The sequence below is a fragment of the Drosophila bipectinata genome, chromosome 2L, assembly GCF_030179905.1.
Source record: "Drosophila bipectinata strain 14024-0381.07 chromosome 2L, DbipHiC1v2, whole genome shotgun sequence".
NCBI classification, from domain to species: Eukaryota; Metazoa; Arthropoda; class Insecta; order Diptera; family Drosophilidae; genus Drosophila; species Drosophila bipectinata.
The window spans coordinates 2,568,453-2,622,715 of NC_091736.1; the positions used below are offsets into that span (position 1 = coordinate 2,568,453).

The 54,263-nt window shown below is 41.4% G+C and overlaps 5 protein-coding genes and 1 long non-coding RNA gene across 7 annotated transcripts; 1 reads left to right on the forward strand and 5 right to left on the reverse strand.

Moving 5' to 3' along the window:
• Positions 1 to 1,763: 1,763 nt before the first annotated feature.
• Positions 1,764 to 2,757, forward strand: LOC138925926 (uncharacterized). Its single transcript, XR_011442165.1, has 3 exons — positions 1,764 to 1,921; positions 1,974 to 2,393; positions 2,447 to 2,757. It is a non-coding gene; the product is annotated as an uncharacterized lncRNA (long non-coding RNA).
• Positions 2,758 to 4,087: 1,330 nt separating this feature from the next.
• On the reverse strand, positions 4,088 to 4,700 carry LOC108124368 (uncharacterized). Its single transcript, XM_017239982.3, has one exon. It carries the CDS (start codon positions 4,551 to 4,553, stop codon positions 4,152 to 4,154), a length of 402 nt encoding a protein of 133 aa, XP_017095471.1. The 5' UTR covers positions 4,554 to 4,700; the 3' UTR covers positions 4,088 to 4,151.
• Positions 4,701 to 12,220: 7,520 nt separating this feature from the next.
• Positions 12,221 to 14,006, reverse strand: LOC108124324 (uncharacterized). Its single transcript, XM_017239937.3, has one exon. The coding sequence runs from the start codon at positions 13,719 to 13,721 to the stop codon at positions 12,351 to 12,353; it is 1,371 nt and encodes a 456-aa protein (XP_017095426.2). The 5' UTR covers positions 13,722 to 14,006; the 3' UTR covers positions 12,221 to 12,350.
• A 745-nt stretch (positions 14,007 to 14,751) lies between these two features.
• Eaat1 (Excitatory amino acid transporter 1) lies at positions 14,752 to 22,912 on the reverse strand. 2 transcript variants are annotated; one of them, XM_017240348.3, is made up of 11 exons: positions 22,693 to 22,912; positions 18,559 to 18,881; positions 18,403 to 18,498; positions 18,175 to 18,342; positions 18,071 to 18,113; positions 17,193 to 17,235; positions 16,949 to 17,132; positions 16,760 to 16,890; positions 16,267 to 16,696; positions 16,111 to 16,207; positions 14,752 to 16,040 (listed from the first exon to the last, which is right to left on the reverse strand). In XM_017240348.3, exons 2-11 carry the CDS (start codon positions 18,741 to 18,743, stop codon positions 15,978 to 15,980), a joined length of 1,440 nt encoding a protein of 479 aa, XP_017095837.1. In that variant the 5' UTR covers positions 18,744 to 18,881; positions 22,693 to 22,912; the 3' UTR covers positions 14,752 to 15,977. The 2 variants fall into 2 exon arrangements, with proteins under 2 accessions (XP_017095837.1, XP_070133441.1); XM_070277340.1 differs by having other exon boundaries at positions 14,752 to 16,055.
• A 1,435-nt stretch (positions 22,913 to 24,347) lies between these two features.
• Positions 24,348 to 25,554, reverse strand: Cks30A (Cyclin-dependent kinase subunit 30A). Its single transcript, XM_017239931.3, has 2 exons — positions 25,201 to 25,554; positions 24,348 to 25,111 (listed from the first exon to the last, which is right to left on the reverse strand). Exons 1-2 carry the CDS (start codon positions 25,254 to 25,256, stop codon positions 24,940 to 24,942), a joined length of 228 nt encoding a protein of 75 aa, XP_017095420.2. The 5' UTR covers positions 25,257 to 25,554; the 3' UTR covers positions 24,348 to 24,939.
• An 859-nt stretch (positions 25,555 to 26,413) lies between these two features.
• Positions 26,414 to 28,846, reverse strand: LOC108124320 (uncharacterized). Its single transcript, XM_017239934.3, has 6 exons — positions 28,601 to 28,846; positions 28,206 to 28,547; positions 27,864 to 28,146; positions 27,571 to 27,809; positions 26,781 to 27,518; positions 26,414 to 26,552 (listed from the first exon to the last, which is right to left on the reverse strand). Exons 1-6 carry the CDS (start codon positions 28,750 to 28,752, stop codon positions 26,450 to 26,452), a joined length of 1,857 nt encoding a protein of 618 aa, XP_017095423.2. The 5' UTR covers positions 28,753 to 28,846; the 3' UTR covers positions 26,414 to 26,449.
• Between the last annotated feature and the right edge of the window lie 25,417 nt (positions 28,847 to 54,263).

Sequence of the window (54,263 nt, forward strand, 5' to 3'; positions counted from 1 at the left end):
TGTCAATAGATTTGAACTTGCGGAGGCGTACTCGTATTGTGTGTGCACATCTTTGTTTAGTTAATGAACTGATTGTCCGAGAGTGGAGACTTGCAATTGATAGGGGTCTTCCATGCCACAGGCTTTAATCACAGAAGGTCTGGTCAACAATAAATTAGCAAGAGGTCATGTGATATGCTGCCCCAAAATCATGTGTGTTTACCAGATACAAATTGGATTTTGGAAATTCAAATACCTGAGCTATACCTATTAAATATTTTAATTACTGGCCAACCCTTTAAATACTTACTTACCTAATTATGATTAAAACATTTTATTTTCGTTCCGTTAACCCTTCTTCTAAGAGACCCTTTTCAAGTAATTGTCCAACCATATGTTATGCTATTGATTTCTGTTCGAAATGAATAAATAAATACCTTTGACTTTACCGCTGCCATAAAAGAAGGAAAAAATGCTCACAGCCAACCGTGCGTATACGTAATTCTCTCATAAATGCAATCCTGCTGCTCCCGGTGGGAAATAAACATGGCAAGGCGCTCACGTTTGCAAATCCCTCAAAAAGCCAACTTAAGCTGATACAAACACACTGCCACATGTACGCACACATCGAAGCGAACGAGTGTGTTTGTGTGAGACATACATTAACGTATCAATGGCTTATTGGAAGAGCAGAAAACTCGACTATATCCCCATATAAATAACTCGTACCCACTCCCACGCAGTGTTCTCCTCTGGGTTGGAGTACGTGTTCAAATTGAAATCCAATGCCAGTACATTGGCGGGCCTACGGAGCCCTTGTTTTTTGCCAGAGTCCTGGCAACGAGTCCTGCTCTGATTCAGGCTGAGTGTCAACCTGTATAATTAATGAATAATCATTTCGCACTAAATTGCAAGTGATGACTGGCGGAAATAGCAAGTCGGTATACCAAGTATTATGTATTTAATTGTACCAATTACCATGTTTATAATATTATTATTTAATTTTAATAATATTTTGAGGGAATTAAATATTTTCATTAATGGTCTATCCTACCTAAATTATTTAATCTAAACGTGCCACCTCTAGCCCAGTTTAACCGCATTTAGACCAAAACCCCACTGACCCCAGTGGCCAATGACCAAAATAAAGTCGCTCCTAATGAACAAGGACATTCAAATGGCAAAATATGGCTGGGCTGCCTGTGGCCAGAGAGGCCAGCAAAATGGATTTCGCCGGCATTAAAAATCAGTTTCGCCTACCGAAATGTAAAAGCATAATAGAGAATCAATAAAGCTCCGGCCAAGTGGGGTTTTTGGTTGCTGGCCGGTAAATCGCAGTGTTGACCAGGCCGGACAGCTCGTATGTGGTCGGGGCGAGAGTGTTTGCGGTTAAATGCCTACGGATTTGTCGTTGTAAAATCGTTTTTTCCCATTCCTCTCAATATAAGGGGTGGTGGAGGTCATTGGGTCTGAGATTAAATCCCTATCTAAGCCACTTATTAAGTTCAGAGTATATTTTTTATAGAGTTTTATATAAAACATTAAATCCTTTTTGTGCACTATAACTTTCTTAATATTTGCTTCTATTTCTTGCTTATATTTCACTTTCAGATATATTTAATAGATTTCTTGGTGGCTTACTTTATTAGTCACCCCCGTTTCTAAAAAAAGCCGCAATGTCATGCTAATAAGACAAGGTTCATTAATATAATATTTTTTCTTGATATTCATTTAAAATTCTCATTTTGAATCGCATTTTTTCCACTGGTTAGACTTCAACTGGTTAGAAGAATATTATTTCTCAAAATTGATTGAACAAATATTATTCCGTTCTTATTTTTACACCGGTTAGAAGCTCAAAGCTTTAATATAATGAATAAATACATTTTCTGCACAATTGCTTTCTTAATATTTGCTTCCATTTCTCACGTTCAAGGAAATGGTATTTATTTAAAAAAATATATATTATTATTCTTAACCATAGTAATTTTTAGTAAAATGTATAGCTCCTCCGAGTACGATTGGTCCCTGCAGAGGACAATTCATAAGATTCGTTTACAAGACTCGATGGAACACCTGCGAATATCTCGAGTGGGGGGGGTGTCGCGCCACAGAAAATATTTTTGAAACAAGAAAGCAATGCACAATGACTTGTGTAAGAAAATGGAGATTACTCCAATAGAAATTACTCCATTAGTCACCCCAATTTGTAAAAGACCATCAATGTCATTCGTATTAGAAAAGCTCTAATAATATTATATTATATTATTTCTTGACTTAAGGCTAAAAACTCTCATTCTTTTTCAAATATTTCTAACGGTTAGAAGCTCAAATCTATTTTTAAATGATTAAACACATCTTGTGCACGATAACTATCTTAATAATGGCTTCCATTTGTCATTTTGAAAGGAGTGGTATTTATTTATAATAATACAATAATATTATACTTACCTATAGCATTTTTTAGGGAAATGCTATGCTCCTTCTATTAAGCCAGGTTATTGCATAGGAGGTAAATATACTTACAACTCTCGATGGAACACCTGCGTATATTTTGTGTACGGAGGGTGCCACGCCACGGCCAATATTTTCGAAACAAGAGAGGAATGCAAATGGAATTGTGTAAGGAAACGGAGATTACGCTAATAATCTAAACACCATCAATGCCATTCGCATTAGATAAGCTAGTAATAGACCACTCTCTAAAAAACTGGTGCTGGCTCCTAGAAATCACAGAAGTTGTAGCCAAATAAATCATAAGCTGTTAAAATTTCAAAATGAAGTGTGAGTCCGTTTGCCTTGTGGCTCTATTATTTTTGTGTACGACTTTGATCTGGGCCTACGATAGTAGTAAGACGGGAACAATGCCATTTTTGGCAGAGAAAATCTATCTAAATCAGAACTCTTCCTAGGAAAATGCGATGACTGGCCCAGCCAGACAGGACCTTGCAAGGCATCCTTTCAAATGTGGCGCTTCATCAAGGAACGAATGGTCTGCGAGCCCTTCATTTATGGAGGCTGCCAGGGAACGAAGAATATGTTCGACCAGGAAGCGGATTGCGAAAAAGCGTGCTTGCAGTAAACTTTTAATATAAACAACATTTCTCAACATCGTCTACGTCTTACCGTCTACCCATAATGGAAAGTAAAAGTTCTCACGTCCAAAGTATGATTTGTCTGCAAAGTTTGAATGGATTTTGCAAACAAGTCTCTGGCAACAAACGACTAAACTACTGGGAATAAACCACAGCATAGCTCTGATTTATGCTACTGAAAATTGGGTAAAAAAAAACTATATTTGAATCACTACTGGCCTGCGGTGTGATAATGGGCCTCAAATCTGCCACCCAGCATTTCAGCTTTGTGTATTTTTCACGGGGCCCTCGGTGACAATAACACACGGCGTATACTTAATCAGTTGCACCTCTAATGAGCAGGCCGGATCAACGGGATCTATCACGCCCCCCGTGTTCCGCCCACCCAATTCAATCAGCTACGAGCTGGCCTTACTTAATATGCAGGTCCCAGCACAAATTAAAAGCCGGTAATACAGGGCCACTGCCTCAGTAGCTGCTGCTGCAAACAGTTATTGTGTGTTTGTTCGCTGTCCGTTATTAGATTTCCCGACAACAGACAAAGTTCACTTGTCGCTAACATCAGATGTTAGCAATGCTGCCGCCATGTTTCCTTTTCCCCGTCCTTCGCCCAGCCACTGTTTCCGTTTCCGCTCATCCACGTAGCTGGTGTGTGTGTCTATGCTTCTGTGTTTGTGTGCGTGGGAATTAAATTCATTAGCAATTTGCACGCCAACAAGCGGGTGAAAAGTGCATCCCAACTGATGGCAAACAACAGAGACGGGAAGATACAAACTGACAGATGGACGGACGTGTTGTGGAGCAGAAAAAAAAGCGAGCAACACCAACAGCATTAATTTCTAGATGAGAATTTTTTTCCCAACTTTAGTTTCTTTTTTTTTCACAAGCCAAGGTTAGGTCATTAGTAAATGGCAATTCATGAAAACACCATACAAATTAGAATACACAAGTTTGGTAATACATTAAGTAATTAACTTAAAACCCCCGAAACCCTAGAAATAAAACACCAATTCTTACTTCATTGCATCAAACTCTTTAAAACATAATAACGGCAATCTATTAGATTACTATATCTATCTATCGCTTGAATGACAGATTGGAGTACTTGGAATTGCGACCCTTAATAAAGTCGCAATCCTTACGGCCCAGGGCCATGTCATGAGGATATTCGATAGGAAACACAATAGGTTGGCGATCGACTCGCGATTGAGGTAATTGAAGCATACGTTGCGATTCCGTATCGGCTTTTTCAGTGCACTTGCCGACATAGACTTTGAACCTTGCGGGAATGTGAACTTTGTTATAGGGGTCCTTGGCATAGTCACGATACTCCTGGCAGTCCAGATAGAACATGTCCTGTTCATATATTTCGGCGTAGTCCACCATCGCCAATCCTTTGGGCATGGCTTTGAGGATGACCTGACGTTGTAGGCGACTGGATTTGCTAACATTCCACATGTCCACCTCCGGGATACGCATCTTGAATTGATATTCCTTCAAAACTCTCAATGTATAAAGTCAAAGAGAATTGTAAAAGTGTGGAAATTTTGTATGTATTAATGTATCAGAGCTAACTGAACTTAAAGTGTTGTTCTATGCTCGAGTTTGTGTAAAGGAATGAGATATGGAGAGTTTGATAGAAAACACCTGAAGTTAAAACTTGACGTTTTAATGCAAGGCTTGCTTGAAAAATTTGTAGACCAAGTTTTACTTTAAAAAATTACATAAATTTTACATTATTTCGAAAACAAACTGAAACTAAAAATCAATAGATGCAATGTAGTTTTGCTTTCCAATAAGAGTAATAAGAAATTAAATAAATAAGAATAAATAGAAATCCTGGTGTTTGATAATTTGATAATCAGAATAAACTATATGTACTATAAACTATATATCTCAAACACCGTAGCGGATAGCAACATCAACTTCTTATCGGATTAGTCCAGTTTAATGCCAAACTTTCCCTGGTGTGTTTTGAAATTCGCTGATACATACATCCATTATATTATAAGGATCAGGATAAGAGTCCCTATAGTTCAGGTAAAAGATATCTAAGTCCTAGCATGGCAAAGCCTAGAATCAAATTCCGCTGAGCTGTGGAGCACTTTACCTATTCAAAAAAAATTCGATTAAACCAAAGCCAACTAGACAGCTCTGTACCATGGAGCCACTTTTAAATAGAGAAATTGTTGAGTGATTTAATCAATTTGCCTTCATTTGATTTGCAATATAAGAAACCAATTTGTTTACTGCCAATCCACTTCATTAGGACGAGTGGGGGACCGTCCGAGGAGGTGAGTGTACACGAGCATGTCAGCAAACTAAACAAAAAGCCATTGATCCATTAACTGGAAGCCGCCTTGCCACTGAAACACAAACTCAATCAATCAGAGCTCTGGGCTGCTCAGCTTCTCAGCCTTTGTTTGTTCACATATAAACACAGTGTCCAGGGTGGGCGAGAATAAAAAGAATACTTACCATGGAGAGTTCAATGGGGTCAAAGGAAAATGTCGCCTGGCTTCAATTAACCGGGCTTTGTTCGCACAATTGGCAGCCATAAACTGCAGGCGCCGAGACAGCTTGCCAGAATTAATTAATGCTCTCATTATGAACAATGAACCATGATTTTCTACATCATAAAATGTATATAATAAAATATATTTCAGTCATTAAACAGCTATCATTTATAAGCTTATTGGCTTTTAGTAAAATATTTTAAGACAAGGTCCTAACTATAATCTATTTACAAGCTTTTTGGCACTCGTCTTTCGACCTAAATAGGTTTTTTTTGTCTGGGCATCCAAAATAATCAATATCAATGCATCTTTTCTGCCGTTTCACATAAGTCCACATCGTTGTGGGTGGTTTTCGGCAAGGCCCTCCATTACTCTGAATTGCATCACAGGTGTCTGTTAAGAAAAAAAATATTTACAATTATTCACAAGTGTTTATTTAAAAACCTTTTTCGTAGCCAGCCACGGTTGGAATGTTGGTTTCTGATAAGATGGCAACGAAAAGTAACAAAAATGTGGCATTCATTTGTTTTCTTTCACGTCAAGATTGCTATTCGATGAATTCATATTCGGTATTAAACAAGAATGCATTTTAATTTACTTAACACCGGAAACATTCCATTAGTCATACTATAATCAGCTTAAAAATTCAATTCAAGTTTCTGTTCGCAAGTTTATCCATTTTTCCTTCAACTCCCTTATCATCTTGGTTTGAGTACTAATTTACTTAGTTGAGAAACTTTTGGTCTATTTATTTAGGTAATTATTTGAAATACTGACATTTGATTGATTGGCCACTGGTCGAGCTCAAGGACGATATTAGAATATATACCCATAAGCCATTAAGTCTTTGATTGATTCCGGCCCAGGCTTTGAACTGATTTGCTGGCCAGAGAGCGACGCTTCCTTCCAGGCTTTTCATTCAGGGGATCCTTGGCCCCCAACTGCTCCTCGGGAAACTTTATGTTATGCTCAAACATAAATCATGCATGAATGTGGGAGAAAAGCGATTCAAGTGGATTGGGAAGCAGAGACAGGCTACATAACTTTGAGCCAAACTCCAACGAACAACAGGCGGCAGCAAATTGCCCAACAAATCAATCAAATCCATCTGACAGAGCTGCAGGAAAAGTCGAGGAAAGTTCTGTTTGCTTCACAGGACATGTATGTAAATGAAGGCCGGATGAAATCGAAAGCTCTCTGGGCTGCCATTAAAGCGGTTCGTTGAACAGAACTTGGCAAGACACCCAAGATGGGCCACGATGATGGCCAATGATGTGGCTCGATAATTTAGGCTCAAGTACCAGGCCTGGATCAAACTTTAAAGTTGCGAAGATGACTGAGGGGAAAGTCCCATGAAATATTCATGCCTGGCTCCGTATTCCCTTTGAACCTTAAATATGAACAGGCCACAGGCTGCATAGTTAATCACTTCCTAGGAACAATGCCGTCTTAAGCCTTTTCAAGCTTTTCCGTAATGACTGAAAATTCTCCTCATGAATTATAATAAAATATCAAGAATACGCCATGTGGGCGCTGGCTTCGAGTGTTTATAAAATTCATATTCCTGGCCACTTTCTAGCCTACTTGGTATTCGCCATGGGCAATAAACATAAACATTAAAGCAAATTATTCCCACTCAAGTGAACTCAACTTCCAATCGACTTCATTATGCCACCTGCTCCTCAAAAAAAGGAGCCACCTGCTCATCTGTTTCTGGATCCGCCCCTGCAGTCTCAACTTTAATTGCCAGGACTCTGCTCCTTGAATTTTCTTCGTTGTTTACTTTGCCTTTGCAATTTTCCTTCCCAAATTTTTTTCCCACCGCCCGTAATTCTCAGTCTTTGTTTATTTGTGCCCTGAGACTGCGCATATTTTGCCTTCAAATTAATTGTTGACATTTGCATCAACAAAACAAAAATGTACCGGAAAAATAAATGATAAAAATAAAAAAAACATTTGTTTTTGCGGGTCTGTGAAAGAGTTGGGTTTCTCCCTTCTTCACTTCTCCAGAACTTTTCTTATTAATTAGGTAAACTGTGAGTGAACAATGTTATTTGCTTTCTCCTCATTCCACTTGGTTAAGTGAACGTTTCAGAAAAAACTTTGTTGAGCGGGAAAGGCAGAACTACTAGAACAAATTTGTTATCGGATGGTTACTTAATCGCCTTGAATTTAAACAGCTTCTTCAAGGCCCCAATATGTCCAAATTGTTCATCAATTTTGTGCTGTCAAGAAACAACAAGGTATGCTAAAAGGTAAATTAAAAAATCAGGGGATCCCATCAAGAAAAATTGACAAAAAATCTAAAAAATATTTTGCATCAGGACTTTGATGCAGAATGGTGGAGAATCTACAAATCGATTAAGGTACTCCGCTTGAGAATAGGATCAGGATTGGAGAAGATATACCCATCACTGTGGCCCATATAGGGGAAAACACCATTTTCAAGGGATCCCATCACGAAAAATGGACAAAAAATCTAAAAAATATTTTGTCTCAGGATTTTGATGCAGAATGGTGGAGAATCAATCTACAAATCGATTAAGGTACTCCGCTTGAGAATCGGATCAGGATTGGAGAAGATATAGCCATCACTGTGGCCCATATAGGGGAAAACCCCATTTTTAAGGGATCCCATCACGAAAAATGGACAAAAAATCTAAAAAATATTTTGTCTCAGGGTTTTGATGCAGAATGATGGAGAATCGATCTACAAATCGTTTAAAGTACTCCGCTTGAGAATCGGATGAGAATTGGGGAAGATATAGCCATCACTGTGGCCCATATAGGGGAAAACACCATTTTCATGGGATCCCATAAGGAAAAATGGACAAAAAATCTAAAAAATATTTTGTCTCAGGATTTTGATGCAGAATGATGGAGAATCAATCTACAAATCGTTTAAGGTACTCCGCTTGAGAATCGGATCAGGATCGGGGAAGATATAGCCATCACTGTGGCCCATATAGGGGAAAACCCCATTTTTAAGGGATTCCATCACGAAAAATGGACAAAAAATCTAAAAAATATTTTGTCTCAGGATTTTGATGCAGAATGGTGGAGAATCAATCTACAAATCGATTAAGGTACTCCGCTTGAGAATCGGATCAGGATTGGAGAAGATATAGCCATCACTGTGGCCCATATAGGGGAAAACACCATTTTCAAGGGATCCCATCAGAATTATGTTACTCTCATAAGGATTGGCCAACCATATCCGATGTGTGCAATATGTATCCCGTTTTAACTGCAAGGGTGTATTAACTTCTGCTCCGCCAAAAGTTAGCATTTCTTTCTTGTTTTACATTATTTTTACATATCATTAAAACCCATCCGCCCTTCTTTTGTCCAACTATTTTCCTTTTCTATTTTTGGAGATGCGGCTTAGACCACATAGCTAACCAAATGCATTACACAAATTGTTCGTTTATGGCTGGCAGAAGTAAAAATCGTAGCAAAAACCGCATATAAAAACTATTAGGGCATCGCTCCGGGCTCCTGTAGAATATGACAAACATTTTGGCTCCGCAGCCCGCTTCCTGTCCAAAAGTCCAAAGGTGGAACATCTGTCAGCGGCATTCGGGCGCGTCAGCCAGCTCAGACATGTGGGCGCCACCAGGGCGACATTTTGGCAACATTCAATGGCCCGACTATAAAATGTAACATTTATATAGCGACTAGTTGATACCTGGCTCTAAAATCTGATACCTGGCTCAACTCTTTATACTTTATGGTTTATAGAGATAGTTTCATATATGCTGTTAAACCTAAATCTTGTATTAAACTACTTTTGGGATCAAAATTTGCTTAAAAACTATACATTATCATACACTTTTACTTGGGTATTGTTGAATTTAAAGGGTACAGAAAAAAATTGCATCACAAACTGGCTGACAAACATTTTCCACTCATTCGGAGCGACAGGAAAAGGATCAGAGACACCGACACCGACATGGACATGGACACGAACACGACCCTCTTACTCTCACTGGCACTGGTAAAGGGATTGACATTTCAATCTTTACTGGAATTGGGTTGCATTGGGTGCAAGTTGTGAATATCGCACAAGGACACACTCGTCTACCACCACCCCCACCCCTCTTGAGGACATCGCTTTATCGTCTTATTTCGTGCATATTTCACAAATTGCATCCGTTTGTCGCATTTGGCAGCCATATTGCATAGCTAAACAACTTCCGCACGACTGATTGTGAGTCAATTACAAAATTGCATTTTTCCCCACGGGGTTAGGACAGCTTCTAGGACGCGTTGTATGGGGGCTTTGGTAGTTTGGAGTTTCATTCATTAGGCCAAAAGAAGCAGCCGAAATTGGCTCCGAAAATGGGTAACAACTTGTATTGCTGTGCGAGGAAAAGTTTTATTGCGGAAGTACAAAGCTGCATATGCATGAAAAGAAGTTTGCAATGAATACACAATTTATTTAATTAATTTTTTATAGCCATAGTTTGTCCGAAATCTAAAGTGATTGTGATAAGAAATGTCATAAAATAAATTACTTTAATTTAGAAGAAATAACATTTTATGTTTCATTGTTGCTTTGGAAAAATGTTCTGGGAAAAAACGAATTCCAGCCGTGAGAGGTCAACGTAGACCTCACCTAACGAACCATGAGTTGACCCCCATCTTTCCATAGAAACCATTAGCAACATCAACATGGAATGACCCAAAACTATTCCGTCTCTCTATCCACCAAAGGGACGGAGTTGTTTGACCCTCCGGACTAAGCGAAGATTTGCAGCGGAGTCACGTAGGGGGAATAAATTTTGTATGACATTGCTGGAGCCAGTAACCAGTAACCAGTAGCTAGAAGCCAGGATGCCTGGATCCCGGGACCAGGATTCCAGGAGCCTGCCATCAAAGTAGCGCAAATTTGTAACGGTAATTTAGCTACGGCATCCATCGGATTTCAGCTCTGGGGGATGAGTACTAAGTAGCCTGTTCCATATTTCACGCAACGACTACAAAACAGACATGACCACGCCCCGTTGGTGAAAACCCAGAGTTCTTGGCTCCCTGCCGCCCTTGGGGCACCACCCACTCTGCCCCATTTCCCAACTGCCCCATCCATTAGACGCCAAATTGAATTAAATGTAAAAATCTTTTGCACGCAATTGAGAAATGGAAAAGTGCAAAATAAATTTATAGACATAAATATGAAAAGAGCGAAAGATGCCGGACAAGGGGGAAATACTTTTCAGGACTTTTTTACGACTTCCATAGAAATTAAAATGCCATTTAATGCTGGTGGAATATAAATTAAATGACCGCATTTCGTTGGCGTTTTATGTTTATATCCTACGGTGTCCCTGGCTCTGATTCTGCCAAAGTGAAGCTCTGGAAAAGCCCTGGAAAAGCAGCTAGTCGATTTGCCGGTAAATTGAATTGGCATAAAGGCAAGCCGAAACTGAAAGTTCTGGCCAATCCCCCAATTTGTGCTCCCCAGCCAATCCAATCGACGGTTGTCTGGTTTTATGGCTGAAAATTTATACTCGCATTGTCTGCAACTCGGCCGGAGTCAAAAACCGTGCCGCATTTGTACTGTAGTTCGATTCGGCGGCATGGGTGGATACTCAGTTGGCAATTGTTTATGCCATTTAAATTTGTTATGCCCATTTTATGTCTCTTTGTGGTTTTAATGCCAAACTTTTATTTATGTCTTTCCCTTGCTTGAGTCGTTGGTCACGCCAATTGCATTTGATTAGGTTTTTTTGTTTGCTTAGTTGCCGGCCGTCGATTACTGTCCCGGATAAGCAAAGAAACATGAGTAATTCCACTTGGGCCTGGCAGAAATATTTTTGGCAAATTAATTTCAGAGCGATACGTACTTAGTCGAGAAATAAAAAGTTGGTTTATTGAGTGCAATAAGCTGGAATGACTCAATCATGTCCCTGGACACAAAATTAGATGGAGATGGCCATCCGAATTTACCTGAGTACCTGTGTAAATTACTTATTGCAGTTGGCACTGAGATATGGCCAGGTACAGGAGTAACCGGTTGTGTTGATTTTGCGACATTTAAGAAGATTTATGGCCACACCTCGCCTGCAAATGGCCGCCCAACTCGAGAGTTGGCTTAAACGGGAGTTGCAACGGTTGGCACGGAGGCTGGCATGGGGAGCACGGGGGCAACAAGAAGAAGATTCGAGTTGGGCAAATTGCCGAAAGTCATTAAGTTTGCGCATCGGTGCAACAGCAATGAGATTTCCTCACCTGCAACTGGGTCTTGGGGTCAGGCAACAGCGGAAGGCGGAAGGGCAGAGGCGGGAGCGACTTAAAGGGCTCATTTTTATGCAATCCCCAGTCAAGGACCCAAGGAGCAACCCAACTTCTTGTGCGGCTCTTTCTCTGGCTGAGACTGGGACTGAGAATGGGGCTGCCATAAATATAATTACAGTTTCATTTCCGTTTCAACTCGAAAATGGGAATTTGGCAAGCAGGCGACGACTTGGCTCAGACTCTGGCAACACGTGGCGTATGAGTAATGCATGGCCTTCAACGAGAGGCCATCTGCTCGCAAATTGAACTCCACCACTGCATAGCAGATGTATTAAGAGGGTAACCATTGTACATACATTAACATTAAGATTGCAGATAATCAATACACTAGTCTTGTTTTGTAAAAAATATATTAACATTTGTGTTTGGATGTATGTACAAAATAAGGCATTAGACGCTTTTAAAGAAGTAGTGTGAGCAGTTGAGTGAGTGAGTATCAGTATCAAGTATTATACTTCAAGCTCTATCGAACCAGCCTGAAACCCATGTAGATACAGACGGCCAGGCAGCAGCACAAGAAGCTGCATCGCACTTTTTCCCCATCCAGTGTGCCCCGATGATCGCAGAGCATCAGGTGAATAAGGTGCCGGATGAAACCGATGGGGGAGCGTTGAGTGACCAGAACTTCTTCGCCCTCCAGCCGCTCGTCTTCATCCTCGCTGGCTTCGCGCAGGGGCACCTTGCTCATCAGCTCCACAATTTCATCCCGCACACCCGGCGGCAAACCTTCCTCTAGGTAATTGATGGTGTTTAGCTCCAGCTCGTGCTCCGCCTCTCTCTCGCGGGTCCGCTCCGCCGCCGGGATCGGCTGGAACTGGATACCCTGGCTGGGGCCTGCCACGGTCTGCCACCCCTGCCAACGCCAAAACCAACGGAAGGGTGACGCCCAAGATATCCTTTCGGCGGGTCGTGAAATGGGCTCCATGGGAACCAGAATGGGAAAATCGTGGTAAATGGATGGACTCTCCATGCTCGCGAACTCGACGCGAGGTGGAGCATTCGAATGGGTCGCGGGACGGACAAAGTTCTCCACCGGACGCAGATCCTCTCCAACGGTAGAGTGAAGTTTCTTGTCTAGCCGAAGATTACAGAAGGAGCGCTCTGACAGCGTGTCCCGCTCCGACTCATGGCTGCTTTGGTAGTCCGAGTCCTCCAGAGGATCCCCTATGGAGGCTTCATCTTCAGAGTCTAGGTATCTATTATGATTCTGGTAGGAATCTTGATACATATCTAGCATATTCTGATTATCCTGACTTTGGCTTGTCTCCCCATGAGCAGCCTCATTGGATGTTATTGTATTCTTACCCGAACTAGTGGTTTCTTCACCGCCACCCTGGAACCGCCGCAGTGTCTCGCCAATCTTCACACTGTACTGCCGTGCCGTGTTTAGGGAGAAGGGCATCTGGAAGCCCAGGATGTTGGGACCGCGATCCGAACTATCGCAGGGTCTGTACCGACTGGGATCGATATGCCGGTTAGACCGAGGCGAAGTCCTTTCGTTGAAGGACCCCGGAGTTGGCCAGTACGTCTGCGGCGGAGGCGACTGGACCTCTGGCACACTGAAGTTCGTATAATGTTGCTGGGGCGGCGGCTTAGACCTGGGATTGTCGTAACTCAAACGAATCTGTAGCTCCCTGGCGTACTGCTCCTTAGCCCGAATCTTGGCCCTCTCCCCGATCAGAGCCACGTGCAAGTTCCACTCGGCCAGGCGCCGATTTTGACGAGTGATCGGCCCAATGTCGATGTTGTGGCTCTGGCACATTATGGACAGCTGCGGATCGGATAGCTGCTTAATATCCTCGTATATGGGACGTAAAGAATGTTTGGGTATCATGGTGATGGCGGATAGAGCATAATTTAATTAAAACAAAATAACTGAGAATTTTAAACGGAACTCTTACAAACTTGGCTCTAACAAACTAGTGTTTGCCTAAAAGTATTTCCAGGCATTCTAGCTTGAAAAAGGGTTCTGTCAGTATTCTGAAATCAAAATTCCGTGGCTATTTATATGTGTTTTCTGTTGAGAAGTAGGGAGGCTGTGGCTGTAGGGTTCTCCTAGAGTGTATATAAGAAATATAGAGTTTGTCTTGAGGGTTTTCCCATGACAAACTCTTTATTGGAAAATAAATCACAACTTTCGGTGCTATGGAAACGAACCTGACAAACGAAAAAGTTGAAAAGTCATCGAGATTTTCTGCTACTTTGTTTCTATTTTATTTTATTTTATTTTGTTTTGATGACCTGGCTGCATTTCCCAGCTCAAATGTAAAGTTTTTCTTCCGCCATTCGGTGTCCCCCTTTTGATGGGCCCCCAATTCGATATTTGTGGAGCTTTGTTTTTCGTGATGGCCTTTTGTTTGTTATTTTTTCTGGAAAGAGTCGGTTTATGGATAAGGGTCTGGCATGGGTAGGCGGAAAGTACACACAGATGGGACCCTGGATAGATCAAAGCAATGGTAACTTTGGGGGGTACAAGGGCTCCCCTTTAATAGAGCTACAACTTTAGTGTATTTTTATGACAGGTTGGGAAATTGTTGCAAATAAAATATCTAATTTGCTTAGATTTACCTGCTTTGTTAAAAAATGTGAAGGGGAGTAAATAAATTTACAGAAGTTTTAATTTGAACTTAAACTAAATCTAAAACTTGGTATGAGAAAAAAAGTAAACAATTTTTAAGATATATATTTTTTAAATGCTAAGGTTCTAAGCCAACGCCACCTATCTTAAACCCGACAAAAGCTATAGAAGTTATGGCCGCTTTTGGAAGCTTTTATTTGGTTGTAAACCCTGTAGGCCAGTGGCTCTATAACCTTTGAGGCAGTTACCAAGTCAAAGTAATTGTTTTTCAAAAAACACCAAGAGCTCTTGTAATATTCATAAAGATTTATTAGTAAACATATATTTAGACTACACACAACTACAAACATTTTTAGATGATTCGTAACCTAAACAATTCTTCGGTTCTTATTCGTCAAACTTTATTTTTGCAGAAAGCATGGCAAACATTTTAATAATCTTATGGCTTTTGTATTTAAATATTTTTATGTTTGGCTTTTTCTACCAATATGACCTAATTTAAGTTTTAGTTTTTTTCGTTTTTGTTTTGTTTTGCATAAATGTAATAAATAATGTGTTACGTATATAAATTGAATGGCTGTCTGATTATTGCAGCGCTCTATTATTGTCATTCAAGAATTTGTTTTCCACGCTTTAAATATAAATATTTTGCATAAAGATTTATGTATGTATACTTAAGCTATTAAGTATTTACAAAGCTCAACTATGAACACGAACTTGTAACGGCAATAGAAATTCTGATTCTGATTCGATTTAATTTTCTTTTGGCTTGTATGGCATTAGACATTTATTGGCTATTGCTAGTTTCCTATTCGTCTTTTTGTTTTTGTTTTTCAGATTTGAAATGTTTGGATTCTAGGTCTGAACACTGTATATAGAATAACTTTAAAGAAATACTAGTTACGAATCTCATGGATCTCAACAATTTGCGACCTAAAAAATGCGATTTCTTGGCTTTGCTTGCTTTGACTTAACTTTTGTGTCGTTTCGCTGTTAATACTAATCATATGGGAGAATGTAATGCAAATTTGAACTCAATATAATTTAATTATATTTAAAAATTATTTACACCATGAAAGTATCTCTAATTTAGACGATAAATGTTCTTTTGTTTTCGATCTTAAATCATATGTATATTCTGTGCTTGCTGCTGTCTCGATTTAATTTATTCTTGGGAAAAACAAACTAGTTAACGAATATGTCACTTAAATTCGTTGCTGGCTTAGTACTTGTACTCTGGCAGTCCCCCGGCCCCGTGCCCAAGGGATCTGCTTCAAATTAATCAATCTGGAAATTAGATGCGACTTGGTCACCCATAATTATCCGCAAACAAACGTGATGCATCCACCCCAGCCTGTCACCTCTTCAGCAATGACCCACTTAAAACTCCACATCATCGTCGTCGTAGTCATCGCTGTCGCTGTCGTTGCTGGGGAGGATGTGGAAACATGCCCACAGTCGGGCCATGTCCACTCATCGTTTGCGGTTATAGGCGCCAAGCGAAGACTGCCTTCATTCCTTCATCTCGTGGCCATTGGCCCCCAGCTCGAGGAGCTCATGGGGCTCGGCATTAATCTGTTGGGAGGAGATCTATTGTTGAATTTAAATACAAATATAGCTAAAGGTCCTGAGAACCTGGACTTACCCTGTCCACACTGGCCAGATCGTTCTTTGACAGATGATTAACCAAAATTGTGCCCAAGGCGTCACACATCACGTTGATGGTGGTACGGAAGCGGTCGCTAATAGGGGAAGAATTTTTAAATACATCCATTAAGATGATTTCTTTTCTCAAACTTACAGTAACCAATCCACAGCTATGATGAGGGATACATCCTTTGGCTCCAGACCCACTGTGTCCAACACCATGACCATGGTGACCAGACCAGCCTGGGGGATTCCGGCAGCTCCGATCGATGCCGCGGTGGCTGTTATGCTCACGGCCACAATGGTGCCAAAGGAGTAGCTCATCTCACGGTACTGGGCAATGAAGAGAGCAGCCACGGCCTCGTAGAGTGCGGTTCCGTCCATGTTAATGGTGGCACCGACGGGAATGACGAAGCGAGTGACACGCGGATCGATACCCATGCTGTCCAGACATTTGATGGTCAGGGGCATGGTGGCCGAGCTGGATCCAGTACCGAATGCCGTGGCCAAGACCTGACTCAGTTTGGCAATAAAGCGGTAGGGCAGACGTCGAGTTCCCAGGAAGAAAATCACAGCAATGGTGCCTGTTGAAAATGGCAATATCCATATTGAAGAATTAGAATAAAGTTTTATTTTCTGAATCTTACCAAAACCATGCAGGAAAAGACCGATCATGACCGTGATGAAGTACCATCCCAAAGACTGTATTGTTGCTGCTATCGATTCCATTTCAATAATTTTGGCGGCAATCAGGAAACCCACTCCAAGAGGAGAAATCCTAAAGAGATTAATTATTAAATAACTAGCATTATTCAAATTTGTTTTGGATTACTTACCAGATCACCCAGGAAGTGATAGTCATCATAGCTTCGCTCAAGGTGGTAAAGAAATCCTGGAGCAGTTGACCCTTTTCCCGCATTCTGCCTATGGTGGTACCCAGAATAACACTGAACATGACCAAACCCAAGACATTGGAGCCCTCGCGTTGAGCCGACTTGAATTCCCAGTTCTCCATGGGCTCTGAAGAGAATATCAATGATATTTAATATTTAGGCTTCCTTGAAGTTCCAAGAAACTTACGTGCTGGGCTAATGGTGGTGTTCTCATAGATCTCAGTGCGGTGCTAAGAAAGAAATAGGTTTTCAATATTATTTTTTTGGTTAAGCACCTTGGGTTAATTAATATTAAAGCTATTTAACTTGCTCAACTCACTGATAATCGAAAAAGACATGTTTATGGGCTTTGTCTGAACTCTGAGACCACAAAAAGTTCACCAGTGACGTGTCAACAAAAAATTCCCATCCTCCCATCTTCTGTGGCGATTTTGCAATAATATTTTCCATATTTGTTTCATTGGAAGGTTGGACTTGCATTAGCGAAAGTCGACGTTGTTTTTTATTCCCCTTCATTGAGTCAACAATAATCTAATTGTGCGCATGAATATTCATTTGGTTGCCTACCTACATCAACATACTACACGGACAATGTATAATAAATAGTATATGTAAGCATATAATTATATATTTATGTGGAGGTACAATGTCCACATATCTGCCACACAGGCACAGCTAAGTACTTTGATTCAATTTGCGTCTGGGGTCTCCTAAATCGTGCTGATCTGACCACTCTGATACTCATTCACGTTCTCTGGCTGTCTGTCACCGTACTATATATGCGATAATTGAAATTTAAGCACAGACCCAGGCACATATTCACAGTCACACCGGAGCGAAGCACTCGCTGGCCAGTCCCCCTTCTTGATGCTGGATCGTAATTGAAATTGCGGTATCCCTATCATGACAGTTTTGATTATGTGTCGCGCTTTGTTTCAATCAAAATCACACCAAACCGCAAAGAATTGAATAATTGCTACCGCTACCACAGATATATGTATTTTTCTATTCGTTTACTTTGGCCCACAGTGCGTATGCTTGATGCAAGTGGAAGGGGCAACTCACCTGGAACATGGTTGACTGAATAATGTTGTCCGTGAACATGTTTCTATTTAGAAGAAAATAAAATTAATCAGCTATAGATAATAAATCGTTTAATAATCACGTACCGCACCAGATCCATTAGGGTATCGGGAGTGAGCACCTTGGAGGCCTTGTCAATGCTCTCCGTCTGGGTTTCCACGATCTTGGCTCCCTGGCCGGGACGCAGTGTGGTCACCAGACAAATGCCCAGAATGACGGCCGAAATGGTGGTCACAAAGTAATATGTGATGGCTCTGGAATATAGAGGTTTCTTTTTGTAAAGGTATTTAATAACGAGGTTTCTTTTAGCTCACCTGGTGGCAATTTTGCTGGACATGCTCAAGTCCAGGCCACCAATGGCACTGGTAATCGAAGACACCAACAAAGGCACAATCAAGCACTTCAGCATTCTAGAGTTATAGATTTTTAATTGGTTTTTTGAGACTGACTTTCCTATATCTTTTACTCACCTCAAGAAGATCTCTCCGGGGAAGGATATGTACATGATCTCACGCTTCGTCCACTCCCCTGTGCTGTTCTTGATGATGAAGCCAACGAGTCCGCCCACAAAGACACCAATAACGGTGGCCATGGTGAGGACGTTCTCCTGCATGAAGGCCTTGAACTTGCTCTCATCCTGCTTGGGTCGCGTCATGGCTGCGGTCCTTTGTTTTTCTTGGGGCTAGGGTTATGCAACCCTGAATCCTCCTGGTAGCCCTCTACAAGCAGTCTTTGCGTTAGACCAAGGCAATACTCTGCCAGGAATAAAAAACTAAGTCAACAATTAAGTCACCTGAAAGTAAGGATTTGAGGATGAATAAGGATGTTTTGAATTCTCCTCGAAAAATCACCTAAGAAAAGCTCAACTTTTATTATCTAAAGTTTTTCTATAAGGAATTGAGATAGAAAACGAGTTCCATCCAGGGGACAGATGTTTTCGAGGGGGTTACTCTGTAGCGTTTCCTCCTCACGGGGCGACCAACGATCGACGACTGAGCTTTCGCACAACGCAGATATTTACAACCCCCGAAATGATTCGCATCGGGCAGCTGGGCTTTTGTGTGATTTATGGTCACCCCTTTGCCCTGGCGAGGGGTGTTACTTTTGACACGAAGCCGGACGGATGTTGTTCAAGGCTGGGCTTATTTCAAAAAATATATTTTTTTTTGAAAAATGCTTCTTTCGAGAGAGCGTGGCGGAAGGAAGTTTGATGTTTGGCAAACTCAAACATTGCCAAACAATTATTAAGCTGACGCCTGCCAGTTTCTCACTTGGCTTTGACACTTTATCACACAATGCACAAATGTGCTAAAAACAAACGAATTGCAACTCAATTAATCGAGGCGTTGGAGCAGCAATGGAAAACAAGTTCATCGGAAACGTGCCAAACAAATAAATTTACATAAACGATCCAACGACGACTAATAGAAACTAATTCCCTGTCTTGAGTGGGTGCAAGGGCGGAATGTAAACAGCACACGGAGATCAATATGATGCGATCCGATAAAGTCGGGCTTCATCTCGGGAAAGTGACCCAAATTGTCAGCCAAGCGAATCATGGTCATCGCCATATATCCTCTCAATTGGGACAACCATTCCGGATTAATCAACAAAATTGTTCGCACTTTGCAATTACTTGGCCAATTGTATTGCAATTGAAGTGACGGCAAGAATGAGATTGAGATCACTTTGGTCTAGTAATAGAATTAGATTAGAGTGACTAATAAAGTGACTAAAAACCCTTGTGGTGTTATTCCATTCCAGGAACTTTTTCCTTGAAAAGTTAAATGGTCTTTCTGAAGCTTAGATTCCAAACCATTTGTTAGTTAGTTGTAAAGAAATTAAGCGATAAACCAAGTACTTAGAATTAAAATAAAATGGTTTGTCTAAAGATACCTAAACAGCTTTTTCCAAACGCTTTTAGTAAAATTTATTGTAGGCATTTGTTTACTTTGTTTATTGGAACTTTTTTCCACCAATAAAATCATTAACAAATTCTGAAACCAGTTTCAAGTAAATTTCCCTTAACCTGTAGCACCTAAAAAATTAAATTTTCCTTTAAATAAACAACATTTAAATCTCCACTATGAGATCACTGATGACAATTGTCTGGTGGCTCCACACCCTTTGGACAACAGATGCTATGATAATGCCATTATGTGTCTGATAGGCCCCTCGGTCGGGTATCTGCGGTTGTGCCTAATTGATGTAACTACAGAGTGGCTCGTCTCTGAGTGGATGATTGGCATGTGCCCAGGTCGACTGGGTGGATGGGTAACAGGTGTCTGTATATTCCATTGATATATGTAGAGGCCTTTGACGGAGAGCGCTCAATTTTATTTTCCGTACTTTGTCAGCCGTGTCATATCATTGAAAGGTACAGGGTGTTTAAATCGAATGGTTTTGGGTATTTTTCTGCCTTTGATTGAAAAGGGTGAGAGGTGGCTGGGCCAAGTTTAACTACCGATAAGAAATTAATTTGATTAATAAAAACCCGAGCAACTTGAGTGTGTACTTGGAGTGCAGTCGCGCACAGTTGCACTACAAAAACTAATTTATTTAGCAAGCCCCGTTTGGAAAACTGATTAAATCGCCGTTGTCTGTTTGGTTTAATTTTTATTCATATTTTTCACTTTGAACTTGACCGTGAGTAAGGCAAATCAAATTGTTTACATGCATATTTATACACTCGTATAGTATGTAGGCAGAAATTGCGTTTGTTTTTATAGAAAAAAAAATGTATTGCAGTTGTCTTTGAATTTCAATTGCAGCGGAAGTAGCATTGATCCATGGACGTCGCCATGGCAATATTCACATAATTAAAGTACATTGCCAAAAGGATGGTTTTCACCCGAAGCGGAAATGAGAAAAACTACCATTATTAAAGAAACGTGATAGCTCTTTTGACATCCACCCCGCCCGTGATCGTGGGTGAACTTGAAATCTTTGGCTTCGTTAGCGAGGCACTAAACCCCGAAGCTCTAATTGGCCCGAAAACGGGAGCTGCAGTTCCCAGCAAGTCAGATATATCATTTCATAAACATTCCATACGTGTGTTTATGGAAAATCGTCTCTTCGCCATCTTTTTTGTTGATTGGCAGGCAGTTTACATGATCGCAGCAGTCTATTATTGTTGTCGGTAGTCAAACACAAATATCTATATCTGAATAAGTGAACATATATCCAGAGATGCATACTAATTAACGTCATATAATCTGACTTATATAACGCGCTTTTACTACCCAACTAATTAATGCAATGCAAACTGTGTTCCTGAGAGCCCATGTTCGAGTTTCAGCCAATTCATTGTCAATGCAAATTGATTTGCATTGGGCGGGGGTGGGGTCAGACGAGGGGCTACGGGGAGGCGAAGGCTGACCCCACCCATTTGTCTTTTCCGATGTGAGGAAATTCATTAATAAAACGTAAGTCTGGGGAGGGGAGAACCAGTTGAAACTGACCCGATCTTGGCTAAATATGTCTGGTGGAGGCGGTTGTTGTTGTTGCATGTTAATGAAAAATATTATCACAATTTATGAACTTATAATTGCAAATTTCTTAAGAACTATAAAATAAGTTTAGGCTTTGATTTTTGATTAAAAATTCCTTAAGAAATGCTTAACAGGTTATAAAATCGACATCTTTTCATCTTTATGAAATAAAGTTTTCAAGCCAATGAATAATCATAATTTAAAAAAAAGATTACTTTATTAAATATATTTTTATGACGCTATAATCTCGACCTCTCCACGACGCAGTAATCTACAGACTGTCTGTCTGACTATCTCGAAACGGTAGCCCCACAATTTCCATAAACTTTTACTTTATCAAGATTTGTTCGAGTTCCGCAAAAAACCAAAGAGTTAAAAAAGCACGAAACTACATTTCCAGACTTTAAATCAAACTGATTCATTAATGGTTATCTGGCTGGTGATTCGGCAAAAATTAATCTAGGGAAATACTAAAGACAGACATGTGACACTCAAATATTTAAATTTTAAATATTATCTGTCTCATGCATTTCGCGGAATAATTTCTCTCGTTTTCGCTTACTTTTTCCTACTCGTGAGAGAACATAAAAGTATTTTGGTGCATCGCACAAATAAAGTGCATTGTGGGCTAAAAATAAAAATAATTAAAAAGAAAGCGAAAGACACATAACCGCGTAAACGGGCGGACACGCCCCCGTCGAGGCGTCGGTGGGCGCTCAATCAAGGTTAGTCGGGCGGCAATTCAGAATCTTATCAGTCTCATAAATCGGAAATTATTCACGCTTCTCTCTTGTGACCCGCGAAGAGTAAATCGATGATGATGAGAATTCAATCACGGCAGTCGATGTCTACCAATATGGTTTTATAAAATTTTTAATCCCGATTTTTAGGGAATTAATGCTAATACAGGATACCAGTAAACCCAATAAAAACTTACCCACCACCAGGAGGTATTTAAAGGTAAGAGGTACTAAGGAACCGAGTCCTTTTCCTTTATAAACTTTATAAAACTATAATATTTTTTAAAATATTTCAGCACTGCACATTATTGTCATTATATTATTTTTCTTGTAGTTTATGAATAGTTTTCTAGCAGTTTTCCGAAACACTTACTTTCAAAAGTATTCACATTTGCCGCAAGCTGGGCAACAGCTTTTGAAAAACCCTTTTTCGGGGCGGAGGATCGAATCGGATGGGTTCGAAATGGGATCGGGAGACGCGATGTCTCGAGCACGCGGCGATCGTGGGACTACTATATCTGTATATCACTCACACCGATCTGGTCTAGTCAGCCCTGCTGGCAACGCAGTAGAACCTGACTCGTCGGTTTGCAAAACAGTACTAAAACTAAATCGAAATCAAATTCGAATATAGTCAGCTACCGCGCAAATTGTTCTGCGGCAGCGACGCCAACGACGGCATCCGTCTCAGCGGGTGTAGTGTGTTTGTGTGTGTGTGCGGGGGGGGGTTGACTTTCATTCATCAAAAGCAGCTGTCGCTGCCGCAGCTTCAGCCTCTGCTAAGCTTGGTGGCTGCTGACTGCTGACTGCGCTGCTCTCACCGCATCTCACGTAACGTATACGCAGTGTAGGCCGCGTAATTTATCGTGCCTTGTTTCGCTTTCCTTTCCAGGAGTGCAGTGAAAAGGAGCTCATTATTGGCAGCTTCTTGGGTCCTACTTAGAAACGGCATCCTCCTCATTAGACGCTGCATTCTATAACGATTCTCTCTGATCAGCCTCATTTTGTTGTTAATTGCCTCCTGACACAAGGTTACCCACTCCGCTTTCCGCTACAAAAGAAAGCAAGTTTATCTCCAAATCTGGTTTATTACGACATAGCACCAACTTACCGGATAAGTGGGTCAAGTTTGTGCATTTAAATTGTGTCAAAGATCGCAACAAACCACCCCAAAAAGAATGATGATGCCAAACAATGGCCCTTACCATGGACTACTTGAACTTGATTGAGAGTAGACCCCGGGAATACAAAGGGATCGGCAAGAAAGTGGGCAAGATTTAGGACTTAGGTGACCGAAAGAATGTTAGTTGAGCATTTCCGGTTTCATATTCGCCCATAATAAATATCCGCAGCAGAAATATATAGTAATAAAAATCAGCAGCCCAGCTGCAGCTTGGTGCCTTTGATCCGCTTCAATTCGATTTGCCTTGGGGGCCAGTTCCAGTTCCATGCTGGTGGGAAATCGCTGTGGTGAGCTCTAACTGCGGAAGAGCAGGCCAGAGGATGGGATGTGGCTAAGTGGCACGCCGTTGACACCGCTGACCGGAGTCCCTAAACATAGACCGTCATCCACTTGCTGGTCCCAATTCGGTTGGATCGTCATATCTCTGGGGGAGAGGTGTGCTGAGCTGAGATTCGGATCGGCCATGGACAGCACACTCACACATTGGGACCGGAACTGTCGATCTTCATTTTTGACACTGGAAATTTCAGAAATCACACAAAATGTTGAGGTTGGATATGGGATATGTATGTTTTGCATATTATGATATATAAATACCTAAATAATTAGATACTTATCGGTGTTGGATGCGGATGAGCCTTTCGATGGGGCTCAAGGAGCAATCAAGCTGGCAGTGGCCTAATCTTTGTGGGTTTAACAGAATATAGGTACGAGGCAGCTTGTTAAGCAACTAAAATAATACTTTATAGTTATAGAAACTATTAGAAAAAGATCCCTTATAAATAAAATAATAAAAATTGTTTCATTGTTTTAGAAAAACTTAAAGCAATCAACGCCTCAAGCTTCTCCATAAATTAAACATATTTATTTTAATATTAGGTATTATTGATTAAGAATTTCAAGATCACAAATCAGATTTCTTTTAAAATTAAATGCTGTAACATTATCGATTCGATTCGATTCAGTTTCATGTTTGAAATGGCTAAATGGCAACATAAAATACTATAAAATTTGAATGGATAAAAGTAGTTATTCAAGGCGTTCTATTTCTTTGCAATCCTCTCCATTATGGCAACTACACCTGAAGGGTATACAAAACATACAAAATCTTATGTGTAGCTCTAGAGTCTAGACGCTATTTTAAAAGTAAGAGGTAAGATGTTAAAATGGCACCACTACAAATGGATGTATGAATGAAAAGTAAGATGTAGTTTCCAGAAGAATTAACTGCTACTGATAATGATGATGTTGTTGTGGTTATTGTTGTTGTTGCAGCAACAGTTGTTTTGGCAGCAACCACCACCACCAATACATACAGGCAGCGGTAGCAGCTGCCGGATGGGCATTCCTATGGGCATGCTTGTATGTAGGTATGTATGTGTATCAGAAGTTGCTGCGCCTGTGCTGTTTCTGCTTCGACTGGTTGTGGTGCCTCCTCTAGTCCTCCGTCTTGGGGCGTCGAAATAGCAGGATATGTGGCTCTGGCTTGTGGATCATGTAGTGGATCCAACCGCGCGACTGCTGCACCCCGATGGACCGCCACTCGGCCTCCGTCATTAGATGCGTCTTGGGTACCATCTTCACCAGTTCCTTTGGCAGAACCACATGTCTGTCCAGGCGATGGAGGGGAGAGAGGAGTGGGGATATTTTACAGTTGCTCCACTTTTGGACGTTCGCCAGCTTGCGGCCGGCACTCACCTGTACTCGAACTGCTCATCGTAGTATTTGTCTGAATAGTAGATGTCCTTGCTCATGGTGGGCGCTTCTTTTGTGGGATAGTCCGGCGATCGCTAATAAGTTTCTAGAATTCCCAGGAATGTGCAAAAATGCGGCGTCTCTCTACGCAGCCGGGTGAAAGCGGCTTCTTCGGCTAGCTCTTTTTTTTCAGCTTCTATGCAAGGATGGATTATTTACCACTACTTTTACTGTTTCCTCGCGTGCAATTCTATAGTTTTTATAATAACAAACGCTTTTGCGACAGCAATTTACGTTTACGTTTATTTTAAATCAGAAAAAAGTGACGCGGTCAGACAGTGTTAGACAACTCACTTTAGAATTTTTCGATAGACCTGGCTATTTTCAAGCTGCTGGCTAGAGTTTTAGCTATTTATCGATAATTTTTTTGCGTGCGATAGTTAGCAGCTTAATTTTTTTTTATCAAAAACGCTATTTGGCAGTTATTACTAAATGTATTGATTAAATTCTTGTTTCGAAAAAGATTATATTACCGTTTTTGTAAAAAAACGAGAACTGGTTTTAAATGCTATCATGTTAGACATGGTATTCTTACCATTCTTACCAGGTTTTTATTTTAAAATATTGTTTTTAAAATAAGTATCAAAAGAATTAATCAATAATGCGCAGCTTCAAAAGTTAAAGTTTAAATGGTATCCCGCCAAAATATAAAAGTTTACCAACACTAGAGTTAGTCTGTTCTGCCTGACGACAGAGGGCGCTATATAAAGCGTTATAATTCAAATATATTTGTAAAACTCCTTTCTTATTGTATTTATTAAATATGTTATGCTTTTAAAAGATAACTATTGATAAAAATAAAAACGTTATTTATTAAGTAATCTAATTGCAACCTATGATTATTGCAGAAGAAACCTGTGACCACTTGCTTGCTTTCCCACACACCCAACCCAACTGTCAAGCATAAATACTCCGTCCGAATTGTCTGACCATTCCCTTGCGCCCCTGCCACGCCCCCTGTCCACGGGGAAGCCCTTAAAAGGCTGCCCGCACAGACACATAAATTCTCCCAAAATGCGAAAACGGAAGGCGAGGCGTTGGCTCTCAGCTCGTGCGAAATCTTACATAAATTTTGTGGTGCGGACAACACACAAATGGAATGAATGCAAGGAACTTCCCAAAACCAGGAAAACCAATAAAAAAAATGAACAAAAAATGGTGGTGCAATGCATTTAGTTAACGGTGGGAACACTTAAGGATGGCGGTCGTAGTACTGCGCCGGAATGAAGACCCAGTTCTTGGCCAGGTCATTTATGGCTTCCTGCATTAAACGGGAAACAATTTCCATAATGTGGCTGGAAAGAAAAATTGAATAATTAATTTAAATAAATTAAATTTATGGATATTCAATGAGAGGAAATTAAGGCTTAATAATTGGGAACTTAGCGTAAACTAAAAGTAAACTAAGAGTACTAAAAGAAACTAGAGTTTTTGAAGAATCTGTGTACTCTTTTTAATTCAAAACCATTCCATTTTCTCTCATATTTTAGTTTAATAAAAATATTAAAATTGATTCTACTTACTTTCGATCCACTTCTAAGGTATTGTCCGGATTTTGTTCTACTTCCGAGGCAATCACCTGCTCATATGTCTTCACAGTCCTGGCCCGCTTCCGCTCCGCGTTGATGCGCATGAACTTGGACTTGCTGAGATATTTCCAGAAGAGCTTCTCAAAGATGGTGATCCGCTGGTCAATGGCCATGCTGAGCTCTATGACCTCGTTGGAGGTTAGCTTGTTCTTGGCCATTAGCCGGGAAATGGTCTCTTTGCGTTCTGCCTCCTTCCGCTGCTCCTCGAGCATGGCGTGCGACAATACTGGCGCTGGTGGTGGTCCGTCCCCGCCGGCTCCTATCGCTGATGGGGATCTGACAGTGGATCCGGGAGGAATCCCACGACCAAACTGGCTGCAGGGCACCGGACCGGCTGTGGGATCAATCTTGTCGGCAGCATCCAAGTCATCTGTGGCCTCCGAGACGGGCTTCACAAGGGAGCGGATGTTTAGGTGGAGATAGACATGCTCCACGTAACTATCCTCCTTCCACTTGGGGTCGTCAATGGACTCAATCTCCGCCAGCTCCTGCTTGGCGATCAGGGTGGCACGGTCCAGAATGCGATGCACTTCCAGCACAATGGGAATGCGCCGAAAGTGCACCAGGCGGTCGAAAACGGACACCTTGATCTCACAGAGCTTCGAGTGGTGACCCTTCAGCCGGAAAATTGGAGGATTGAAGACCACCGAGAAGAATTCATTGATGATATAGCTGGGAATCGGAAGAAATATATGTTTTGTCTCTAAAGTTGGTAATGCTTTACCTCTGCCAGCGGAACTCCATGCACTTTTGTCCGTAATTGTGGACATTAACCAGCTGAGTCCGATCCTCCCGCAGGCAGACCTCGAAGTTGACTCGGTTGGGATAAATGACATGCAGGAAGTCGACACACTCCCGGTCCTTCAGAGGCATATCCGTTTCCTCCTTGTCATCTGACAGGACTCCCCTAGCCTTGATCTTGTAGCGAGCCTTGGAGGTTTCAAAAGAAAGAAGTAATTCTGCCTAAAAGAGTTAAATTATTAAAAAAGTCACATAATACTATTTCCAAACACTTACCTCATTCTCGTAGTCCAGAGGACGATAGTCCACCAGTAGGGGCCACACACTTTGCCTCGGAACGGTAAGACTCATGTTGAGCAGCTTCATACCCCGATCCCTCGAAGAAAACGAAAATGTAAGGTGCTGCATAGTGATATTCTGCACCCAAATGGGTTGGGTCACATGGTAGTAGTTTCTAATGTTTACCGGAATGAGTTCCTTGGTAAGAAGGCATTTCTCGGGGTCAAAGGCCGAGATCTCTAGCTTGAAGTGCCAAAGAAACTTCCGCCCATCGTCAGTGCTGGAAATATTAAATATAATATAGTATTTTAGGGATTAGAGGACTATTAGTATCCTTACTTGACCTCATAGGTGAGTAGGTGCTCACCGTAGAGGAAAAAGTAGGCAGTAACCGTAAGAGCCACCACTTCATCGGGCTTGATTTTCATGGCCTCCTGGTTAACCTGGAGCAGCCGTCGATGTGGGCAGTGGAAGAGCTGGCGGAACTGATTGAATCCCACTCGAGTTTGCAGCAGCTGGCATTGGCAGTTTTGTAGGCGCTTCAAGGTAAGACCTAGATCCTTGTCGGAGAGATTCTTCACCCAGAAAATCATCTTCAGGGGCTGGCTGTGGATCTGACGAATGGGAACGGCAATAGTGTGTTCATGTTGTCCACGGTTCGAACGTAATTTTCGGTTTAATCTGAAAAAGGGGTTTCAAGTAGTGGATAATCTTTAATATGTTTTCAAACAAACCCTGGTATATCAAAGTTCTCCCAATAGAATATCTTCAGGATTGGAGGTCTGACTATGGTTAGGTTTTCGATCATTAGTTTTTGGTAGATGGGATTGGGCCTGATACCGCCGCCGCAGGGCAGCTTGGGCTTCTCGAAAAAATCCTCAGTCATCTTGTATATAAAAATATAACTACTATTTACACTTATGAGACGCACACACAAAATGCTACTTTTCAGGAGAGTTGTATGTGTTTTTGGTGGAAATTTTTAATGAAAAAGTTTTATAAATAAAGTGCCAAGTTAGATCCAAATTTAAAGTTTCAGCATTCACAGACATTTTCTTTTTTTTTTGGGGATTCTCGAACCTCATAACTCTTGTTGTATTCGTGACCTTATAGAATATTCCATGCTGGCACTCCTTCTGTGTGGCCAAGGAATAAAAAATCGAGGTCCTGAAATGCAAAGTGAGTACCTGGGTGCACACATGCGTGTGCGAGTCCTTCGATAATCCTGTGTGCAATTCGTTTTTGTTTGTGAATTGACAAAGTGCCAAAGGCCAAGCGGGTGGGCAGCACCAAAGGAATAAAAAAAAGAGCAAGAAAAAGACATTAGTGGCCCAGAGAGCCTGCGAAAAACAAACCTCCTGCCGGGACCTCAAGCTCCGCCACACGCGCACTTGCTTTATTGGTGTTCTTGGCCATGTTTGTAAATATGTTGGTATGGATGTATTTTTGTATTTCTGTAGATGTGTTGGGGTATGGTAGGGTGTTGGAGTGTGTGTACATTGTGTGCCTACACGTGTGACTGCAGTTGAGCTTCATCGAGGAAACATCGTTTACAGTTAGAGGACTGACAATGGCAAAGGTGAAAGACCAACGGCAATTAAAGTACAGTAGAGACTATATTCATGAACCGATTCATACGGAGGGGCGATAGAACTAGTAAGACTTCCATTAGATTTTGGAAAGGAAACTATAACCTAAACAAAAAGGGACTAATAGTGGGTTTAATAGATAGATACCCACTATAGATACTACTAGATATAATACGTACAATAGATAGAAACTATAATAACCCTTGCATACCTATACAAAAACCTTTCTATGCCTATTGTCCTGGCAAACTTTGATCCTGACATCCATGTCTCAATCGCACTTGATCGTCATTCACACATCGTTCTCACTGTCCTCGCTGGAAACTACAACCTGTGTGCATCAATCACGACCTTTGACAGCCACGCTGCCACGCTTATCAGTCATGTCCTTTTCGCCTCTCCACCCCAGATCCAGTCACTGCATCTCAGCCATCGGCACTCCTTCCTCGAGCCATCAGCAATCTGGCATAACAATGGCGGAAAATGGTCTATGACCAGAATACGGCAATCCAAGAATACCAGTCAGCTGCAATTGTCGATGCGCCCTCTTTAACGCCCTTCGTCCTTTTTGAGTGACTTTTCTATGAGTGTTTCACTCTTGCCACTTGTTCCACAGGACTCGTATCGTTTTGCTGCCACATGTTCCAGCTCATTTTCGCCATGAGAGCCAAGTTTATGTTTTAAGCAAATATTTTCCAATTTTTTTTTGTTTTGTTTATGTTGTCTGAACAGTTGGCCAGCGACAACTTGTTGGCCAATTGTTGTGGTTGGACTTTGAGATGCCTAAAGTTTCTTTTTTTTCAGAGGATTGAGGATGTCGGTAGTGTCGCAAGTCCCTTGATGGGACCAAGTCCCTGGCTGTGCATAATTATGCCTTAATTTGCAGCTTCAAGCCCGCCCCAACTAATTACAACAAAAAAACAATTTCAGCTTTCGTTGCTACTTTTTGGCAATTAAAAACTTTTTATGCAAGACATATTTTTTATTTTTTTTTGCCATTTTAGTAGCATTTCACCCTTAACCCGGCAGGTGAACGGGACGAAAAGTTTTTCCGCAGCCCTTGACATTCTCCAAGTAGTTGTTTTTTTCCAGGAAATCTTCCCCCTGCCATCTGTCGCGCTTCATAATTGAAAATCACTTAGAGCGTGAAGTGGAAAAAAAACTGTTTGACAAGCAAAGTAGAGGAAAAGTCCTGGAATTCACAACAATAGGCCAAGATAAACCAGTCTAGAACTCGCCTCCGTACTTAGTCCTACTAAATAAATAAACAATTTTAAATCAGAAGATAGAACAGATGATTGTCCTAAAACAGTCACTTAAATAGTAGAGCGTTTTAAACTTAATTGCTTATAAATGTATATATTTATATATCCCTTTCGCTTCAGACTGAGTGCCAGCAACAAAGGCATAGATAGTCGCTTGGCCGGAGGGCAACCTGGTAAGGGAATGGCAGTCACTGACACTCGACATCCGCTCCTGCCATTTCCATGCATCCTGTGGATCCAGGGGAGACGAAAGCGCCAGAAGAGCAAGAATTGCCAAGCCGCAAAACAAAGCAATACAAAGGATGGGCGGTAGGGGGAGGGGGCGGGCTGGAGAAGGGTTGCTGCCCCACTGGCTGCTGCAAACAATTATTGTTATTTCAATTGAAATGCAGCGTTCACCAGCAAGCAATCGCCCATCTCCATCCACGAAAAACCATGCCCAACCGCAGTACCCTGCCCTTTGTAGAATTGCTATCAAAATTATACACCTTGCAGCAATAAACGACAAGAGCAGGGACGGGGAGGGGGGGCCAGGAGGTGAGCTGGATAGCCGGCGGGTTCATTGTAATGCAAATTACGTATACGCCCTGGTGCAGCTACAAACTGGACCTCTCCTCCACTTCGTTATTCTTGCTTATGTGTGGCCATATATGTGTGTGCATATTTTTGCCCTTTTTCAATGCCAGAGCTGGAAAAGTAATAATAATGAAAATATGAGACGCTTTTCATCCAACAGCTAGCTAGCTGGAGAGAAATCCTCTCAAGGGCTGTTAGGAAAATGCAATTAAAGCATTAAGCAGCGTGGAAAATAATTGCATATCCATAGGTTTCTGTTTTTGGGGCTTTGTTGCGGCTACAGACTAAGCTTGTTTACATCGAAACCGAGTAGATTACTTTTAGCCAAGGCTTATTGGCTTAGCTACGTCACAGGCCAGACCGAAATTGGCCTCACTTAATCATCACAATCCGAGTAAGTTTTGTCTGAAAACTTTGCCCCCACTAGCCAGTGTCCAGTTTTCAGAAGGAAATGCAACATTTTGCTGCCGGAAATGCACTCGAGTAACTTTTCCCTGTTAGAGCCCAAAAACCCGAAATGGCCAAGTTGGTGTACCAATGTCAATTCAAGGGCCAGGAAGTTGTTGCATTTAAATGGGAAAACTTCAACACACACAAAATGGATACACAAATATCCAGAAATGGCCCCCCAAAGGCATCATAGCAAAATTGTATGTGTTAACGACTGATAACGGCCAAATGGACGCCATACAGTTGGCTTAGGAAACTCCGACTTTGGCTGACGGGAAACGGAAACCGCAACCGCCATACCATCGCCATCGCCATCGCTGTCACCATCATCGCCATCATTGTCATCGACATTTGAGAGCCTCTTCCTTTCGATGTAGAGGACCCGCACACTGGAACGGCAGAAATATACCTGCACCTGTAGGCCTGACAGGCCTGTTTGCTTTTCCGCTTTTCCGATTTCCCAACTCTTTTTCACATTCACCGCAAGCAGCTTTGGCACCCCCATGTGTTTCCTAACAAAGCCTCCGCCGGGAATATTCATTTCTATCCACATTGTCCTAGAAAAGCCACCGACACAAGGTGTGGTTTAAGGAATGTGAAAATCCTAGAAACTTAATTTTCCCATTACTTAATAAAATATTTACATAGTTGTATTTAAAAAGAATTTTATTACTCTGATTTGTGTGCTAAATGGTGAATTTTTTATGTTTCCCCAAAAAAAGAAGCCTCGTAATCTGACAAAGCTTATCAGTGTCTGAATACGTGTTAAAACAACAATTATAAAAGTAACTTAAAACTTTGAAGAACTTTTTACTAAAAAAAATATTAAATACTCTTTTAAAACAGGTATTAATTAAATAAAATATTATTTATTTAAAACAGCAGAGTCTTATTATCTTTCTTGTATAAGGTTGATCTGGGATTTATTTTTTAAAACTCTTATAGCTGAGTTACCCTAACCATAAGGGTATTACCTTTAATTTTATTTCAGTTTTTTTTTTTTGGTTAGTTGCCTGCTTGGCTGGCCTGGTACTCAACTGCAATTCCAAACTGGCGAAAACCGACAAAAAATATTCGCTCTGAATATTTAATTGTGCGCGTTCCGTGCATTTATCTCGTTGCCATTGCGTGCTAGATACATCCACACACTCACACATACTCTACAAATACACATACACATACACTCATACAGACTCATACTTGAATTTGTGGGGGCGTGGCTTTTGAGCTGGTTTGTTGCGGTTGCATATTTTGTGGCTCTTTCGGGTCTTTTCGATTTTCGAAATGCGCTTTTAGTTTCTCTGTTTGTTGTTTGCATTTCTTTGGGTTCGTCCTTGCATCCGCATCCGCAGGACGTTGTCTGTCGTTGTTGTTTGTCCTTTTACACCCAAAAAACCTGGCAACTGTATAAATAAAAATTTCCTAGTTATTTTCTCTTTTTTCTCCAACCGAAATGTCTAGATGATTGTGTTCTAGTGCCAGTGTGTATGTTCATACTTTTTGACGCTTTTTAGCTTAACTTGTTTTTCGTCCTGGGCTTACCATATTGGTATGTAAATTCTGTGGGTTCAGATGTTGTCATTGTGGTCCCTGCATTTGTCGTTGCCAATGAAAATCCTTTTTTTATATTTTAAATTTCATCAGGATATGAAAGAAAGTTATTAGTATAGACAAACTTACTTTTATCTTAGTTTTTGCACTCATGTGTGTCCCATACAGGTGTTTATATTTTCTAAAAAAAATATTTTATTTAAATCTCCATACCATTTGCAGTTTCAATTAAATTTTGACTTGTGCATCGTTTTAATCCCCTCTATGGTATCAATTTAATCCCACTCATTTCCATTTTCCGCCCAGCCCTGTACATGTTAATGGGAATTAGAACAGCGTTATCCCGGCATAGAATTGCACTCTTCCCCATAAATCATACTCCACCTCATATCCTGTGATGGCATATTTGAAATATTTCGGAAAATGGCAAACAAATCAACATAATTCGGTCGGTTTTCCCGTGGTCAGGAGCTAATTTGTTTCCTTGTTAAGGCAGTAATTGCAGAACACAGCCATTTTGCATATTTGGGTCGAATGGGTTGTGGACTGGAAATATTAATTAAAAATTTTCCGAAATTACTGAAATTCGAGACCGAAAATGTAGGTGATTAAATTTTCAAAAGCAGACTGTGGGTAACGTTTTGCAGGTAACACGGACAGGCGGGGGTAAGCGGTTTATCCTTGAGGCAATCATTTTGATATTAATTACGCTCAATTAATGCATTTTACACGCTCACGGGTGGAGGCAACACTGCGTATACGTGACTAAGCTGCTTTGCTGTTCTCTATGCTGTTTTGCAGCTTCATTAAAACGCATATAAATCAATTAAATGGCTTATGAGGTTAACTTTCATGTGCAACAGCCCGTGGCTACAGCTTCTTGTGGGCCCCAGCCTCCTACTCCTCCTCCTCTGACACAAACCTGACTTAACTTGGCTTATGATTTTTATGGCCAAATGCCTTCACTTGGCCTTTGCCTTGGGGCCTAAAAGCAAGTAACATTCATACTCCCTAAAGTGATTAATTACGAAAATTTTAACCTTTTGGCCTTAGCCATCAATTCAACGAAATGCAATTTTCCTCAGCTATTCGGTTATCCTGCATATTTTGTGAATTTTCATTCTCCTGAAATGTCCAGTTTTTGGGTCAATTTTCTTACTCTTTCAGTCAAATGCAGTCATCTTGCTTCAATGGGGATTAAATGGAAATGGTTAGTTTCGAATTTCTAAGAAAACATTTTATTTTTGTATTTCACAAAAAGGTTTTCATTTTATTTATTATTCAGGCCATTGATGGCCTGCCAGTCAAAGGTTGGAAAAGTTAAGTAAAAGGATTTACTTATTCAAATGAAATGAATATTGGAAACTCTCAACATGGAAATGTAGTTTTCCACACTTCTTTCAAGAATGCCTTATTGGGTTTGTCCAACATTTGCCTTTGTTTGCCATTGTTATTTCAAACATTTTTCGTGACTGTCCGAAAAATTGGACTAATGAGCAAACTCAGCACCTCCTCAGCCCACTTCCCGCAGGCTCTGCTGGGCAACTCAATTTACAGTCGTTGTCATGCATACGAAAAACATTATTAAGCTTTGCGACTCTGCCGGGACCGCCGAGCCACTCAACCACAAGTGTCCCATCAGCTAGTCATGGGAAAAGGACCTCCTCCTCCTCCTCCTCGGCAAGGAGGAGAAACCAAACAATTTATCTCAAAGCAAATTTGGCGCAACAACTGTCGAGGCAACCTCATTGCCTGAAAGTTGCGTAATTGGGCCAAGAGTGCGCCCAAGGGGGGGAAGGGGAAAAGGTGTGGGCGCAGGACATTGTTGTTGACGGGAGCAGCCATAAGCGTGTAACCAAATGTCAACAGGCATTAAATTAAAATACCGTAAAAATATAAACCAGAAGATGACGGGAATCAGCTACCCGAATGACTCCTCAGATTTTGGGTGCCTTCGCGGGGCAGTGGGCGGGGGGGCGTGGCAGCAACAGCTGTCTGCCGACGGGTTGAACGGTTCCGCCTACCGCCTACCACCCCACACACGCATTAGCCATTTTCCCTGGCCTTGTCTGCGTGAGTTGGTGGCTCGTTTATGCTCGTTAGACATGCGAGATGAGTGGATAACTTTTTCTCAAGAGCCGTTCGGCAACGGCAACGGCAGCAGGACGGGCATGAAAAATTGGAATAATATTTATAATTATTATGTTCGAGGAAATTACATTTTGGGTGCCGGCGTTTTGAATATTTCCCCTCGTCATATGATGGCTGTAAATTGCTGTTGCCTTGAGTCAAGTGGAAAATGAGGTTATTATGATAAGAATTTCGCATTATAATAAATATGTGTTTATTTTGAAATATTCACAGAATTTGAAAAATAAATATATGTATTAAGCAACCTAAGAAGGCCAAGATTAAACAAAAAATAAGCTAGCATACAGGGAAAAAAATTATAAAGAAGAACCAAGATTCTTGGAGCTTAGTTTTAACAGTTTTTTAAAAATCTCCCATGCGATTTTTGTACTTTAACATGGTTACTGTCTTGACTTCTGCTGCTAACAGAAACTTTAAAGGACCTTAAAATGTAAGCAGAGTTTGATTATTGAAAAGTTTAAAGGACAAAAACAATATATTTTAACTTTTAAATCGAAATCTAATAGTTTGAAGCAGCATAATAAATTTATTAATTTAAAAACTAATTTTTAGAAAATAATAAACAAAAAACAAAGACTTGAAAAAAATGTACCGGGTAACAGGGTAAACTGAAAATCAAGAGAGCTTGCAGGATGCGAGAGTCAGAAAGTGCAACGCCTACAGAGAACTCTCTGCTATAAAAATGTTATATCCTGGGCACGTTTTTCCGTCTGATTTTCAGCCGCCTTTGTGGCGACTTTAAATGGTCTCTGTTTTCAGTATTTGGCTCTCCCCTTGCAGCTTCTTTGTTGTCTAGCTCGTTTTTGCCAGCTTAGAAGCTACTTAAAGTAATAAGCGAGTTCGGTCCCCCTTTTCTGTTTTAGAGCCAGCCATAAAGTGTGCAATTCCAAGTGAGAGACATTGCGACAAATGCAAGGGAAGGTGATGCGAAAAATAAAAAACTTGAAATTACAGACATAAAAACGTGGCTCTTGGATTACTATATATGTATGCAGGATAACGAGATAAAAAGGCGTCCTGGCCCAGAGCAACCTAACAAACTGTCAAATCTGCTTAGGAAGCTTCGACTTTGTGTTTAACCCAATATAAATGCAAACTGCTCGAGATCCTTAGTAGGCGATTCACACCCCGCAATTCCCTATGATTGTCAGTCAATTTGCGAATTACGTCTTTACCTGCCCGAGGGCAGCTGTTGACCAGCCTCGTCCTGTTTCGGCCCATTTCCTGGCCCCGTCCTCTTCATTTTTGCCGCCTCCTGTGGGCGGAAAAGGTCAATGTGCCCGGATGGGTGCAAAATCAATGGAGTCTGAGGACCCTTGGGGCAGGCTTAAGACCGAAAGGACAACGACTGGAGTCTAAAAATAAACATACTTAATCGAAAAGGTCCTTAGCCGAAGTTGAATTCCATTTTCCATAAAATTGTAAAAATAAATAGAATCGAAGATGAAAAAAAAGAAATGGCAAAAACACTTTTGGCCATTTAATCTATTGTTTGGATTAAGCTATTTTCAGACTAAAATGATAATCATTGCTGACACGTTGCCATACATAATTTAACATTAATAATCCGATTTGAAAAATATATTCATCGCAATCTAATTGAATTGCTAATTTCCAGCCAAATCCGATCTGCAGTCCTTATTCCAAGTATTTCAATTAAAACATTAGGCTTTAAATAACGAATTAGGGATTTAAACAAAAGTTGGTCGAGTGTCGTAAACACAAATTAGCGTATGGATGGTTGCTTTTACCAAAAAATGGGTTTCAAAAGGTAAAAAATAACTATCTGGCGGTTCATTAAGCTGATTACATTGCCTCCAAAGCTGTCTAAATGGTCCAGTTTCCTCTTCCATTTGCTAATTGCATTTGCTTTTTGACTGCATAACTCTAAGCGGGAATGCAACAGATATTCAGAGCTGATTTAATGCCGGTCTGGAGACCGGAGCCGAGTCTGTTTGGTCACTGACCACGCCCACCGCTGCCCCGAAAGCGAGCAAACATTTGAAGCGCCAAAAAGTATGCAACACTGCACAACATGAGACCTATGTTGACTCTCGTCGGTTGACACACTTCTTTCACACTATCCCCCTGCACTAGTATACACGGCCCCCCCTCGAAACTGAATACTTCTTGTTTGCATATCCGCCTCCCACGCCCCCATTGCCGCCCCTTGGTGCAGTCTAGCAACTCTGAGAAGTACTTCAAAGTGACTGGTTTCTTGGGCAGGAATTTTGCGCTACACTGACAGGGGAGCGTTGGATTTAGCTAGTTATGGCTTTTCGATAAGCTTTAATTTAAATGGGGTTATAAATTTTTATCATTCGAATTTAATTATATTTAAAGACTATAGTTTTTTTCATTACTACGATTTTAAATCCTTCGGATCATCATCCGAAAGTTATTTATTCTCTAATGGATATATACATAGCCATGCTGACTTTTATCTATTGAAGTGACTTTTCTGTACTTGTAAACACTTTTTTCGAAATCAGTGGAGCTTGTATTCCCTTAACGGGCTCTTGGAGATCCCAGGGCACAACTACCAATACACTCCAGACACCAATACACACACCCTGTTGAGACAATCGGGCAACCAGCGCAAACTGGCAGCGTTCGGTGCTCGAGCTCGTTTTTTATGGGCACTTAATTGGCGCCAGCGAGACCTGCCCCGCCCACCGGCTCGAATCAATGGCTATTGATTGATACCCATTCCGCATTTCCTTCGCCCAAGCCCACGCCATCGTCTCCCCACTCCGCCCAGTTGATTGAAATGAGATTTGTCAGCAAGGTCAGTAATAGTTGCTGACGGCCTCCATACGCTCAGTGTCCGTGTCGGTGTCCGTATTGGTATCTCACATCCTTTTGCCCAAAGGCAGTCCAGGTCAGGGTCTCCATTGCTGGGCGAGTTAATAAATATGAATGCTGACCCCGCCATTAGGTGCAGCACTTTTTCGTGGCATTTTCCGGACACTTCATAGACCAGTGCATCACTGTCACTGCCAGCTGCCAGCTGCCGATGTCAAATTGCGGCCGAAAACATTTTTCACTCATTCTGGGACCTTAAAAATTCAGTCTAGGCTTAGGGGATGGGCGGGTGAAGAAGTGCCTTTGACGTGGGGCTGATTGGCCAACAAATTGTACTGCCCCCGGACCTGATTAATGAAAGAATGGAAAAGCGATTGCCTGCTTACGCTCGGCTCAACTCAGTTATGGTCATTCGGCGGGCTATTATCAATGGATATTGACGGAGGCACCGAACAAAAGCCTTGAAATGTGCGCCAATCCCATAAAAATGCAGTGAGTTCTACGACATGCACTGAGAGAAACTCAGAGGTAGATTTTGTTAATTTTAATCTAGATAATATTTAAGAATCAAATATTTAGGCCTTAATCTTAGGATTCTTAGTTCAATTTCAGTATAATGATTTAATATATTCTCCCAGTGTATCTATTGCTGGAGCTCTTCCCGCCAGTGGCTTTAGTTTGATCCATTTGCTGGTGGCTTTGTGTCAGAGTAATCGGCACTTTGTTTATGTTGTGTTTAACTAGCGACTTAGTGGCAGCTACCACTAAGCCAACAAAGTCCCGCCGGACTAGGGGACTTACCACTGAAACTTTTGACCAGACCAGGCTTACACCACCCCGGCTGACACTGATCAATTAAACAATTAATGAATTATTAATTCATCCCCCGGATGTTGAAATTCCTGCCGGACCTTCCTCTGCCGGGGGAGGAAGGAGGTGGATTGCATAACCGCCGAAAAGTAGGCCACGGTATTCGGTACACAGGCATTTCCGCCCAACAAATCCGCTCCAGTAATCAGGCAAAGTCGTGGCTCGTTTGCATATTTAATTCGCGTAGCCCGAAATTATAATCCGTCTAGTGAACACTCGCCTTCCATTAAACGCAGCCAGCGTCGGGAAAACTATGCTGGGAAAATTAAATTGTCACTATGTGTGGCAGAGGGAGAGGGACAGGGAAAGTGACAGCGAAAGCGGCATTTTGGAATTTTGTTTCAGACTTTTCGCATTCAGTGGAAACGAAAAATGGCAAGCGGCCGAATAGAAGAAACAGAATAGAAACGGAAAGAAAGCAAGGACGACCTCTTATTCTGGCACCTCTTACCGCTTGCCCCACCGGCCCCATCCTCGTCATCGCCTATTGTAGTCGCAAGGCGCCAAAGCAAGATAAATGGCGCAGAAGTAAACACATTTGGTGTGAAGACTTGGGGGAGCGGAAGGATAGGTGGTGGGGCGAAGAACTGTAGCCGCCCGGGGAAGCCCAAGAAAAATCACGAACTGAGTCGAAAGTAGCGAAACAATGGTCGCATTGACACTGAACAAAAATCCCCCCTTAAAAAACCAAGTCAGGAAGTCAGCTTTACAGGACAATAATACCCTGTACCATACCCATAGAATATCCTGTATTTATATTATTGGGTTTTAATTTTAATGGAATTTAGTTTTTAATATTCATTTATTTTTTTTTATTGGTATACTCATATTTCAACTATTTCTCATATACCCCCATCACATACCTAGTAATTTTGATTGAAGCTAAAAAAAAAAACGAAACCAAGACAAGGTCGGAAGGAAAGCGGACCAACAAGGAGCGGCGACGACAATGCCCTGCCAGCTGCTCCCGAGGCTTCAGATCATCATCACCAGATGATGATGATGATGACGAGGACGACGGTGCTCCAAATGAGCCAGACTATACAGTGTCGGCGCGATGGGATGGCTGGGCCACGCCCATTTGACAAGTGTTGTGCGGCAGATTAATTTATTTTATAGCAAGTTTGTGCCATTTTTTGTGCCGACACTGCCGCTCATCTTGCAGCGCCCTCAAAATTGCTCGCATCATAAATAACGCACACGGATCGCATAAATTGTTAGTTGTGGCTCAGAGTTTTGGGCCTAGTCCGGTCGGCTGGATGTCCTGCCTCTCGGTCCCGTTTTCATTTTCGGTATCATCCTGGGGCCGCATTTGAATGGCGTGTGCAAGGCATTAAATATGTGGAATGCTCTTTGAATTTCAATTTCCATTTCGCTCACTGATTTTGCTTGAATGTGCGTTCCAATGATTTATGCCCGACATTTCTACGGAAACTCTGCTCCAGATTAGGCCATAGCTGTCCCAGCAGCCCATATTTTTTTGTTCGGCTCTCAGGACAATGGCAGGCCTTCGCCTACTTTCGGTTCTATTTTGTTAAAGTGAAAGCGCCGATGAGCGAAACTAAAACTGAGCCATGCCGGAGGGGCATTATTTTTTAGCTCGCCGAGCTCTTGAATTCTGATTAAACCAAAAGTTACTTGGTGTTGCGTAAATTAGCTCGGAGCTAGCAGTCCGGGTGAGTTAAACTTTATCGCCGGAATATGGAAGTGATTCTAACGAGTTCTGAGTGCTCCAGCGTGTAGAGTGATGATTTCGTTTCTAGAGAGTCGTTTTCAATTTTTCAGTCAATTCCGCTTCTCGGTCTTATCTTTCTTTTCTGGATGGGCAAAAGTTTTCATTCGAACCGCTCGTGCCGAACTGTTTCAACTGCTGCCACTTTATTACTGCGGAAGCCATTCAGGGCAGATTTGAGTCACGGAGACCCCCAGCACATAAGATGCTTATCCTTGGCTCTCCCACACACACACATACACACATAGTTGAAGCTGGGGATTTTCCCGTAGCTGGCATCCCACTCTGCAATCAGATTTTACCCTTTTCGGCATGAGAAGAAAGCGGCAAGAAAATCCAAAATGAAATCCCGCTTTTAATTATATTTATACCCAAGTGGCCAATACCAAGTAAACACACACTCCCTCACAACAAACACAATCAAGGAGGTGCACATACTCGCTCGGAATTCGAATCAGGACTGGTCAGGACTCTTCTACAGGGATTCTACTCTGACATGCCCTTCCACTCTCAACAGACTTGAAAGACAAACGAAACAATAACAAAATCTCTAAATTTGTAGAAGCTGAAAGTTTGGAAGATGCGTGAAGCGAAAATGTAAAGAGGAATATTCATAAGTGAGCACAGCATGGAAGTATTCTCGAAAGTCAATCAAGTAACCAAAAACTTGAGAAAATGTTGTAACTTCAGTGATATGAAGTTGTTTATTTGCTCTTTTTAAGTTTCTAAAATTACTTCAAGAATTTGTGGTTTGGTGGCCGCTTTTTTAACAAAATTCCCAATTTTCAACCGAATTTTAAATAAAATTCTAAAGGGTATACTAACATATTACTTATACGACACATAAGCAAAACATCACTCATCACGTGTGTGCCAAGTATTAAAATTAGTAGTATAGTGGCCGATAAATTATATAAGCATTAATTTTATAGGTTTTCCAATTTATTTTCTATTTCTTTTTTTTAGAAATCTTTTTAAAGTAATATCTTCAGTATTTCATGAAATACAAATAATTTCCAACTACTTTGCGAAGTGCGAACTCGACAGGATAGCTAAACCTACATCCCAGACCACCTTCTGGGTTGTGACCCCTTTTAATCCAATTTCGGTTTGAACAATCCTTTCGGCCTGACTTCGATCCTCTTGCGGACCATTGTCGAAAGTTAATCAAATCAATGTTTGCCGCCCTGCCAGCCAGGTGCTTAGCTTAGTTACGTGTCTATTTGTTATTTGTCAATCACTAAGCTACTTTATGTGTGTCAATATCCGTAGTTTGGAGATCTGGTGGCTGGGTTGCTGGATGAGTTTTCCTTCGAATATGGAAGCTGCCTACCAGGTGCCAGATTCATTTTGGCCCACTTTAAGCTTCGACTGGGATATGCCCTCGAGTACTTTGTTCTTACACTTGACTGACTGCCCAGTCCCACTCTTTATGTCCTGAACGAGAGCCTGAGGCTGTATTTCCGCCTCTCTTGGCCCTGTGTCTGTTGTAGTCCCCATCCCTGCCACATGCCACATGCCACCTGCCACCTTCTCCCCCTGGGGCTTGCATGCTCCATCTAGTTCACATAACACCGTTTCCAATTTGAACACAAAATCGAACTGGGACAAAGACATTGAAATTGAAATCAAAAGCAAGAACAGCAACTGTAGCAACTTTGTGTAGGTTTTGTTTCAAATTTAGCAATCCATTTTATGTGTCGCAACAAAATCCATTGATATTAGAAGAGCTTTAAATCCAAATAGAGAAATTATGGTAGCAGGTTCTAAAAAGAAGCATCCAATAAGGTTGGGGGTGCACTTGAATTGAATTCTGATGAAAAGTTTGTCTAACAGAAAAGTTTTTGAGGATCTAGTTTTTTGTTAGTTTTTCATTATTTAATGGCTTTGATTAAATTTTGCAATTTAATAAATTTTATTATTTTCAAATGATAATGAAAAATAATTACATTGAAATAGCCTAATTAGTGGGAATGTTCAGTTCTCTTGTCCGAAATTTTATTCCAATTTGAAACAATTTAATTGGTTTCGCCCAAGGGTACAATTTCTTTGTTCCGCTTTCCCCTAACAAATTCCCAATTGTGGTCTTCTCTGGTACACCTGTCCTGCCGCTCTCCGCATGCCATGGCACTCAGATTTTTGCAGACACACACATACACAATGCACTTTGTTTGCCGTTTTGGAATCGCACGTGGCTTACAATAAATTTTCAGTTACGATTCCTTGTTACTTTTTTCTTTTTTCATCACCGGGTGGGTTTAAGGGGGTTTTTGGGGGTTCCTTGGAAAATGGAAAAGGGGGAGAAGGATGTGTGGGGCTCCCAAATTGGCTGCTGGGTAAGCAGTAAACATTTTGCGATGACAAATGCAAAAACAAGAAAGAAAAGCTAACTTTGGGCGGAGCCGAAGTTGATATACTCTTACAGGGTTTTCCTTGCATACCCTTGAATATGGTGTTTTCCCCTATATGCCCCACAGTGATAGCTATATCTTCCCCAATTCTCATCCGATTCTAAAACGGAGTACCTTAAACGATTTCTGGATCAATTCTCCACCATTCTGCATCAAAATCCTGAGACAAAATATTTTTTAGATTATTTGTCCATTTTTCGTGATGGGACCCTTGAAAATGGGGTATTCCCTTGAAAATAGGATTTCCCCCTATAGGGCCCGCAGGGATGGCTGTATCTTCCCCAATTCTCATCCGATTCTCAAGCGGAGTACCTTAAACGATTTCTGGAGCAATTCTCCACCATTCTGCATCAAAATCCTGAGACAAAATATTTTTTAGATTTTTTGTCCATTTTTCGTGATGGGACCCTTGAAAATGGGGTGTTCCCTTGAAAATAGGGTTTTCCCCTATAGGGCTCACAGGGATGGTTGTATCTTCCCCAATTCTAATCCGATTCTCAAACGGAGTACCTTAAACGATTTCTGGAGCAATTCTCCACCGTTCTGCATCAAAATCCTGAGACAAAATATTTTTTAGATTTTTTGTCCATTTTTCGTGATGGGATCCCTTGAAAATGGGGTTTTCCCCTATGGGGCCCACAGGGATGGCTGTATCTTCCCCAATTCTCATCCGATTCTCAAGCGGAGTACCTTAAATGATTTCTGGATCAATTCTCCACCATTCTGCATCAAAATCCTGAGACAAAATATTTTTTAGATTTTTTGTCCATTTTTCGTGATGGGACCCTTGAAAATGGGGTGTTCCCTTGAAAATAGGGTTTTCCCCTATAGGGCTCACAGGGATGGTTGTATCTTCCCCAATTCTAATCCGATTCTCAAACGGAGTACCTTAAACGATTTCTGGAGCAATTCTCCACCGTTCTGCATCAAAATCCTGAGACAAAATATTTTTTAGATTTTTTGTCCATTTTTCGTGATGGGATCCCTTGAAAATGGGGTTTTCCCCTATGGGGCCCACAGGGATGGCTGTATCTTCCCCAATTCTCATCCGATTCTCAAGCGGAGTACCTTAAATGATTTCTGGATCAATTCTCCACCATTCTGCATCAAAATCCTGAGACAAAATATTTTTTAGATTTTTTGTCCATTTTTCGTGATGGGACCCTTGAAAATGGGGTGTTCCCTTGAAAATAGGGTTTTCCCCTATAGGGCTCACAGGGATGGTTGTATCTTCCCCAATTCTAATCCGATTCTCAAACGGAGTACCTTAAACGATTTCTGGAGCAATTCTCCACCGTTCTGCATCAAAATCCTGAGACAAAATATTTTTTAGATTTTTTGTCCATTTTTCGTGATGGGATCCCTTGAAAATGGGGTTTTCCCCTATGGGGCCCACAGGGATGGCTGTATCTTCCCCAATTCTCATCCGATTCTCAAGCGGAGTACCTTAAACGATTTCTGGATCAATTCTTCACCATTCTGCATCAAAATCCTGAGACAAAATATTTTTTAGATTTTTTGTCCATTTTTCGTGATGGGACCCTTGAAAATGGGGTGTTCCCTTGAAAATGGGGTTTTCCCCTATAGGGCGCACAGGGATGGCTGTATCTTCCCCAATTCTCATCCGATTCTCAAACGGAGTACCTTAAACGGTTTCTGGATCAATTCTCCACCATTCTGCATCAAAATCCTGAGACAAAATATTTTTTAGATTTTTTGTCCATTTTTCGTGATGGGACCCTCGAAAATGGGGTGTTCCCTTGAAAATGGGGTTTTCCCTATAGGGCTCACAGGGATGGCCGTATCTTCCCCAATTCTAATCCGATTCTCAAACGGAGTACCTTAAACGATTTCTGGAGCAATTCTCCACCGTTTTGCATCAAAATCCTGAGACAAAATATTTTTTAGATTTTTTGTCCATTTTTCGTAATGGGACCCTTGAAAATGCGGTATTCCCTTAAAAATGGGGTTTTCCCCTATAGGGCTCACAGGGATGGTTGTATCTTCCCCAATTCTCATCCGATTCTCAAGCGGAGTACCTTAAACGATTTCTGGATCAATTCTTCACCATTCTGCATCAAAAGCCTGAGACAAAATATTTTTTAGATTTTTTGTCCATTTTTCTTGATGGGACCCTTGAAAATGGGGTGATCCCTTGAAAATTGGGTTTTCCCCTATAGGGCTCACAGGGATGGTTGTATCTTCCCCAATTCTCATCCGATTCTCAAGCGGAGTACCTTAAACGATTTCTGGATCAATTCTTCACCATTCTGCATCAAAAGCCTGAGACAAAATCCTGAGCCTGAAACAACATATTTTTTAGATATTTTGTCCATTTTTCGTGATGGGATCCCTTGAAAATGCGGTTTTTCCCTATGTCTCCTTCACTGCTTTGTACACTTTAGACCAAAATTATAACACCCTCTGCAAGGGTATAACAACACAGCCACACACTCAGCCATACAAGCATTCCCAGATAACAGATTTGTCGTGAAATTCTTTGAATTCTCCTCCAGAGCGGTGAAAGCAAAAGGGCCCATGCACTTGGCCCGTCGCTGAATCTGCTGAAAGATGGCAAAAATGTCCCATTGATTTTTGTGGGTTATTTTGTATGTCTCTTATGGCTTTTATACTTGGGATTTGCGAAAGCCAAACCATGACGGAAAAGTTTCTGGCGTAGTGGGTAAGACAATATGCAAAAGTCTTGGGATACTTACAAGAGCTATGGGTAATAAAAATAACAGAAAAGGAAATGAATATGAAACAATGTGATGTTTAGAAAACAAGTCATATTTATTCCAATCTTACTTTGTGAAATTTGAAGAAAATTTTTCAATTTCGTGGAAAGAAAACCATAAATTGAAGAATCACATTAAAAACTAAACTAAGAAACTTTGCAGTTCATATTTAAACCTGTAACTTATGGTTGCAATTTATGACGTTTATTCCCTGGGCCGAAAGGAACTGGCGGATTCGATAAAAAGCAGCAGTGAGAAACATGAAAAACAGCACGCACTTGCAATTTGGGCCATTTTATTAGCCACTCTTGCCTCTTGGCGGCGGCAGCGGATTGCCAAAGCCACAAAATGTGAGCCAACTAACTGCTTTTCCCCAGCGGCAGCTGCTGCATGCAGTCATGACAAAAGCGCAGCCAAAAAAAAAAAAAAAATAGAAAAGTCGTAGAGGAATAGAAAGAATGGAGGAAAAAGTGAAAAAGTTTCGGGACAGGAGCAAAACGACCGGCAACAGCCTGCCACATGCCACAACAACTCACTCACACACAAACGCAGTTCCAGCACAACTGGCAATGAAGCTAATTTTTCACGCAGTTTTGAGTACACATGCCACAAAAGATGCCTTCAAGCGCAGCTCCTGCCCAGGCCGCCCCCCCCTTGTGATTGCAGGCTCCGGCCTCCGCCACTACCTCCTTGCCGTCTTCACCGAAAAATACACAGAATGGGGCTCAACCCAGAGGGCAGCACCTCACAACCCAGCATCTAGAGTCGCGGCGAGGTCAAGCGCATGCAATTTGCCAGCTTTCCCCCAAAAAGCAGTGCCTTCTTGCACGCAGCTTTGTTTCAAGCTCGGTTTTTGTCGGGACTGTACTTTTGTCCATTGTAATTTTCGCTTTTTTTTTGGATGTAGGTTGTAGGGGTTAACATATTTAATTTAGAAGGTTCTAGTATTTAGTCGAACTTTAAACGAAGAGGCAAACTTTTGTATTATAAACATAACTACATATATATAGAATTCCCAAAAAAGGTAGGTAGTGGTAGGTTCGTGCCAATTAAAATGTTTCCCAGTTTAAGCTCTGAGTTTTACATTTTTTCCTAGCTCTGGCTTGCTCTTTGACAACAAAATTGAATTGCTGCCACACCCATTGGTAGCTTGTGGTAAGAGAGTGAATGTGCGGATGCCTCGATTCTCGCCCACAGATCGACACCTGGACCCGGCTAATTAGGCGAGGCGACGCAGTCGTTGACGACAGGCGCGGTGTCGGTGTCGGTGTTGGTGTCGATGGCTAGTCCATTGGACCGGGTCGAGTTGGCTAATTAAAAGGCGGTCGCGTCTACGTGGATGCAATGCCAAAAACGTAACCACAAGCTGAAATTAGGAGCTTTGCTCCGCAATCCCTTTGGCATGCAAAACACGTGCGTCCTGCAAAACAATTAAATGGAACTGGAACCCCCAAGACCCCCTTCACATTTGAGAGATCCGGACCCATGATGTTTATGTTGTTCGTGTCCTGGTCAAGCTTCAATGTCGTCGCAATTGGCAGTTCCATCGCAGTGGCTAGGAGCTGGCCCACGGGGTTGGGAACTACGATGGTGCTGCAGGGGTGGGAGGTCATGGGGGTGGAGCAATTCAAAGTCGCCCCCACTGAGCAACCTTGATTGCCGGAGGTCGGGGAATTCGAATGGGCGTGCAGCAGGACAATTAATGGCTTCACTTTCGCCAAGCAAATTGACAACCGTTCGACAAAGTGGCCCATGAAAATTTAAAATGTAACTCAACTTGACTTCGTATTGGTGGCCAACGGGTTTTATTTACGGAAATGATTGGTGGAGGAGTTTAATGGCTTTTACTTTGTTGAAAGGATTTCCATTTCCCCCCAACTTGTGTCCTCGTTTATTTTTTATAACCTTTTTAAATTGAATCTGACCGCAAAGTTATTTTTTTTATTGGCAATAGAAAATCAATAAAAATCAATTCCACTTTGCTAACAATTAATCTTGATAATTATTTATATAGTTCTATAAGACACTTCCACTAAATTAAATATTAAATTTATTAAACTGTAATGATGGTTTGGAAATGTTAGTGTCATTCAGCTGTAAAATGAGATGCCATGACTTGAGGACAAAAAGTGGTTCGGCGAATAAAGAAATTGAGGATTGGATGGCACATCCCTCCAGCTGCCAATAAAATGCCAGACCCAGATCGAAGCCCCACGCTGGTGGCTTCATTAGGTGCCCTGCAGGCTGCAGCCCGACACCAGGTGGCTTTTTTGCCACGTAACATAGATCCATCGTTCCATTTTCATAGCTTTCCGTTTCACTTAACATAATGCCGAAGCCAGGTTGCATGCAATGCACCTGCTGTGGCATGGATAGGTTCTTTTGCTTCACCTGCCTTACAGAGCTTTGTCATCATCGCCATCATGGAAAGCGACCCGAGCCGCTGCATCGAAAGTGCACTTTCATAGAGGGTACCAAGGGTATCCTCTAGTGAGTAACTCCTAGCATAGTCTTGCCCAGAGTCCTGTTCCAACTTTACTCTAATAAAAGCCAGACTATTTGAGACTCATCTGAGATTATTTTTCATAAAGCTTTTTGGCATAATCCCCTGGGTGTTCACGCACTCGACCACTTACTGACCTCGACGTGTCCATTATTCCCCGCATTCTCACCTGTGGCTCTTTGAGAGCGGCGTTAAACATGCAGCGTGTTTTTTTTATGTGTCCCCGACACATTTGAATATGCCACAAGCAGCTGCAGGGCATCAAACTGACAAGCTGCCGACGGCGGAGGGCGGGTCTTAGGGGCCGGGCCGGGCTGGTGACTAGCACGTGGGCGTGGCTCTCATTGTGCGGTCGGAATCCGGATTCCCATGGTACTGGATGCGAATGCTTGGAATCGTTTGGCGTTCGACGCCGTTCGCCTTGTGCTGACACAAATTTCAGGGCGATTTATGCTCAGCTTTGGTTCCACTTTACTCCGTCCGGTTCATCCACTTCCCGGCTTTTTCGGCATATGCGTTCCTAAATGCCAAGGGCCTCTTGGTGCGAGGAGGGAATTGCCAGATTCCCCTGTGCCGTTCAATAAGGATTGGTCGGTGCTTTAAAGTTAATGCCAAGGTAAGTCTCTTGCCTTTTATAAAAAGGGGAAACGGCAGTTCTGGTCTTCACAGGGGATTACTCTGAGGTTAAAAGAAATCTAAAGTTAAGGTATTTTCGGATTTAAAATGCCACAAGCTTATGAGAGGCTTAGCGGGAGATTGATTGAAAATTTTGGTTGTTTGTTGTTTTAAGAAGTTTATTACGAAAATTAAATAGGTATTACATAAAGGTAAACATTTAAAAAACATCCCATAAACTATGCAAATCCACTTAATCTTCTTGACAAAATTGAAAGGGTATAATATTAAAGTCAAGCTGGTACTTAACTTCAACAAGTTACGCATTTTTTTACCTTCTGACATCCTTTTCTGGGCTCTGTTTATTCCTTTAAGCTCATCCTTCTGCAATATCCTTTTGAAACTGTTTAACAACTCAAGTCAGTTCCGATTACAAGTGAATGGAAGAACGAATAGAAAAGCAATCCTGTTTGCATATTAGATAAATTGCTTATAACTTAACTCCCAGGGCATGTTCCCATCAACTGGCTCCTTACCTTCCATTATTTATACTCCCAAGCTATTGATTTGCTTTTAAATCCTTCAAAAGCCCCATTTTTTATCTAAACTTAAGACTTAAGCAGTGCGATTGAGGCGCGAATACATTTTTTAATATTGGCAAAAGTTTTCGCGAATCTTTGCCAACTATGCCTTGGCATTTGAGGCAAACCTGCTACCACATAAATAAATATTTGAGGCAAACACGTGTCGTCCGTTTTTTTTGTTGTCCTTGTCCACGAATCCTTGAAATCCGGGCAGACGGGACAGGTCACATGCGTGGCGTGTCCCACAAAAAAAAAACCAGTAAACGGGACAGAAAGCCGGGCCCAGGATCTTTTATTCCTACGCACACATCATTCCGTATTCTCGTCTGCTTTCTGCGGCGTTTAGTTCTGACTTTGCCGTGCCCCATTCGCTCCTATTCAGCAAATGGCCGGCGACAGCTTCACACGCTGCGTATACGTAATCTCATTTGTGGCAGAGTGCGGCCAACTTGTTACGGACACCGAAGACGAGCAGCGGAGCAGGGGTGTTGCCCTTTATATTGCCATTGCCGTTGACTTTTACATGACCATAACAAAAATGTGTCAAGAATTCCGTGCTCAAATTGTGGCAAGTGGGCGACCAGTACAGGAAGGAGCAAATAAACTAAAGTAGCTTGAGGGCCAGGACCTGGCGATGCCACTTGCATCAGAATTGAAAGTTTTCAGCAGTTTATAGGTCACCAAATGGGATTTGCTACTTGAATCTGCCAGGAACTATAAATTTTTTACATCTTAAAAATGTTTTATAACTTTTAAAGGGAATTTTAAACATAAAAGTAGAAAATACAACTAAATTAAATGTTTTTCCTCAATACCCTATAATTTTTCCGCCTCATGTCACGCCTCTATAAACCAATTTAATAATTTCCGAAAGAGAACATGATGTTGCTGAAATGAAATTTATTTTCCAGTCGTGTCAATTGCAACAATGAAAGGCCCAAAATCAAAGCCAAACAATGAAAATCAATTGACCAACTTGGCCCAAGTGAATGCGCCTAGTTAGCGCTTTCGATGGAAGCCAAACTTTGGCGCATAATTGCGCCTGAAAGTGTGGAAATGGGCTGATTGGAAATCGTGGCCGAGACCCTTCCATACTAGAGAACGACAATTTTGGGACGACACGCTGCCAATTCAAGGAAGGCAACTTTCGAGAGCCGAAATTTGAACTTTAGCTCGCCGAACAGTAAGGACAGAGCAGCCTCATTCCATTTTTGCCAACTCGGCTGAAAAGTATGCAAACAATGCAGTTAGTTTATGGCCTCCCTGTACCCGTCCAGACCAGGATGTGTCGCCCTATTCCGTTGCACTTCTCTCGGTCTCTGGGCCACTGCAGCCAGGGAATCCTCCGAAAATCCATTTTATGGGCTCGGCACGCACACACCGAATGGCAAGTGCATTCGAAACTAGTCGGACAATGGCTAAAAAAAAAAAAAGGATTTCAAAAAGGATATCAGCAGAGGGCGGTCCTTCTGGGAATTTATCAGAGCAGGGCTCTCCAAAGAGACTGCGAATGAAATCAGGAATTGCAGTCTGCTTTCCACATCCACAAGCTGATTGGTTTTTTCTAATTTGCGTAAATCAAATAAATGAAATGAAAGTGTGAAAATCAATAAAATGTAATTAGAATGCATAAGCGATTAGATTCCTCACGCCTTGTTCAAGGGAGGAGGTTTATTCCCCTTCCATTTGAAAAGCGTATCCTCAAATCAGTGGGTTCATTAGACAGATATGCCATTCATTTCGCTGATCATCGTCTGATGTAATCTGTAATCAGCAGAAATGCTGCAACTACGCACCAGCTCAATGTCAAGCCATCCGCCCAGGAGACCAGTCATCCAGCCATCCTGGCATCCAACTTTCCGCCGCACCTTCAGTCACTGCATTATAACATATGCAATCACAATTGTCAATTGTACAAATGACAGCGACTATATGGTATAAAGACAGACAGCAGGATGCCGATGGGGTGATGGGGCGATGGCCAGATGGGCAGATGGGTGGCACGTTGCAGACATAGTCTACAATTACGGTTAGTGCCACAGTTTGACTGCGGCGGATCCTGGCCACAGTCATTGCAATCATTGTTAGTTGAGTCCTCCGCCATGTCCACCGAACGTGGATGTGTGGGTGAATCTTAATGTGATTGTCAAGCGAGTGAATGGAAAAGAAAGCACGTAAAGAAAATAAAAGAAAGTGCAGAGCTGTCAGCCTGTCGTACAGTGGTTTGAAAGAAATTCAACCATTTTTGTGAAGAATAATCGTGAACTTTATTAAATTATTCAGTCTGTTGAGCTGGGAAATGGTATAGACTAGTAGTTTCTCTTTCCATAAATATAATAAAGCATTTATCTTAATCCTACATTTTAATAATATTTCTTGAATACATCCACTGTCTATATGCGGCTGCTACTGCCATTCCAAAAGTGTGTATAATAGGCATGAATGAGTTGATGCTGACGGTGATGCCGATGCCTAAGAGACATGTGGCAGGTGGAAAATGAGGGGGGGGCTGGAGAAAAGCTTGGCCCGTCGACAGGCGCTTGACAGCGCAACATTTGCCAGAAAAGCGGCAACAATGCAATGCGGCCAGAAAAGCCAGCCCATTGTCATTGCAATTGAACGAGTCACTGAATGAGTGAATGAACGAATGACTTGCCGGCTTAGCTTGGCCAGGCCATGCCAGGACGTATGCAAAAGGAAAATCCCCTTCTGTCCGGCCTCGGAAAAGCTTTTAGAATAATGCCCAACGAAATGAAAATCAACTAAGGCGTACACGCCCGAAAGGCAAAGCCGGAAAAACATTTAACTAAATTGCAAACAAAAATGGCTGGCAAAAAAAAAAAAAGGAAAAGGAAAGGAAACTCTTGTTACGCTCAATATGTTTGTTTGCCTTGAGGCGGAGATTTTCCCCCTCAAACAGAGCTCTTTCTCGGAAAAATTGCAAATTTAATTTGAAGTGGATGAAAGTATGCCACAATAAATTCTAATTAGAGGCAAGTGTCATCAATCAGGACTCAACAAGGGCAAGGCGCATTTTTCACTTCAATTAATCAGCCCAAAGGCAGGCTGGCAGCCCTCAGCGAAAACTGATGATGATGTCTCACTTCACAACCGCTCTTTGTCCCGCCCCATTCCTCAGAGGCTCATGTCAAAGGACTGAGGACTAGACTGTCTTTAGTCGCTTCCATCGCATTACGCATTTATCACCAGAGCAGCAACGAGATATGGTGGGTCTCGAGTGTGTGTTCTTTATAATGATAAAAAAATGACAAAGACTGCTTCAGCCACAGAAACTTAAACTGAGACTGAGACCCTTTCCAATGTGCGATAATTATGTGGGTGTCCCTAAGTGTACAACACCAGAGGAATAAAAGAGCGCCAAGTGACCCCCAAGTTAAGCTGGCCAGATTGGCCCACAAAAAAACACAAAATGCAACGCAAAGTGAAATGTAAGTAGACTTGAGACTTAAAGCAACGCGACTTATGCATACAGGACGAAAGCAAATAGGCACAGGGGAGAAGCCAGGGCAAAGGACCAAAGTATCCTACCATAGCAGTCTACCAAACTGACCCGGTTCTGAATACTATGCTAATGAACTGCTCGGCTTCTTTGTTTTTTGTGTGTGTTTTTTGTGGCGCCTCGAAGAAAAAACTGTCCATGTAGTCAAAAAATAAAGTTCCTTTTGCCAGGACAAAGACTAGAATAATTTAATAAAATAAAAAGTTACTAACTGAATACAATTCAAGGTATCTAAAACACAACTTTAGTTTTTAAAATTTAATAATGAAACCAGGCCATGGTGAAAGTTAGTCAGTCTTTGTCAGGATATGCTTTTCTAACATCATGTTTCTCATATCTCCTCATCCAATTTCGAATATCCGTCCAAAGCAAACAGCTTTGACCTCCCACAGATTTTAGCTGACTTTGGTCCATTTATTCGACGTGACTAACGCGTTAAATTTTCAATAAAACCCCCGAAGGAATGAAGAGTTCAGGAAAAAGCTTTTCATTACATGCCAAACTTTTAGCAAATATTAAAAAATACGCCACCAGTTAAAACTATTCGCGAAACAGAAAAAATGAAATTCGCACCAAATGCTCCAAAATTAAAAAAGGAAAAAAAATAACTCTCACACAAGTTTTAGAAGCTTGTTGGGAAAAAAATTGCAATAAGTGGGAAAGGAAAAAAATGCTTGAAAATGAAAACTATTATTCATTTCAGCGTTGCGGTTTCTCTTTCCAACACATGTCGAACTTTCTGACTTGCTTACGCCATCTTGGAAAATTAACGAACGGAAACGGAAATATGTTAAGAAGTTACAAAAAAATGGCGCAACTCCCAAGGCTATTTAAATATTCTTGAAAAGAAATTATTCCAAGGGGAGTGCTGCCCCCAGGGTTATTTAAATAGGCCTTGTAAAAATAGGATTAATCATTGAAGGTGAATAATAAATATTTACATTAATATATGGTAAAAAAACATCAAAGTAAACGAATAAAAAGACCTACAAGTTCATTTAGTAAAAACCATGTTTAAGCTATTAATTTATTTATAA

Coding starts and splice junctions, on each gene's coding strand:
- LOC108124368 (XM_017239982.3), bottom strand. CDS start 4,553: ATGCGTATCCCGGAGGTGGACATGTGGAATGTTAGCAAATCCAGTCGC.
- LOC108124324 (XM_017239937.3), bottom strand. CDS start 13,721: ATGATACCCAAACATTCTTTACGTCCCATATACGAGGATATTAAGCAG.
- Eaat1 (XM_070277340.1), bottom strand. CDS start 18,743: ATGACGCGACCCAAGCAGGATGAGAGCAAGTTCAAGGCCTTCATGCAG. Junction 17,236..18,070: donor TTCAGTCAACCATGTTCCAG/GTGAGTTGCCCC, acceptor TTTCTTTCTTAG/CACCGCACTGAGATCTATGA. Junction 17,133..17,192: donor CACCACCATTAGCCCAGCAC/GTAAGTTTCTTG, acceptor TATTCTCTTCAG/AGCCCATGGAGAACTGGGAA.
- Cks30A (XM_017239931.3), bottom strand. CDS start 25,256: ATGAGCAAGGACATCTACTATTCAGACAAATACTACGATGAGCAGTTC. Junction 25,112..25,200: donor GATGAGCAGTTCGAGTACAG/GTGAGTGCCGGC, acceptor TCGCCTGGACAG/ACATGTGGTTCTGCCAAAGG.
- LOC108124320 (XM_017239934.3), bottom strand. CDS start 28,752: ATGACTGAGGATTTTTTCGAGAAGCCCAAGCTGCCCTGCGGCGGCGGT. Junction 28,548..28,600: donor GAGAACTTTGATATACCAGG/GTTTGTTTGAAA, acceptor CCCCTTTTTCAG/ATTAAACCGAAAATTACGTT. Junction 27,519..27,570: donor ATGGAGTTCCGCTGGCAGAG/GTAAAGCATTAC, acceptor TCCGATTCCCAG/CTATATCATCAATGAATTCT.